Consider the following 72,089-nt stretch of genomic DNA (forward strand, 5'->3'; position numbering starts at 1 on the left):
CTTTTGCTCAGGATTGCTTTTGGCTATTTGGGATCTTTTGTGTTTCCATGTAAGAATTACAATTGTTTTTCTCTTAATTTCTGTGAAGAATGCAATTGATATTTTAATAGAGATTGCATTAAATCTGTAGATCACTTTGGGAGTATGGTCATTTAACATTATTCATTCTGCCCATCTATGAATTTACTGTTAAACCTTACATGCTATGAGAACAGGCCTAGTCTTATAACGATGAGAGACCATAAGGACTGCACCCTAGTAATCTCAGGTGAGGCCACCCTAGAAAAGCCAGCACCCAGGTTGATCTACTAGCTGAGCACTGATACATGAGAAAGTCCAGACAAAATAAGGTAAACTACACAGATGAACAGCAGGTTCATGAGCTAAGTATGCCTGGTGCTTTAAGCCATGGGGTTTTGGATTACAACAATACATAGCAATGTCTAACTGATTGATAACCTCCCTTAGAATAAAATCAAAATTCTTTCCTTTATTTTCAAGTCTTTACAAGACTTGGCTTTTGTTACCTCTCCTAGCTGTCATATAATATCTCTTCCCTTTAATCACTATGCTCCTGACCCACTGCCCCCTTGCAGTTTTCCAAGAATAGCAAGTCCTTCTGTTTTGTCTGGAAGGTTTGTCTTCATATATTAAGATATATATATATATATAATATCTTAATATATATCTTAATATATTATATATATATTTTATGCTGCTTAATACAAGGTTCTGTTTCAATGTCAACTGCTCTAAAAGTTTTCAATTTGACCATCATATCTAAAATGGCAACACATCTCTTGATCATGATATCTAAAATGGCATAAAACCTCTATCTTGCTTCATTCTTTTAATATTTCTTCACTTTTATAGTAGAATCTATTGTAGTTGTCATTATATTATATGCCTATTTATTTATTTATTATATTGTTTTTCTTCCTCACTGGTACTTAAGCTCCATGGGAGTAAGAATGTTGTCTTTTTTACTAATATTTCTTTTGTGTCTAGAAGAGAGTCTAGCGTGTAACCATGCTAAATGTATACTTATTGAATAAATAAATAAACTTGCTTCAAGTCAGAAACTAGTCAACCATTGTAGAATAAACTCAAATCCCTCTTTGAGTCAATAAATCTTATTGATCTGGCATGGTTTTCATTTTTTTTGAGACTGAGTCTCGCTCTGTTGCCCAGGCTGGAGTGCCATGGCATAATCTTGGCTCACTGCAAGCTCCACCTCCCAGGTTCACACTGGCATGGTTTTCCAGACCAACCATCTCTTCTGGGTATCTTAGAATTGTTGAAAGAAAATAGAGTTATTTTGTGTAAGACAGCCATAGGCAATTTTATTTGGCACATGATGTATTTCTCTCATGGCATAATACCAAATCTTTACTTGAATCAAATGTTCTTGACCAAAATAAACTCAGAGAGATTGCCACAAGTATTCTATATATTTCTAAGATTACTATAACATCATAAGTCCTCTTCAATCAATTTTATAGTTTATTCCTGACATATTCCTATATATTTATATCCATATGACTGTCAGTGGAAAGCTGAGACAGAAAAGGTGGTGAAGGAGTATTATATGAATGGCATAGTTTAGATTTTCCATATCCAACTGTATGTTTGCTCTTAGAAAATGATAATCTTTATTATCTACCATAAATACTAAAGAAACTTTTTGTTTATATGAATATTCTTTGCGTTTCTCACCTAGTTCTGTAATTACAGAGGTGCAAATTTCAGCTGCAAATTTGCTCAACAAAGAAATTCTAAGTCAACCTACTGAAAATTAAATTATTAAAGGAGGTCCAATTTATAGACATTTGGACATTCAAAAGCCATCTAAAATCTCAATCCTGCCTTGGATGTAAGCATAGAATGACGAAGAGGGCAAAACTTATTCTTATTTTTCTATAACAGCTATAAAATAATTACTATGTTACAGACAATCTTCTAATGACTTTTCATAGTGTGAGGTAGTCTTCCATTTATGTGTTGCTGCATAACAAAATTCTCCACAAATCAGTGGAATAAAGAGATAACATTTTTATTATGTACACGCTTCAGAATTTCAGCATGCTACAATAGAAATGGCTCATAATGTCTGCTCCATGACACCTGGGGTGTCTCAGAGATGTGAAAATGGATACAATAGCCCAATTAGGTACATATATTGTGGGTCTTTTTTTCTCCACTATGCATCTCTTGAGGCTGAAATATCCCATATATCTCCTTCACTTACTTGTCTGCTACCTGGAATGAAATTGCTGGAATATCTGGGGACTGAGCAGCATTGTTCTTTCTGCAGGGAGTCATTCCACATTACTAGTTTGGAATTTTTCATAGTATGGCAATCTCAACAAGGCTGGACTTTGTATCTCGTGTCTTGCTTCCTAAAGAGTTAGTGATTTGAGAGACGATAAGTGTTAAATAACAGTCTGTAAATGTGTGGGTCTAGAACTCTCCAGAGCCTCAACTTCCACCAGATTCCATTGACCAGAATTGTCACAGATCCTACCCATATTCAAGGGAAGACACAATAGAGCTTTCTCAATAGAAAAATCATCAAAAAAAATCTCGCTATGGTTTTGATTTGTATTTCCCTGATAATTATTGATGTTGAGCATTTTTTTCATATGTTTATTGGCCATTTGTATATCTTCTTTTGAGAATTGTCAATTCATGTCCTTAGCATGCTTGCTTTCTTCTTGCTAATTTGTTTGAGTTTGTTGTAGATTCTGGATATTAGTCCTTTGTCAGATGTATAGACTGTGAAGATTTTCTCCCACTCTTGGGTTGTCTGTTTATTCTGCTAACTGTTCCTTTTGCCATGCAAAAGCTCTTTAATTTAATTAAGTCCCAGCTATGTATCTTTGTTTTTGTTGCATTTGCTTTTGGTTTCTTGGTCATGAAATTTTTGCCTAACCCAATGTCTAGAAGGGGTTTTCCAATGTTATCTTCCATAATTTTTATAGTTTTAGGTCTTAGATTTAAATCCTTTATCCATCTTGAGTTGATTTTTTTATAAGTTGAGAGATGAGCATCCAGTTTCATTGTCCAACATGTGGCTTGCCAATTATCCCAGGACCATTTGTTTAATAGGGTATCCTTTCACCACTTTATGTTTTTGTTTGCTTTGATGAAGATCAGTTGGCTGAAAGTATTTGGTTTCTGTGTGCTCTATGCTGTTCTGTAGGAGTTTGGTCAGAATGGTGGGAAAAGTTGTAAGAAAAAAAGTTATAGGGAAAGATGCAAACCTTCTTGGAAGGCAGGGAGGTTTTGCAAAAGCTTCCGGCAAGGATTATGGCTGAAGGCAGCCAAATTCTCTTCTGTGGGGGCTGAGAGCAAAGGGCAGATAACAAGGAAATGTAAAGGAACTTATCTAGATAAATCTGTTTACTTATGCTCCAGAAACCAACCTTTGATTGTTGGCATGCAGGACTGCTCTCTACTAGGGGGGACGACAAAGTTAATTACCCACAAATTGTGTTTGCACCAAGCCTTTGTTATTAAATCTGTACTAAATAAATGTGAGCATCTCCAGCCTATGATGGCTGCTGCTGCTACTGCTGCACTCTTGGTGGTGGTGCTAAGCAGCAGTCCCCTAGCCGCACTGTCAGGTAAAATACCTGTGCCAGCATACTCCTGTCATCAGTCGCTCAGCCAGAGTCTGCAGAACAGATTCAGCGGCACTGTTCCATTGGTTTATGTGTCTACTTTTACACCAGCACCATGCTGTTTTGGTGACTATGGCCTTATAGTACTGTTTGAAATCAGGTAATGTGATGCCTCCAGATTTGTTCTTTTTTCTTAGTCTTGCTTCGACTATGCGGGCTCTTTTTCAGTTCCATATGGATTGTGGGATTGTTTTTTCAAATTCTGTGAAAAATGCTGGTGATATTTTGATGGGAATTGCATTGAATTTGTACATTACTTTTGGCACTATGGTCATTTTCACAATATTGATTCTACCCATCCATGAGCATGGAATGTGTTCCATTTGTTTGTGTCTGTGTCACCTATGATTTCTTTTAGCATTGTTTTGTAGTTTTCCTTGTAGAGGTCTTTTACCTCCTTAGTTAGGTATATTCCCAAGTATTTTACTATTTTTTTTTATAGCTATTGTGAGAGCGGTTGAGTCCTTGATTTGATTCTCAGCTTGGCCACTGTTGGTGTATGGTAGAGCTACTGATTTGTGTACATTGATTTTGTATCCTGAAACTTTGCTGAATTCATTTACCAGTTTTAGGAGCTTTTTGGAGGAGTATTTAGGGTTTTCTAGGTAAACAATCACGTCATCAGCAAACAACAGTTTGACTTCCTCTTTACTTATTTGAATGCCCTTTATTTCTTTCTCTTGTTTGATTGCTCTGGCTAGGACTTCCAGTACGATGTTAAAAAGGAGTGGAGAGAGTGGGAATCTTTGTCTTTTTCCAATTCTCAGAGGGAATGCTTTCCACTTTTCCCCATTCAGTATTATGTTGGCTGTGGGTTTTTCATAGATGGCTTTTACCACATTGAGATATGTCCCCTGTATGCCGATTTTGATTAGAATTTTAATCATAAAAGAGATCCTGGATTTTGTTGAATGCTTTTTCTGCATTTATTGAGATAATCATGTGATTTTTGTTTTTAACTCTGTTTATGTGGTGTATCACATTTATTGACTTGTATATGTTAAAACATCCCTGCATCGCTGGTATGAAATCCACGTGGTCGTAATGGATTATTATTTTTTTTTATATGTTGTCAGATTTGGTTAGCTAGTATTTTGTTAAGGATTTTAGCATCATGTTTTTCATGGATATTGGTGTGTAGTTTTCTTTTTTGGTTATGCTCTTTCCTGGTTTTTGTATTAGCCATAATCAAAAAGTCAAAAAATAATAGATGTTGGCATGGATGCAGTGAAAAGGGAACACTTCTACACTGCTGGTGGGAATGTAAACTAGTACAACCACTATGGAAAACAGTGTGGAGATTCCTTAAAAAACTAAAAATAGAACTGCCATTTGATCCAGCAATCCCACTGCTGGGTGGCTAGTCAGAGGAAAATAAGTCATTATACAAAAAAGATATTTGCACACGCATGTGTATAGCAGCACAATTTGCAATTGAAAAAATGTTGAACCAACTCAAATGTTCATATATCAACAAGTGGATAAAGAAACTGTGGTATTTATATATATATATATATATATATATATATATATATATATATATATATATATATGATGGAATACTACTCAGCCATAAAAAGGAATGAATTAACGGCATTCTCAGCAACCTGGATGAGACTGAAGACTATTATTCTAAGTGAAGTAACTTAGAATGGAAAAACAAACATCATATTATCTCACTCATAAGTGGGAGCTAATAAGCTATGAGGATACAAAGATGTAAGAACAACATAATGGACTTTGGGGACTCAGGAGGAAAGGGTGGGAAGGGGGTGAGGGATGAAAGACCATAAATTGGGTGCAGTGTGTACTGCTCAAGTGATAGGTGCATCCAAATCTCACAAACCACCACTAAAGAACTTATTCATGTAACCAAACAACCAGTTCCCCAATAACCTATGGAAATTAAAAAAATCATTTAAAAAATTGAACACTTTTACAGTCTCATGTTCTACCAAGTGAGTTAGCTGGACTAATTGAAAAATTTTAATATGCCAGCGTTTGCCCTCTAATCACATATTATTTACAATTTTTCCTCATGAACAATACATGGACATCCTCTTAAAATGCCAGAAGGCTTATTATATTATGATATCAGATTCAGATTCATGGTCCAAGATTTTGTCATCTAAATAAATTCCTGACGCTAATGAAGTACATTGGGTATAGTTTTTCTCAATCTTAAGACCATACAATGGTGTGAGAGAAATAAAATAATTGTAATATACACTCCCATTCAAAAAAGGGAAAGTGAAAAGGCTCATTGCAGTCACTGACTCATAGCAATTCTGAAATTCACCTGGGCCCACGATGTCAGTTCTTTGTTTAGAATCTCTTATGAGGCCTCCTGGGAAAAAAATTACCATATCTCTTTGCTATGTCCTCCATACTCTTGATTATTCCCTCTGAAACATCTTTCTTTTTCCATAAGAAATAACCTGCTTTACACTGAGTAATTCTCTCATTCTGCTTTCTGCCCATGGTAGATTGAGGGTCCATAGGCCTTTTTAAAATTTGCATTACTGCTGCCCCTTTCAAAGTTGATGCATAATTCATTAAAACAAAATTGGGGGGCTGGGCACAGTGGCTCACGCCTGTAATCCCAGCACTTTGGGAGGTCAAGGTGGGTGGATCACCTGAGGTCAGGCGTTCAAGACCAGCCTGGCCAACATGGCAAAACTCCATCTCTACTAAAAATACAAAAATTAGCTAGGCATGGTGGTGAGCGCCTGTAATCCTAGCCGGGAGGCTGAGGCAGGAGAATCTCTTGAATCCAGGAGGCAGAGGTTGCAGTGAGCCAAGATCACACCACTGCAGTCAAGCCTGGGTAACACAGAGAGACTCTGTCTCCAGATCAAAAAAAAAAAAAAGAATGTGAACATCTTCTATTTTGAATTTTTATCCATTTCATAATCACACCTGAAAAAATTCTTCAAGATAGGGCTATGTCCTACCTTGAACCTGGTATGAATCTGTTGTTAAAAAATGGATTTAAGATTCTGAAAATCTTAACAGATTTTTAGACAGATTAACAGAATCTTAGTGGTGAGGTTCTATTAGGTTTTCCTTTAAGATTCTTACAGAATTTTTGTCTGGCTAAAATGGTTTATGAATGGACACTATAGCTTTCTCAACACTTGCAAAAGGATTTAAAAATTTCACCTTAAATCCATTTGAACTCCCACTAAGACCATATTATATTCTATTACCACGGATTTGATTTTCGCCCTGTGATTGTTTCTTAATTCAAGAACCATTTTGCTATCTGAAAAAAAATTGTTAGGCCTTATTTATTTTTTCTAAATTCTACTTAAGAATGAAATCATTTCTCTCTTCATACATTTTCTGTTCTCTTTGATTACTTAAAGAAAAGAGTAGTATTTTTTGTATTCTGCGTGGAAACTTTCTCGGCCATATCCACAAGTTTATTAGGTATGCTTTCTATTTTCCAGGTTATTTCAGAAGACAGTATTGCTAATCTGCCACTATATAACAAGTCTCAGCTTTCTTTCCACCTTTTAATATCTTTTTATAAATAAACTTTACGTTTTAGAATAGTGTCAGACTTACTGAAAAGTTACAAAGAGAGTTGTCTAGATCTCTCACCCAGTCTCCCTTATAATTAATATCTTATATTACTGTGGTACATTTGTTATAACCAAAGAACCAATATCAGTATATTTCTATTAACTAGACGTAACATTTTATATGAATTTTACTAGTTTTACCTTGGTCTGTTTTTCTGTTCCAAGATACTTTCCAGGATATCTGATGTACCCTGTGAAGGCAAGTCCTCTAAAGTGCACTTTTTAAAATTTAATTTTTAAAATTTTATTTATTTATTATTATTTTTGAGCCGGAGTGTCACTCTGTCACCAGGCTGGAGTGCAATGGCGTGATTTCAGCTCACTGCAACCTCTACCTCCTGCGTTTGAGCGATTCTCCTGCCTCAGCCTCCGGAGTAGCTGGGATGATAGGCATACGCCACCACCCCCGGCTAATTTTTGTATTTTTAGTAGAGATGGGATTTCGCCTATTGGTCAGGCTGGTCTCGAACTCCTGACCTCAGGTGATCTTCCCGCCTTGGCTTCCCAAAGTGCTGGGAGTACAGATGTGAGACACCAGGCCCGGCCAAAGTGCACTGTTTTCTTATTTGGAATCTTTAGCCCCTACCTAGTGTCTGGTATTTTAAAATAATTAAATATTTGTTGAAATAAACCACACAGATAAAACAATGATTTCAGCATATTTTCTGACCCTGAAACATCAAAATGAATTATCTCTCAAAACTGAATAGCCACAGAAAATATAACAAATTCGTGGGTGGCAATATTAAGCATTGAAGTTCATTTGCTTATACTTCTTATAAATATGTCTGTGAATCATCATAGTAAACCAACCAGAAATTAATAATTGCCTGAAATTATTAATTGCTCTGCATGTGTATGTCTCTCTGTCTGTATCTCTTAAGTTTCTTTATTAGCTTGTCCTTGGTTGGCTGCAATTAAGAAACTAATCCACTAGAGGCATGCTCAGTTTCTTCTGATTGCTCTAATATATCATTTTCATTTTTGTTCTTTTAATTATATTCCATCAACTAGATTTCTACAACTACAAGCTAGAAAGGTGAAAGTTTAATAAACACTTAACTACCCTGTTAAAATCTAATATAAAATTTAAGCTATGTTAGGCTCAGTCCTTGCTAGTTAAAAAAAAGAGATGGAAGAAGAGCAAATCAATTTTGCTTTCCAACACTGTGAAGATGATTTTTAGTAGTACTTAAGAACTAAAAGAGGAAAAGTGATTGATAAGGTAATTAAATGATAAAAAGTATCAGGCAAGCATGTAGAAAAAGTACAAATGAGGAAAATGATCAAGTGTGCTTGATCTAAAAAATTACAGTATCAAGTTATATAAATTATAATTCTTGAAAGAGAAAAGAAATCTGTTCTTTGCCTATAATTTTTTAAATTCTCTTTTTAGGAGACAATCACTGTGGTTCTGCTTTCTCTTTCTCTAAATTTTTCCTTCCCTCCCATTAGTGTCATGATTTTTGAATAAGGTATTTTCTTCGCCATCCATGCCATTTTTTTTCAGTTGGTTTTATGACTATTCTTCAGGAACTTAAAAAATATTAATATTAATAATTATCAATTTCTTTGTTTTTCATCATTTTGTTTGCAATTATTACAGGTATTATGCAAACTAACCTCATTATTATGGAGCAATGTATAGTCTCACATATACTAGACAAAAAATTACTAGTTGTTATAGATTGTGGGCACTAGATTAGGATAGTATTTTACAGCTAGGTGAATCCAAGACTTTGCCGTTTCAATAGGATAGTCTATTCTGTTGAGCCTCAGTGACTAAATTAGTGATATTAAATTAACTTTGTGGAATATAAGTCTTTCAGGTTACTAGAGCATTATTTATAAAGCTGTTTTTCTAAATGCAAAAATTTTGACATTACCTAACAGTTTAAACTATTAAGTATTAAATGAGGCGCTGTACTTCAGTAACTCTATTGATGATATATGAATACCTTAAAACCTCTTTGACCTGCTTGCTTGTTTTCTGCTCTTAAACATATTCTGTCTCTGTTGCACTTTCAGCTGATTGTCCTTGTTCTCTCAATAAATAAACTCCCACTACTCGTCCCACTGCATTGTGACATACTATGCTTTGCTTAGTAGATTCACTTTAAATATTTTCCCAGAGGGATCCAGCTCCCATAACTGATCACCATTAGCACTCTGCATGGGCCATCTTCAGATGCTATATGAAAGATGCATTCAGAGAATGATGTTTTAGATACTAAGAGGAGAAAACTATTCAAAACATATACGTTAATAGTATCTGATTTGAATACAGATGCAAAGTAGCAGGTTTTAACACCAAGTTTGTAAAAGCTACTAAATATATTTTGAGATATTTTAGTTTTATTTCATATTCATTATATTGGCATTTTAAAAGTACCCTGGGATAAAAAAAAGATCTGAAAGACATAAACTGTTTTTATTATTAAAAGATGCTATTAAATACTCAAGAGTGTTTAATATGCAGATAATTATTACATATTATTAACATTCTAGACAAATCTATTTGAGATTTTTCTCAATAGGTAAAGGAATTGATGATTATAATCAAATAAGTAATAAATACTCATTGGACTTACAGTACTGTACTGGGTTCAAATCCATTAATTTAAACTCAGTAGTTATTTTTTGAATGAATACTAGGTGAAAGTACAATTTTAGGTATTCAGAGAAAACAAAATCAATTTAGTTTATCCTTCAGATAACAATCTAAATCCCCATCATCAACAACCTGCCTACTCCTAGTTTTCTGTACTCTCATAAGTTATCATTTAACTCTCCACCTACTCCATTATATAAAACTTACAAAGCCTAATATGACTGAGAGAAAACACAAAATAATGGTAACTATGTTCACATCAAATTTATGACCAATCTCAAGTGGGCCCCAACACTGCCTGGGAAACATACAAAACCAGTCATTCTCTCTCCTCCTTCTTCATATGACTATTTCTGACCTTTTTCTTTTTCCTCATACCTTAATGCCCCCTTCCAATGCTCAGTCATAGCTGTCAACTTTGCATCCTATTTCCCTCAGAAATAGGAGTCAATTAGAAAAGAGTCGATTAGAAGACATGGTTAATATGCCAAGGAATCCCACTCTTGTTTAGGCCCCTCCTTTGACTATAGGCAGAATCTGTGATCTACTTCTAATAAGGAAAATAATGGGAAGGGAATGGGATGTCAATCACATTATAAGGAAAAGGTGAAGGGATTTTGCAGTAGTCATTAAGATCTCTAATCACTGGATTTCCCCCCTAATTTATTTATTTTCGTTACCTGACAAATAAAAATGTATATACAGTATTTATCAAGTACAACATGTTTTGAAATATGTATACATTATGGAATGGCTATATTAAGCTATATTATGCATTATTTCATATATTTCATGAATTAGGTTGGTGCAAAAGTAGTTGCGGTTTCTGCCATTACTTTTAACGGCAGAAACCACAACTTCTTTTGCATCAATCTAATACTTATCATTTTTGTGGAGAGAACACTTGATTTAGTTAATCTAATAGCTTATCTGGGTGGGTCTGATTTAATCAGGGGAACGTTTTTAAAAGCGGCCTAGGCCTTCTCTGACGATACACTCAAAACAGCAGAGAATCTGTCTCTTCACTGTACGCTTTGAAGAAGCAAGCCGTCAGGAGTTCCGCAAGCATAAGGAAATACATTCTGCCACCCACCATGTGAGCTGGGACGCATACCTCAAGACTTAGAAAAAACCACGGCCATGACTGACACTTCGATTGCAGGCTGGTGAGACTCCAGGCACTGGATACAGCTATTTCTGACTTGTTGGAAGTGTGAGATAATGAACATTTATGTGTTGTTTTTAAGCAACTGTTTGTGGTAATTTTTTTATGCAACAATAGAAAATAAATATGGATGATTACTTCTGCAAGATTAAATATCATATACACATCTACCTGATTCTGAACCCATATAGTTTGCCTTTCACTTATTTTATCATATTTTTCTTTTGAGACAGAGTCTGTCTTTGTCACCCAGGCTGGAGTGCAGTGGCGCGATCTTGACTTACTGTGACCTCCTGCCTCAGCCTGCCAAGTAGCTGGGATTACAGGTGCGCACCACCAAACCCAGCTAATTTTTGTATTTTTAGCAGACACAGGGTTTCACCATGTTGGCCAAGCTGTTCTTGAACTCCTAGTTTCAAGTGATCTGCCCAGCTCGGCCTCCTGAAGAGGGGAGATTACAGGCTTGCGCCACCATGCTTGGCCTACCTTTTCACTTATAATTAAGGATGAATCTTTTTCTGACTATACTTGAGGGTAGTATGTTACATACCAATATCTTTTAGCTATTCAAGGACATTGTACCCTTTGTGTGTGTGTGTATCTGAAATTCCATATTCCCTTTCTACCACAAACCCATTTACTTGTTCCCCTTTATAACAGTGCACACATTTTTAAAAGGTAATATATATAAATAAATGTATACTTATTGTATATGAATTTATATGTATGTAAACTTTTAGCATATATACGTGTGTGTTTGTATATACTCATATATGTGTATACACATATACAAAAGACAGGCTAATTTTCTTATCTTTTGAACCATGTCTGATTAACACTTCACACAATCACTGCATCTGTCTTTCACCATTTCATAAAATTTGCTCTTATCAAGGTTAACAATAACTTTCATGTTCCCATGTCTGTTGGTCAATTATTAGTCTTTACCTTTTGTGACTTATCAATAGCACAGAGTACTGTTGACTACCTGATCCTTGAAATGCTTTATTCAGCTTCTAATACACCACACTGATAGTTATTCTCCTATCACCTTTATCTCCTTTTCTCATTAGTTATTGTTTCTTTCTCATCTCCATGGATGTGAATATTTACATATACCCTTAATTATCCCATGAGCTTTTTCTCATCTATTGACATTCCCTTTTTTAGTAATCTCATCAAGGTTCATGGCTTTAGCTACCACTCACTTTCTTGACAACTTCTTCATGAACTGTTTTAGCCTTGCTCTATCTACTGAACTTCAGACTTGGAAATCTGACACTTTCTCAGTATCTCCAGTTATAGGTATCTCACGTTTAATATTCACAGATCTCCTAAGACTACCTTCATAAAGTCTTTAGGATATAATTAATTTTCACTACCTCTCTAACGTGACCCAATCCAATTTATATCATCTATTTGAAACACTGCAATCAAATCCTTTCAGGTCTCTCTCCTGCACAACAACTAGAAGATTATATTGAAATGTAAAATTATCTCTCTTCTGTTTTAGGCCTTGCATTGGCCTCTCATCATGACAGGAGTGAAAAACCAAACTTTTCCAATAGCCTTCAAGGCCCTTCACAATCAAGCTCCCCTTGCTTGTCCTTGGTTCACTGCCCGTGTGCCGGTCAAAATCCTGCCTTTGGAGCTTTTCATTGTTGTTCTGTCTTCCTGGAATATGTTTCTCCAGATATCCTTTACCTTTTAAAAATCATTGCTTACATGTCAGCTTGTCACTGGGACTTATCTGACCACTTTATTTAAAATTACCATCTGCTACCTATCAAGACTTCCATTGCCTTTTCCTGATTTTTATTTTTCTAATTAATTTACCGCCTTATAATATGTTACATAATTTCATCTTGTTCATATACACACACACACACACACACATCTAATTAGAATGAATACTAGTAGGTTTTCAGTATATTTCTTGGATAAAGAAAAGACTAAAGAATGAATACATTAATGAAAAAATAGGATAATATTCAGCTTAGAAGGTTTTAATAATATTTTCAAAGATAAAAATAGCAGAGCTAATATTCTAATCTCACATTTCTGGTTCCAAATCCTGTGTTTTTAAACACAATAAGTGCACTAAGTTTAAGGGCCTGTCCTATGTTTTGGAAGTACAAAGATAGAATATAGTAATTACACACGAGAGTTTGCAGCATACTGAAGAATTAAACAACAATGATAATTGTTTATTAGATGTTTTATAATAAAGTCTCCCCAGGATTACAGGGAAAAATAATATTTATATTGAGTCTTTAAAGATTAGGAGTTTTCTGGCTGTTTGCAGCATATATGAAAAGGGTAATGGTATTTTCAAAGATATTACTAAAAGAGTGAGAGAGTGAACTATTTAGGTATTACCAAAGACCAGGGTAAGTGGAGATAATGGGGAGATGGCTTTAAGAAAGACAAAGCATGGTCAGATTCCAAGACTCTCTCCCTCCTATTTCAAATATTAATCAATTAAGCATAGCAAATAAGACTCTTTGGCCAGAGATAAAAATTTCTCAATCCTAGAATCCTGTGTTGCTGCTGTCAACTCACTGGATGTCTCTGAAGAAAATTACCATATAACAGGCACACTAAGAAATTCCCACCTTAATTACCATTAGACCTTTACCTCAGCCACCGACTTAACCCTCTTTGACTGGTATAGACTTCTGGAAGAACTTTTTTTGCTCTATGTTAGTTGTCAGTCCAAGAGAGCCATAATAATAAGCATTGATTTGATGGCCTCCTTGGCAGTCCTCAACTTAAGTCTTCACTGGAAATTCCACAATTAATATCTTTCCACACTAGTGATAAAGATAGTGAGTTTAAAAGAGAGAGAGAGAGAGGGAGAGGGAGAGAGGGAGGGGGGGTGGAGAGAGAGAGAGAGAGAGAGAGAAAATACTACCAAGGAACATGAAGAGAATAAGAATTAAGAATTTCTTAAGACTAACTCCCAAAGTGAATGTGATCTAACTTATCCTCTTCAAGACCCTGTCATATGTGAACCACCTGTGAGTCTTCTTGTTTTTGCACTAGTGGGCAGAATGGGGATGCTTCCGGAGATTGGATTTCCCAAGAGGAACAATATCCCTAGCAAGGCAGTGGAAGGATTTGTCTCCAACTCATTTAATGAGGAATGCAGCAAAGAGAATCCTCAATTATTTTTTCCATGAAATTAAATAATATAAAGCTATTAAAGCATTTTAACAGAAGGATGACATCTGATATTCATTTTATAAATACAGAAGAGAGAGGAAGGGGAAAATTCATGTTAATCTGGATAGTTTGAGACTAGTTTGATGTGATTTAATTTGATGACAATCTAAATATAGGCAAACAATGAGGAAGAAAAGGAGACAAATGTGAGAGAGAAGTAAGGTCAGAACCCCCCCCTCCCCCCGCCCACAAAAAAAATAAATAAAATAAGCACAAGGACAGTTTGGATTCTGCAGGCTCTGAGAGAGTAGGGATATCAGATGATTCTCAAATTTCTCCCTTGACAACGAGAATTACTGCAAAAACAAATTAGTTACATATCTTTAGTGGAAAGAAAAATTCTCCATACCAGCAACAGTGAATGTCTTATAGTGACTAGTACTTTGTCAGGTCCCCTTCAAAAAACAACAAAACCCCCAAAACCTGTTTGATGTACTAATTTCCTTGAATGAGGAAATCAGCTCCCAGTTAAATAAAAAAAAGAATTATGTTGTGAAACATATTGGCCAATCTACTAATTTCCTGAGCATCATTAGGCGTTAGCTGGTTGCCACACAACTGCATGTTCCAGTTGAGAAGATTCTCTCATGCTTAGCAAGGATTAGCTTTTTGACATCTTTGGGGAGCTTCTTTTATTATTTAAGCTTCTATTTAACAGACCGTGGTAATTTTACCTGAAGAGATGTAAAAAAGTAAATTAGATTAAATGATTAAATTATGTTCAAAAATTGACATGATTCATTTGGATTTAAATGACAGCACACTCCAATTATTCCATGGTTGGATATAAATATTTGCTAATTTTCTTGTGTGGATAATTGTATTGTTTTAATAGTTATTCTTATAATTTGAAGAGAAATTACCAATTTATGTGCCTGCTTTCATTTTTAAATGAATTCTGAGTATAATTAATGTATCCTTTTGAATTTCAGGTTTTCTGAAACTTAGGAAAAAGCTATTTAAACATTAATGCTGCATCCATTCTGATAGTTTTGGATTATTTGGGGGGAGGGTATCTTAAATTCATAGGTTGAATTTAAGAAGAAAGGTGACAACTTTCTTCTCTGTATTCTTAATCGTTTGTCAAGACAGCATAGTGATTAAAAGTGAGCCACAAGAGTCAAATCGTCTTGGACTTAGATCTCTGGGTTTGCACTTACAAGTTGTGTGTAGCAAACTAATTGTTCTTGTATCATGCTTTTAGCTGCAAGTAACAAAACTATGGATTCAAAAAGTGTTATTATTTTAAAAACCTATTATCTTACATAACTAGAATTCCAGTGCTAGGTTAATCTCCAGACACAGAGATGCCCCTATTCCCTGGTTCTGATGTCTCTTCAACTATCCTGTTAAATTTTCCTAACAAATCCCTGCAGTCTGTTGAGTAGTTCAGTGATTTCCTTAAGATTCAAAGGTCGGCCGGGCGCGGTGGCTCACGCTTGTAATCCCAGCACTTTGGGAGGCCGAGGCGGGCGGATCACGAGGTCAGGAGATCGAGACCACGGTGAAACCCCGTCTCTACTAAAAAAATACAAAAAATTAGCCGGGCGCGGTGGCGGGCGCCTGTAGTCCCAGCTACTCGGAGGCTGAGGCAGGAGAATGGCGTGAACCCGGGAGGCGGAGCTTGCAGTGAGCCGAGATTGCGCCACTGCACTCCAGCCCGGGCGACAGAGCGAGACTCTGTCTCAAAAAAAAAAAAAAAAAAAAAAAAAAAAGATTCAAAGGTCTGCCTGTCCCTTAGGAAAAGAAAACATAGAGCTCCACTTACTGCTGGCAGCCCTCTTATACCCACAAAGGAACCAGGATTATCATCAGGCCAACAATGAAGTCTGTGTAGACAAGTGACAGGAAGACCTTGGCTTCTCGAGGACACCATTGAGATGTTCGTTAAGTGCACCTAGAGAATTTTCTGTCTCCATACTTCTGGTTATATGAGATAGTTAATTTCTTCATTGATCAAGTCAATGTGAGGTCTGGGGTGCTTATGTCTTGCAGCTGAATACTGCTACCAACAAATTTCAAGTGGCAGATCCAGAAATCAAAACCCAAGTCTATTCAACACTTCTGTTTCACTTTAACTATACTACACAGTGTTCTATAAACTATGATTAGAAAAACAGAGAATCAAATAAAATCTTAGCCCCAAATATTTATTTCTTCAGGCTGATTAAGCCATCTTTGGGCACACACCCACACTTGGGCCAGAATGAATCAGCAAAGGAATTCCATTAAGTACCTGTTTTAGACTAAATAACATTCAGCTCCTGGAACTTTGGGATACAGTGATCTTTTTCTGAAATATCTGGTGGTGTGGAAGAGAAATGGATTTTTTTTCCCACGTAATGGAGTTCTGTTGGAAAGACATAAAAGGAGTGGAGATGGTATATTAAAGAGGTAACCAATATTATCCACTATGCTATGTAATCCTGGACTAATTATTAAAATCATCTCAGTGTTATTGTTAATATTAACGTTATCCTTATAAAATGGAGACAATAACTACCTATTTCTTATGGTTCCTATGTTGATAAAAAGAAATGATGCATATAAAACACTCAATTCAGGTACATTCCGAAACTTCAATCACTGTTAGTAATTAATACTTTTTTTGTTCTTTTCCCTCAACATTCTGAAGGAAACTTCATTTTGTTTAGCTGTGTTGAATTTCTCCAGGATTAACCCTCCATCCTTGCCTAACTTTCTCTGGAACCTGGAATTTTGGCCCATGTCACCTACCTCATTGAATTTCCTTGCCTTGTAGTTCTGGCTCAATTAGCACTGACAGGAGATCAGAGGAAGACAGAAAAGAGAACTCAGGCTATTTGTTCCCTACTCTCTCATAGAAACCCCTTTGAGTTTCTATGAATTGACTGAATCAATCTATAAAAACTCACAGTTCCTCTCTGAACATTCTCAACACAGAGATAACCTCTAACCTCAGACTTCTATTATATAACATAATTAATTTGTTAATAGTCATCCTGTTTTCTTGGCTCTTTGGCTACAGTGTGTCTTAGTTGTCTATGTTAATGGCCCTGATATAGGACTATGCCCTGTCCTGTTGATTTCCTTACACTGGAATATGTTTTGCTTCACTAAACTCTCCTAAATTACCCATTTGAGTAGACATTACATTCACTGCTGGGACCCTGACTAGTACTGTCACTGGTATTATTTTTTCAATTTTCCTTTTTTTTTTTTTTGAGATGGAGTCCCACTCTATTGCCCAGCCTAGACTGCAGTGTGGCACTATCTCAGCTCACTGAAACCTCTGCCTCCGGGTTTAAGTGATTCTCCTGCCTCAGCCTCCTGAGCAGCTGGGATTACAGGCCCATGCCACCATGCCCAGCTAATTTTTGTATATTTAGTAGAGACGGGGTTTCACCATGCTGGCCAGTCTGGTCTTGAACTCCTGACCTCGTGATCCACCCACCTCGGCCTTCCAAAGTGCTGGGATTACAGGCGTGAGCCACCATGTCTGGCCTATTTTTTCAATTTTCTAAAAGTCAGTTCTGCTTTTACTGCTACTAATTGTAACTTAAATTTTGATTTTGCATGTTTGAGGGTTTTTGCAGTTTTTCTTTATCCCAGACCAACTATCATCTCCATGTCTTCTCTTCCTGCAGCTCCTTGAATCTCTTTCAAAGAGACCATATTTTCTTCCATATTATTGAGATCTTTCTTTAAAAATTTTAAAAATGTTTTCTAGTTTTTATAAAATAATACATGATTTTGTTTGACCCTTCCTCAGAATTCTCAGGGAATAATATTATTTGTTGATATACATTTTGACAGACCTAATGGATGTATGTGTGCTATGATTCTAATAATCTATATGGGTGCAGTGGCTCACGCCTATAATCCCACCACTTTGGGTGGCCAAGGCGGGCAGATCACCTGAGGTCAGGAGTTCAAGACCAGCCTGGTCAACATGGTGAAACCCCGTCTCTACTAAAAATACAAAAATTAGCTGGGCGTAGTGGCAGGTGCCTGTAATCCCAGCTACTTGGGAGGCTGAGGCAGAAGAACCGCTTGAACCCAGAAGGCAGAGGTTGCAGTGAGTTGAGAGCATGCCATTGCACTACAGCCTGGGCAACAAGAGTGAAACTCCATCTCCAAACACACACACGGCCGGGCATGGTGGCTCACGCCTGTAATCCCAGCACTTTGGGAGGCCGAGGCGGGCGAATCACGAGGTCAGGAGATAGAGACCATCCTGGCTAACACGGTGAAACCCCATCTCTACTAAAAATACAAAAAATTAGCTGAGCATGGTGGCAGGCGCCTTTAATCCCAGCTACTCGGGAGGCTGAGGCAGGAGAATGGCGTGAACCCAGGAGCTTGCAATGAGCCGAGATCGCACCACTGCACTCCAGCCTGGGCAACAGAGGGAGACTCCGTCTCAAAAAAAAAAAAACACAAAAACAACAACAACAACCACACACACACACACACACACACACACCGCATCTATGGTTTAAGAAATTTCCCACAGTGAGCTTTATCTTTTAAAAAATTGACCAGAAATGCGTTAACACCAATCTGCCTGGCAGACTTGTCACAGGTGTGTAATACAATCTCTAATGGCTAAATGAGGCCACAGGCTTTACCCAGAATCTATTTCTGGTGGGAGGGCCAGTAGAGGTGTCTGGCTTCTAGGCAGCAGCCATGGAGTTTGGGGCCCCGCACCAGTCATTCAAAATATAATCTTTATGGCCAGCTACAGGTCAGTGGGGTCTTCACTGGAGACCCCTTCACTTGGCTCCTGGGTGAAAATCCATCAACCTGACTCTGGCTCTTTTGGAGATTCTAAGAACTACCTATTTTTAAAAAATATTTTTTTTTTTTGTTAAATTGGTTCTTTTGTTGTAAATACTAATAATTATCAAAGGTTTGTTACTCATACCAGAACAAAGATTAATCTGTCCTGACACTATTTTTGCCAACAAACAAATCATGCGGATTTGCTTTGGCTTTACTCAATACAAGCTTGAGTATTAGAATTTTTTTTGATATTTTTTAATATGATGACAGATTGACATGCCTAGCTATTTGCCCAATTTCTTCATTATTCCTCTCTGTTGATCAGAATTGAAATACTATCATACCCATCTTCCTGGTCCTCTGACAGACCAAACTGATGCAGTACATTAAAAATTAAAATTCCTAGGATACACTGATTTGAAGAACTCTTATTTTTCTCTTTCCGACCCTTGAGCATTTTGCTTGGAATGTATCACTCAATATGTGCAACCTCTTACATCACAAACTCTCCCGGGTTTGAACAATTCTCCTGCCTCAGCCTCCCAAGTAGCTGGGATTACAGGCATGCGCCACAATGCCTGGCTATTTTTTTTTTGTTGTATTTAGTAGAGACGGGGTTTCGCCATGTTGGTTGGGGTGGTCTCGAACTCCTGACCTCAAATGATCCACCCGCCTCGACCTCCCAAAGTGCTGGGATTACAGGCGTGAGCCACCATGCCTGGCCAAGGTTGTATTGCTAAATAAATTTCTCCATTCAGTTTAATCTGCCTTGAATTTTTTGAAAATTTCTCATGTATTTTAAAGATACATTATATACAAAATATAAGACTGTATTATGCAATACATATTACATATAGTATAATATGTAAGTATATTGCTTGATGATGGGGATATGTTCTGAGAAAGGCATCATTACACAATTTGGTTGTTATATTAGTTATATAAATTGTATAACTATATATTAGAAACCAAGAGGTAAAAGCAGCTTACTACACACCTAGGCCACTCGATATGACCACCTGTTCCTAGGCTACACACCTGTATAACATGTGACTGTACTGACTGCTGTAGGCAATTGTAACATAATAGCATTTGTGTATCTAAACTTGGAAAAGGTACTGTAAAAATGTGATATTATAATCTTCTATGACCACCATAATATATACGGTCTATCACTGACCAAAAATGTTATGCAGCACATGACTGTGCATGCCATATGTTAGTTTTCTAGGATGCCATAACAAATTACCATAATCTGGAGGGCTTAACACAAATTTATTCTGTCACAGTTCTGAAGGCTAGAAGTTTGAAATCAAGGTATCAGCAGGATGGTTTTCCTGTGGAAGGATCTAGGAAAGGATCCTTTTTTGCCTCTTATAGCTTAGATGCTTGCAATTTTTGGTTTTCTTTGACTGGCTGTGTGACTCCAATCTCTGCCTTTGTCTTCACAGTCTTCTCCTGAGTTTGTGTCTCTGTATCTAAATTTTCTTCACCTTATAAGAGTGCTAGTCATATTGGAGATACCCACATTCCCACTCCCAGTCAGTATGATCTTACTTAATTTGATTCTATCTGCACAGACCCTATTTCCAAATAAGAGTCACATTTGTAGGTTACAGGTGGACATGAATTTTGGAGAAACATTATTGGACTCAGTAAAGTATGTAAATTATGGTTTCTACCCTCACTGTTGGATTTATCTTATTTTCCTACCCTTATTTCCTTTTGCCACAATTCATTCTCAAATTTTTAATCTTATGTAACTGTGAAACATGTATCCTTGTAAGATTCATTACATCCATTTTGTTTGAAAATTTTGAAGATATGAAGATGGGGATAAGAAGTTTTAAAGTTAATCAGTCTTTTAATCTTCTCTCAGATTCTTCCAAAATATTAATGGTGAGTTTTACTTTTGGTGATAAGACCAAAAGTTGTCTTTTTTTTTCTCTCGTTTTTTTTCATTTTGAATTTCTTTTTTCTTTTCTCATTTTGGATTTTCCATAGCTTTCAATGAGAAAGTGGGGTTAGCTAAGGATAGTTAACAACATAGCCTGTGTTATTTTAAACTAAAAGTTTAGCCATTGTTTGAAGGAATGGAAAGTTTGAGGGCCAATTATGATGAACTTTGGGATGAAAGAGTAATACTTATACTAAAATTATAAAAGCAGAAATTATAGAGATTACTAAAAAAGCAAAGATGAAATTCTTTCCAGATGTTCATCTTCAACAATCCTGTCCTTGAATACAATCCAATAATATCAGACTACTGGATCACGATAGGGAAGCAGAGGTTGCAGTTCTGACCTTACTAACTGCAATATAACTAAGCAGGTAACTTAATCTCTCTTAGTTTTGGTGTTTCCAATTGTAAATTGAGAATAATATTTACCTTGCAAATATGCTTTAACTTGAATTATGTAATTAATGTAAAAATATATTCCAGATTCTGGTAGGTGACATTGTATAAATGACTGTTAAAGTGGAACCACAAATCCTGGCTCCTGCAGACCTACCTACGGGAGCTCCTGCAGTTCTCACTTTGTATATAGAACTATTCATCTGTTGTCCTTCCGAGAATGTAAAATGAGAAGAGACTAAAGCTGTTTCTAAGCATTTGCATCCACATCATTTCTTGATTTTCTCAGCTTTCATGTTGTCTTGTTATTGTCAGAATTGCCTTGAAATACTCCAAACTTATTCTTAACTGATATATCAGCCATTACTATTTGCCATTGTACTATATTTTATATGATATATATTATATTATACTGTATTGCATTATACAGTGTAATAGTTTACTTGATTCAGATTAAACACTTATATTCTTAAAGATTTTAATTTATTTCAACTGAAAGAGAAGAAATAATTTATATACCATTTTATAACATTGTGAGATTATTATACATATTATATATAGTGTATTATATATGTGTATACGCATGTACTGATATATAAAATATTGTTTAAAAGTAGACTATTAATAAAAACTTTCAAACCTGCTCTGAGGATGCTCAGATTGCATTTCCGACCTACAAAGTAATTAATATTCTGAATTTTACTATAATCATTCTTTGCTTTTTAGGAATTTTTCTATGTATGTGTGAATAATTTTTCTCCCTTTTTTTATTTTGCATTTTAGATTTTATGTTTTTGACAAATAATTGTGCATATTCATGGGGTACATAGTAATGTTTTATACTGACCAGGTCAGAGTAATTAGCATATCCATCATCTCAAATATTTATCTTTTCTTGGCTTTGGGAACATTCAATATCTTCCTTCTAGCTATTTGAAATTATATATTATTGTTAACTATAGTCATCCTACTTTGGATGAAAAAATAATAATATTTGTAATGAGAAAATAATTTGCTGTATTTTAAGGCATAGTATTTCCTCATTATAAAAATTCTGTCAATTTAGTATTTGCTTATTCCTCTAAAAATTATGTCATAATTTATTCAATAAAACATGTAGTCCAAAAGGTAAAAAATAAATTTTAATTGAATGGTTGAAATTCATAAGGGATTATTATCTGCGATTAGCAGGGCTAGCATTTCAAGCGTCTGTTATTTTATTTATTAGATTTGGAAGTACATGCGCAGGTTTGTTACATGGGTATATTGTGAGATGCTGTAGTTCGGGGTGCGAATGATCCCATCACCCAGGTAGTGTGCATAGTGCCCAATAGGTAGTCTTTTTTAGCCTTTGCCCCCCTCCCTCTCTCACCCCTTTAGTACTCCCTGTGTCTATTCCCATCTCTGTGTCCATGCGTACCCCATGTGTAGCGCCCACTTACAAATGAGAATATGTGGTATTTGGTTCTTTTTCTTCCTTAATTTCACTTAGAATAATGGCCTCCAGCTGCACCCATGTTGCTGCAAAGGACATGATTTTATTATTTTTATGGCCACATAGTATTTCATGTGTGTATATACCATCTTTTCAATCTTTTTTTCAAAAATTTTTTTGAAAGTTTTATGTGATGGAAGAATAATAGATTCTTCAGTGTCATGCTTTTGTCTTATTTAACATATTATTTTAGAGAAATAATCTATGTTGATGCATACAGCTATAGTTAATTCATTTTCAGTGTTATATGCTATTTCATTATATTCTAATACCACTATATTTTTATCCTTTTGCCTACTGAATGATTTTAGAGCTTTTCTTTATTTTCCACTTATTTTTGCTATTCCGAAAGCAATGCTTCTTTGAATATGTCTCCTATACATATGTGCAAGTATTTCTCTAGGGACAGTTACTTTGGGTGGAGAACCTGAGTCTTTAGGTGTGCACATATTCAAATCTACTAGAAAGTGGAAAACTGTTTTTAAAGGTGATTTTTTCAATTGATAGTTATCCCATGTGTGTTCACATACAAGTTTCTGTAGCTCCACATCTTCACTAGGACTTGGGACTTCCCAGTGCTTTATCTTGGATCGCTTGATGGATATTATATGGAATGAATGTTAGTCTTATTTTGTGTTTTTATAATTAAAATAATATATTTGATATATTTTCATTTGTTGTTTAACCATTCAAACTTCTTCTATGAAATGCCTATTAATGTATTTTTTTGAAATTTTAGAGATTTTGTTTGTTTATTTTTGGACAGTTTGCTTTCTTATTCATATGAAATATTTCCATATATATTCTGTATTAATAATACTTCTATTAATAAACACATTTATTTATAAGTATTATTACTAATATAAATATCTTCATTTTTGCTTATTTTTTCATTTTTTTCTAGTATTTTTTTCTGTAATTTCTGGGGGTTTATTATTATTTTTTCTCTCTAGTTTTTCTTCTATTAATGTAAAGATGTGCATGGCATTTTTATTTTTTATGATTATAATAGCAATTTTCACATACATATTTAGCTTAAACTAAATATCTAAAGTTAATCTATAGACTTGCTCTATTTTAAAATTGACAAATCATATAACATTTTCCTGAAAAGTACGTCTATCGTCATTAATTTTTAATTTCACATATAAACATTACCTATTATTTTCCTAAGACCACTTTTTAAATATACCAAATGATTCTTTTTGCCCAGTATTCTTTCTTGCATTTTAGCTTTCTCATTTGGGATGCTTTCCTCTTGAAGTTTATCCTTTAATCACCTTTCTTTTTGAGAATGTGTTGGTAGTTATTAGTTGTCTAAAACTATATTTACTTTGTTGTCTTTCTTCAAGGATGCTTTCACTGAGTTTATTTTTCCAGGTGATAGTTATTAACTGTTAGCACACTGAAAATCATTAGAAATATTATAAATATAATTTGTTGCATTATCAAATCAAAAGAAAAATTTAATTTCAATGGTAATGGATAAATAGTTTGACAAAATTTGAAAATGACTCACTATTAAAAATATTATTGGTTAAAATTATTTTCCTGAACCATTTTAAAAATTGCTAAACCATATATCCTATTAGTTCTTTCTCTCTAGAAAACCCTAATATAGATAGATAAATGGATAGATAGATGATAGATAGATAGATAGATAGATAGATAGATAGATAGATAGATAGATGATAGATGATAGATAGATAGCTGGCTATATACATAAGAGTAGGTAATCACACATTATAACTACATATATATCTATAGTTATGGCAAATGACTATATACATAGCGTATAGATAGATATCAGAGAAACCAAGTCAGTGTAGAAAAATATTCATATTTGTTGACCGTATATGAAGAGTATATGGGCATATTGATATACATTGTACTATTTCTTCAGCTTCTGTGTAAATTTAATGTTTTTCTAAATAAAAAATGGTTGGGGAGAATACAATAAGTAAAATGAATGAGAACTAACAACTTGAGTGATCTGAGATGTGTTAAAGATGCCAAATTTTCACTGAATAGTTCTTTGAGAGATTAAAACAACTATCTTATTTAAACCAATACATTTTAGCTTACCATGAAAAGAAAGTGAGCACTTACTTAACTCTCACAGATAAAAATTGTATTAGTTTGATATAAAGTATCTGGAAAAGCATAAAGCAAATATCTGTACTATTAGAAAAGCAGAAGAAATATTTCCTTTGAAATCAAGACCAGTTATTGACTTCACTATCATCTTTTCTGCTAAATATTTTAGAGGGATTCTACTCTAGTGAGCAAGAAAAGTAGATAATTAAATATATAAATATTGGAAAAAATAAACGACACTGTCATTATTTGTTTACATACATTTATTTATTTATTTATTTTGAGAAGGAGTCTTGCTCTATCACCCAGGCTGGAGTGCAGTGGCGCTATCTTGGCTCACTGCAAGCTCCGCCTCCCGGGTTCACGCCATTTGCCTGCCTCAGCTTCCCAAGTGGCTGGGACTACAGGTGCCCACCACCACGCCCAGCTATTTTTTGTATTTTTAGTAGAGACGGGGTTTCACCATGTTAGCCAGGATGGTCTCGATTGAGACCTCGTGATCTGCCCGCCTCGGCCTCGCAAAATGGCTGGGATTACACGCGTGAGCCACCATGCCTGGCCCAAATTTATTTATTTTTTAAAAGGAAAATAGGGTTGGAGACTTAAGCAAGACAGCTGTATATAATATCATTATACAAAAAAAAAAAAAAAAAAAAATCAATGGCCTAAAAGGACAAAGGGTTAGTAAATATTTCAGGTTAAAATAACCAGATTTCACCTCCAAAGGGATTAAAATTGGCTCTAGGAGCTGAAGAAATTCTTAGGTATTCAAATTGTTCTGGGGCCTCCAACTCAACTCAATTCTACTTGAAAAGAAAAGTCTAAAAAGCTCTTGGAGTGAAGTCACTTACAATGAAAAAACATTGGAAAAACACAGGCTTAAATTATGGAGTAACAAATGAGTTCCCAGTAGCTTAGAACTCAGCGTATGACTGTTTTGCTCATGCTTCATGTTCTCGCAGGTCAGCTGTGGCACTGTTCCCTATTGTGTTTGTGCTAGAGCTCAGAATGCTAGAGCAGCATCTATCTGAAAGTTTACCACTGGAGAGGAAATAGAACACATCATGTACTGGCTCTTAAAGAATTTCTGCCCAGAAGTAACATATACACATATATATTCACACATATATACATATATACATATATGTGTATATATACACATATATGTTAGTACATATATACACACATGCATATATACATATATACACATGTATGTATACATACACACACACACACACACATATATATATATTATATATACACCAAATGACCAAGCCTGATCTCAAAGATGTAGGTAAATATAACCCTTCCTCAAGGAGCATAACAAGCATTTTCAAACAATAATACTTCTGCCAAATTAAAAGTGATAGCAAATTATATCATTTATAATATCAACTGTGAAATAAGAGATCTAGTAGTAAATATTATGAAAGATATTCCAGACTTTTACAGATAAAAATTTAAAATATCATCAAAAGATATTAACAACAAAACGAATTGCTTTACAAATGCAATTATCCACAAATTGATACATAGATTTAATTCAGCCTCAGTTTAGAAAGCATACATACACCTCTTTAATAATTTGACAAGCTGACTGTAAAATGGCTACTTTAGAACAAGATATCAAAAATATCCAAGTAACTCTTGAGGAATAATGAGGTGAAAATACTTGCTATACAAGATATCAAAACTACTTTTGATTAAACCCCATTAATTCAGTAATACAATGTGATTAAAACGTCATCAGCCTATATATGAGCTCTCTTGGTACAACAGAAGTGACATTTCAGTTTAGTCAGGAAGAGAGCAACTACTCAATAAATAGTGCTGGGAAAAGGATTTATTAGAAGGAAAAAATCAGATTGGTTCACTACCTCACACCAAACAATGAAATTCATTGTACATATATCATGAAGCGAAAGATGAGAAGAAACATTTTTGTAACTATTGGAAGGAAATAAAATAATAACTTCAGAACTTTAGGTTAAAAAATATTTTGTACTAAAAATAAAAAAATCACAAAGGAAAATATTCATAAATGTACTACACTACAGTTAAGCTTTGTTATTCAGAAAAAGATTCTACAGAGATGATTAAATGACTAGGTACAACCTGGGAGAAGCAACCTGCAAGTAATATAATCAGGAAATAGCATACAGAGCATATACTATTCTTGCAAATCCATAAGATGAACAACACCATTGAAGATTGTGAAAAGACAGTTGGGTAAATTGCAGTAGGCATTTCATGGAGGTAGAAATAAGATTGGCCAAACATCATATAATAGTCATATCAGTATTAAAGAAACATATTATTAAAACCACAATGATATATCTATGAGACTGAGAAAAAATTAAGTCTGTTGACTTTAATATTGGCAAGGATATGGAGCAATAATAGCTTTTACATACTGCTGATGGATATAAATGATAGAATTGAAAAAGCCAGATACAAGATTTAGTTTTATATTCCTGGTGAGATAGATATGTAGTTATGGAATTCTATCATATTTTAACTATCCAATATTCAATTATTCAATAGTTATTTTTCTCTATTTTTCTTTCAAATATATGCCATTTCATTTTTAATTCTTAGGTTGTTGAATTGTATATTAGAAGAATATTTGTTTTGTTTAAATGTAAAATGTATGGGCCTTGAAAACAAAGCTCAAAGCTTAGATTTGGATTCTGCCCCAGTTCTTTAGACTGCATATGGAATAGAGGCTTTAGGTGGTCTCACTGCATACTTTGTAATTAAAATACAAGCCCATGTGGTATTTAAAGCAAGTGTGAGCACAAATTGTTAATTGCACGATAAATTCATTCTCTTGCACCTGAAGAGGATTCATTTGTATGCACATTTTCAAACATATTATAAAAGAATTACCAACATATGCTGTATATTCTATACTATTAAGTCACAGAACAGGCAACAGCAATTCACCAATGTAAGTGTGGTACAGGTGTTAAGTGGCATCATAGATGCAGTATGACTGAGGAAGTACTGTAATTCAGTGAAGCAGGCAGAATTATTTCCTGGAAACTTTTTTCCAAAGTGTTCTATGATGCTAGATCATGCAATTCAAGATATTATAAAGATTGCATTAAAGGGAGACAAATTAAAAGATAGTTAAAGAGCAAGAAATTCACCTCCATCAGATTGGAAGTTACAGTTCTTTTTTGAGGTTTTGAACTTTATCTTGAACCTTCATAAAAGTTTGATAAACCTGTTTATCACCAGGAAAGCAATCATTTCTCCAGGAGATCTTGATATTAGATGTTTAGATGTTTACACCTATCTATTACATCAAAGCACTTCTGTAGTAAAAGGTAATGAACCCAGGAAATCACTACATGGAAAATGTTAAATTCACTCTAGTTATTTTTAATATGGTATTTACAGTAGGTTGAAATACAGCTAAGCTAGACTTATAAAAAAGTTAACAATTCAAATCATTTTGAATCCTTTAAGATGTGTAGACTTTAAAAACTGAGATAAGGTATTCCTTAGACATAAGATTTTGCCCTTTTTAAATTTCATCAGGTCTTAGCCAATGACCTATTAAGACCACAAACCCTTTGTGGAAATTTTAGGGCAGACTCCTGTGGATTGGTGTCAATCTCTGTGATGTTTCTTGAGAAATTTCTTTGGCAAGAGAAACAAATGTTGACCACTAAACCCAGAATTGATTTGATAAAAGTGGTAACATAATATGACCTTCACAATTTTCGCAGGAAGACAGTTTTCGTCAAGGGTCAAAATCAAACTTAACAAGCAAATAATTGAAAATGTAAGCAAACATAAATAGATATTAAGAAAAAGGAAGGTAACGTTTATATATGAAGCAAGCTATGTCAAAATGAATTTCATTTTAGGGATTTCATAGTCTTGTTATTTTATCATGTCTGTGATGGTTACTTTTATGTGTCAACTTAGCTGGGCCACAGTATCCAGATAATTGGTCAAACATTACTTTGGTTGTTTCTGTGAGGGTATTTTTTGATGAGATTGACAATTAAATCAGTGGACCTTGAGAAGAGCATATTATCCTCCATAATGTGGGCGGCCCTCATCCAATCAATTGAAAGCCTTAATAGAACAAAGAGTGACTTCCCTTGAGCAAGAGAGACTTCTGCCAGCAGATGGCCTTTGGAATTGAATGACAACATTTGCTCTTCCCCAACCACACTGCAGGTTTTGGACTTGTCAGCTTCCATAATTACAGAGCCCATTCCTTAAAATAAGCCTCTCTTCTTTATATACACATAGGCATCCTATTGTTTCTATTTCTGTGGAGAATCCTGACTAATATAATGTCTATCTGAAGTAACTCAACCAATTTGATTTGGGTGAGATGACCTCATACAAGGTAAATACGACAAAATTAGTATAAATATATATATTATATATAACTACAGAGTGAATTGACATGGGCTGGTATCTGAGTTTAATATAGATTCGAATACACTACAATGATCCAGGTTCATAGTGTTCTTCTCCATCAAAAGGCAAGTCACCTTTCTTGATTCCATATTGAACACGGGCAATCCCTAGGTATATCCCAGATAAAAGCCACCTCTTCATTTGTAGACTTCATTCAAATTGATTAGAGATAGTTATGTAGGAAGAAAGTGTTTTTATATGTTTGCTAAGCTTTTGAAGCTGTACACAAACATGTTTAAAAAGTGACCACAGCCAGAGCATATTGGTAATTAGTTACTTGATAAGTCAGATAGAAAAAATTACTAATTGTTACGAAGTCTGATCTATTTAGCTAATAGACTTCATAAAAGATAAGAAAAGTCACTGACAACACTGAGAAAAAAATATTTGTCATGTCTCCAAATACCAAAAAATAAAAGTAGTAAAATTATTCAACCGTTAGTTAATATATCGACCAGCTATGGTGAACAAGCCACCATCTGGAACACTAGAAGAATTTGGTATTTGATTTCTCTATGAGTCATAGATAGACCAGTGGTTCAAATCATAAAATGGACTGGTTTTTTCTATCTCTTTATTGTTTCTTTTCCATAATGATTTGTTTCTAAGACGGTCATTTCTCATGGCTGTAAAGATAGTGGAATACATTATCTCACATTCTTTCCACTTCCAATCTCATAAGAGAAAAATAGGAATATCTTTTCTAGCCACGTCTTGATTCTTACTGGTTTTGAAAGAATGATTATGTGGTGACTATCGCTTAACTGATTACTCTATGATGATCTCCTTGGTTTAGGCCTGAGAACCATTTTCTGCTAGCCAGGAGGGACGCATTTTCTGAAGCACAAGGACTAAGAAATGAAGAGAAATCCTTCCCCCAAAAAGCTAGGGTAGGGTTCTATGAAGAAGGACAAAGGGATACTGAATTATCATACACAGAATTTCTATTTGAAACATAATAAAATACAATTGCACAATACTACAGCCAAGGTGAACTTAATTTATGTTTTTGTTAATTCAGAAAACACTTCCCACTAGAATATATATTAATATCATTTCATAAATAACCACACAGTAGAGGACAGCTGATGGGTGTAGAAATATACTAATAGTTATTTAAAAAATTGTGTAATAGCAACAATATAAGTAAACATACCTTTTACACAAAGCAAATGTGATATACAGGTTTACAAGGACATACACAGAGCTCTAAATTTAGGATAAAATCTGAAGTAAGGCAAGGATATTTCATTTCCATAAACATTTGCAGAAACTTAACATGCACTAGGCACAATGTTAAGTGTCAGGAGTACAATTGTCATCTGCTAGAAATAACCTTTTAGCTGGGAAGATGAAATGTTACACACAAAAATGTAAAAGGGGACAATGTCTAGCAAATGAAAAGTATGTAAGTGGTACAGGCAAAAAGTGAAGTAGAATTTGGAGTATGAAGTAATCAACTTCAGAGGGAATGGTAAGCTAACAGGAAGAAGGAAATATTTGGGTGTTCATAGGAGAAGATTTAAAACAAAAGGAAAGTTCAGATTCAAGGAGATCTAAATTGGACAAAGTCTTGAATGTCAATAATTGTTAAGACTAAGATAATTTAATTTTTAATTTACATGAAAAAATGTTTTCAGTTCAGGAAACTTTCAAACTTGATTGCATATTTTGAAGCAACACTAATAGTTATAATCATTTATTTTTTCTCATTTATTGTTTAAAAATGTTTTATTTTTTTACTGATATGAAAAAATATGCTTTAAGTTTCTAGAAAATATATTTAACTTTTGCAACTATTATGAGGAAAGTACTCTAGCACCTATTAAGATCACTTCTTCTGTCTTAATTAAATTTAAGCTCAAATTTTCACTTTATTCCATAAGAGTACAATTCACATGGAAATACAGAATCAAATTTAAAGCTCTAAATTAAGCTCTTTGTCCTTTACTCAACTTCCTTTATTTTTCCAGTTTCTTTCATTATCCACTAAAAAGTCAAAGTATTTTAAAAATTAATCAATTCATCTAAGAAAACTGAAAATACAAAATAGCAAAATAATTTGATCTGTTGTTATTTTATAATTATGTGAAGTGTGCATAAATACTTCATAAGTTTGATTGTATCAAACATGTAGTAGGAGACGTATGCTAGCAAGTATGTGACTTTTGACACTAGGCTATAAAAGGCAAGGTAACTTCCTGTTTGTCTCTCTTGGACATCTTACTCTGGTTTAAATTAGCTGCCCATGCCATGAGGATACTCAAGCTGCTCTGTGGAGAGATCCACATGACAAAAACCTGAGACCTACCAATAGCCAGCAAGAAATTCAGGACTGTGGAATTGTAAGCCATTGTGTAAGCAAATCCTTCTGCTCCTGTAAAGCCTTCAGACAACGGCAGCCCTAGTGGACACTTGACTGCAACATCATGGGAGACCTTGAGCCAGAACTATCCAGCGAAGCCATTTCCAGAGACCCAACTTTCAGAAATCGTACAAGAGAATAAATATTTATGTTTTTAACGCCAAAGTTTTAGGATATTCTGTTACCCAGCAACAGGTAAATAATGCAAGATGACTGTAACATGATTAAGTAACTATGATATTTATAATATTTTTAGCCAGAGGATGGATAGGATTAGATTTCCAGGGTTCTGTTAAAAGCAACAGCAAGCATTTACCAAATACCAATTCTGCGTCAAATCGTACAGGAGTGATGTGATTTGGTTCCTGACTTTAAATTGAGAATAGAGGATATACACTAAGAAAGTATTAGAAAGCAATTGATTTTGTTTTGGAGAAACAGATTTATGAAATAGGCAGCACTCTGCAGTGGAAAAATCAGCATGATGGCATGAGTCAGGGAAGGCTTCCAGAAACAGACTGGAGTTGAACTGTTTTTTGACAAATCTGTAAGATTCGCACAGAAGAAGAAAATGAGAGGTTGTTCTTCTTTAGGAGTACATCCTAATCAGAGATGTAATGATGGAAACAATATGTAAGCAATCATATAAATATAAATTTATCCACAGTAGAGACTGACTTGGGAAATAGAAATAAACACAGATTGATAGAGCAGGGCCTTCCAGAAAGGGCCTGAATACCAGGCAGAATATTTTGATTTTAATAGCAGTTAGGGGACTTACAAATGATCTTAAACAGTGAATATACCTTGACATTTCTACTAGCAGGGAATGAGGTTTACTACTGAGAGAACACATTAGATCATTGTACAGGCATAATTCTTAGCAAGTTCTTACTTATCTTGAACAAAAATTCGCCTTCTCTAATTTCAGTACTTGCTCTTACTTACGTAGCAGAAAATAATTATCAGGGACTCTGAGAACATTTGCATTGGAAAAAACCTGGAATCTGATCTTTTCCAACCACCCAGTTGATTCTTATAAATTCACATAAAACACAGCCATACATCCCATGCTTGAATAACTCCTGTGATGTGATTTTCAACCAGTTCTCCAAGCATCTGTATTTACTTTTAGACAGTTTTGACAAATGAAAGTTTGCCTAAAACTGTGTTTGTCTGTAAACATAGGCCCCAGTTTTAGAACTTTGAGTCACACAATTTAAATAAATAAGTCTAATCCCTCTTCCATATGGCAAGCTGTTAACTATTTAAAGATGGCATGCTCCCCTTGGAATTAGGGGATAGAAAGATTCCATTCTTCTGGTTTTCCCTACATGTCACGGCCTAGGATCTTTTCAATAAATATTGCACCAATTCCCTTCTGAACACCCCAAAGTGTGTCTTCAGCATATGGAAGGTGTGATTCTTCAGAGGGAGGGTAATGTTCTAGCAGGGTGTCTTTAGTATAAGGAAGAACGCTTTTAAAGTATTCTGTTTCCTAGTTTGGAATTTATATTTTTTTTTTTTTTTTAATTTTTTTGAGACGAAGCCTTACTCTGTTGCCCAGGCTGGAGTGCAGTGGCACGGTCTCAGCTCATTTGAGCCTCTGTCTCCTGGTTTCCTGTGATTCTTGTGCCCCAGCCTGCTGGGTACCTGGGATTACAGTCATGTGGCACCATGTCTGGCTAATTTTTGTATTTTTAATAGAGATGGGGTTTCACCATGTTGGCCAGGCTGGTCTCGGACTGCTGACCTCAGGTGATCTCCCCGCCTGGCTTCCCAAAGTGCTAGGATTACAGGCATGAGCCACCACGTCCAGCCATTTCTTTTGTTTATAAGTCGCTTTCACCAATTATTTATGCTTTTATTTAAGAATTCTTTTTCATTTCACCAATTCTTTAAGCTTTTTTATGGCAGTGCTGTCGAAATTGAGTTTATTGTTCTTAAAATTCTCAAAATCTGTTTTAAGAATGCTGTATCTCTACCACATCTCACGGTAAATAGGTAGGTAGGTAGGTAGGTAGGTAGGTAGGTAGGTAGATAGGTAGGTAGGTGTACTGTAAGACCTAACAGGTCACTCTCTTATAATTGAGGTTGCACTGATATGTCCTGCCAATCTAAATTTTGAGATCCTAAGTCTATCTGCCTGTGTAGGGCTGGTAAAAAATTTAGACATTATTACCCTAGCCTCTCGTTATTCCAATGAAGAACCTAAACTCTCAGAAAAATATTAGTTGAATAAGCAAATACAGTTAACTGTTCATAGAACTAGCAGAGTAACTCCAGCCTCATAATATATTTTCTGTAACTGTTTTTACTTTTTCTGCTTAATGTGCATTGTGAGTATGAAGAATATGTGCTTTTTTCCTTATCAAAAACAGTACCATTTTTGATAGATTTTTCTCACTCGTTTCTGGTTTACTCTATTACTGCTTTGGTTGCACTTGTTAATTTAACAATTAAATTTATTTTATTTACAAGTCACTGCAGCATGTATGGTGTGGCAGATCCAATAAGACTGCATATACTCAACTTTCAGAAAACAAAAACATGGTTTTTTGTTTTTACTTGTAAAGAAGACAAAGATCCAGAAAGAAACTAAGGCACAAAAATACAATGTATGTCCTTTATGGAGTACTTTTGGAAAAGTTTATGGAGGTAAAAATGTATGTAAACTAAAGTTAACCATTTTAAATATACTATTTAATGTAATTTTAAAAATCATATACAGGTATGTAACAATCATCACGAACAAAATACAGAATATGTCCATAACCTTGAAAAGCTTTTTTGCCTGGGTATAGTAATCCCTTTCCTCATCCAGAACCTGCTAAAAATTGGTTTCCTCGTGAGTGAACTCCCATTCACAATTGCTTCAAAGAGAATAAAATACCTAGGAATCCAACTTACAAGGGATGTAAAGGACCTCTTCAAGGAGAACTACAAACCACTGCTCAATGAAATAAAAGAGGATACAAACAAATGGAAGAACATTCCATGCTCATGGGTAGGAAGAATCAATATCACGAAAATGGCCATACTGCCCAAGGTAATTTATAGATTCAATGCCATCCCCATCAAGCTACCAATGGCTTTCTTCACAGAATTGGAAAAAACTACTTTAAAGTTCATATGGAACCAAAAAAGAGCCCACATCCCCAAGTCAATCCTAAGCCAAAAGAACAAAGCTGGAGGCATCACCCTACCTGACTTCAAACTATACTACAAGGCTACAGTAACCAAAACAGCATGGTACTGGTACCACAACAGAGACATAGATCAATGGAACAGAACAGAGCCCTCAGAAATGATGCCGCATATCTACAACTATCTGATCTTTGACAAACCTGACAAAAACAAGCAATGGGGAAAGGATTCCCTATTTAATAAATGGTGCTGGGAAAACTGGCTAGCCATATGTAGAAAGCTGAAACTGATCCCTTCCTTACACCTTATACAAAAATTAATTCAAGATGGATTAAAGACTTAAATGTTAGACCTAAACCATTAAAATCCTACAAGAAAACCTAGGCAATACCATTCAGGACATAGGTGTGGGCAAGGACTTCATGTCTAAAACACCAAAAGCAATGGCAACAAAAGCCAAAATTGACAAATTGGATCTAATTAAACTAAAGAGCTTCTGCACAGCAAAAGAAACTACCATCACAGTGAACAGGCAACCTACAGAATGGGAGAAAATTTTTGCAACCTACTCATCTGACAAAGGGCTAATATCCAGAATCTACAATGAACTCAAACATATTTACAAGAAAAAAACAAACAACCCCATCAAAAAGTGGGCAAAGGACGTGAACAGACACTTCTCAAAAGAAGACATTTATGCAGCCAAAAAACACATGAAGAAATGCTCATCATCACTGGCCATCAGAGAAATGCAAATCAAAACCACAGTGAGATACCATCTCACACCAGTTAGAATGGCCATCATTAAAAAATCAGGAAACAACAGGTGCTGGAGAGGATGTGGAGAAATAGGAACACTTTTACACTGTTGGTGGGACTGTAAACTAGTTCAACCATTGTGGAAGTCAGTGTGGCGATTCCTCAGGGATCTAGAACTAGAAATGCCATTTGACCCAGCCATCCCATTACTGGGTATATACCCAAAGGACTATAAATCATGCTGCTATAAAGACACATGCACACGTATGTTTATTGCGGCACTATTCACAATAACAAAGAGTTGGAACCAACCCAAATGTCCAACAATGATAGACTGGATTAAGAAAATGTGGCACATATACACCATGGAATACTATGCAGCCATAAAAAAGGATGAGTTCATATCCTTTGTAGGGACATGAATGAAACTGGAAAACATCATTCTCAGTAAACTATCGCAAGGACAAAAAAACAAACACCGCATGTTCTCACTCATAGGTGGGAATTGAACAATGAGAACTCATGGACACAGGAAGGGGAACATCACACTCCGGGGACTGTTGTGGGGTTGGGGGAGGGGGGAGGGACAGCATTAGGAGATCTACCTAATGCTAAATGACAAGTTAATGGGTGCAGGAAATCAATGTGACACATGGATACATATGTAACAAACCCGCACATTGTGCACATGTACCCTAAAACCTAAAGTATAATAAAAAAAAAAAGAAGAAGAAACTAATATAACCACAAAAAAAAAAAAAAAAATTGGTTTCCTGACTCTTCCCATACATTGGTCTTTCCCAGACTATCATAAAATGGCATCACATAATTCTTTCATTTACCATATCATCGAGATCCCTCCATGGTTTTTGTGTGTATCACTAGTTTCTTCCATTTTGTTGCTGAGTAGCATTCCATTGTATATATATATTACAATTAGTTTTTATATTTACCAGCTAATGCACTGGTTGTTTCCAGTTTGGGGCTAATATGAATAAAGCTGCTATGAACATTCCCTTATGAATCGGTTAGTGAGTGTATATTATCAGTTATGTTGGGACCATCTAAGACTGAGATTTTTAGTATAGTAAGGATGTGTTTAACTTTATTACAAAATCCACGAAACTTATTCCATGTGGCTACTGTAGTGCTACTGTAACAAAGTACCACATATTGAGTGACTTAAAAAACAGAAAATATATTGTCTTACAGTTCTTCAGGACGTAAGCTTGAAATCAGTGTCTTGGCAGGTTTGGTTATTTCTGATGCTTGTAAAGGAAGAATTCACAAAGTCTCTCTGCTTGGATTGTAGATGGTCATGTTCTCCTTATATCTCTTCACATCGTCTTTCCTCTATGCCTGACTTGTGTACTAATTTCTTTTTATAAGGACACCAGTCATGTTGCATTAGGTCCTAACCTTAGGACCTCATCTTAACTTAGCTAATTACATCTGCAATGATCCTTTTTCCAATTGAGGGCACACAATTCAATTCATAATAGTGGCTGTACTGTTTAGCATTCTTATCATCAATGTGTGAGATTTCCAGGTGTTCTATGTCCCTGCCAGCACTTGGGATTGTTGTCTTTTAAATTGTAACTTTTCAGATAAGTAAGTGTTTAGTGGTATCTCATTTATGGTTTTAATTTGTATTTTCGTAATAGCTAATGATTTTAGCATATTTTCACATGTATTTTTGTCATCCATATAACTTCCTTGGCAAAGAAGCTATCCATATCATTTGTTCAATTTTTCAAGGATGTTTTGTCCTATTAATATTTAATTGTACGATTTCTTTACATATTCTGGGTATGTCCTTAAACATATTTCGCAAATATTTCTAGTAAAATAAAACTTTGTGTTTTTAATTTTTTTTCAGAGCATCTCTGGAAGAACAACGTTTTAATTTTGGATAAATTCTAACATTAATTGTTTTATTTTATAATTTGTGATTAACTTTGTTCTAAGAGTTCTACTGAACCCAAGTTACAACAATTTTCTTCTATATTTTATTCTATTTCTTAAAAAGTTTTAGATAACCTAATTCTATGATTATTTCAAGTTAACTTTGAAATATGGAGTGAGGTAACATTTTAAATTCATTTTCTACCATATGGATGCTCCAGCACTGTTGGTTGAAAGAATTTTTTATATCTATTACTAATTACATTCTCTTGGCATCTATGTTGAAAATAAATTGTCCACATCTGCATGGTTCTACTCCTGGAATCTGTATTCTGTTTCATAGTTCTATATGTGTATCTTTACAACAATACCTCACTAACTTGAATACAACACTTTTATAATAAATCTTGAAATTAAGTAGCATTAATCCTCCAACTGTGTTATTTTCAAAATTATTTTGACTATTCTAGATCCTTTGCATTCCCAATCAAAATACTCCATGATTAGCAGTTTGCCAATTTCTACAAAAATTAAATAATTTTATTGGGTTTACTTTGCACCTATAAATCGAGTTGAAAAGAATTATCAGTTATTGCTATTTAGTCTTCTGATCCATGAACATGCATATTTCTCCATGTATTAAAGGCTTTGTTAATGTATCTTTGTAATGTTTTGTAGTTTTCAGTTTAAAAGTTGGGCAAATACTGTAAAATTCATCTCTAAGTGTTTTAAGGCTTGGGATATTTTAATTTTTTCAAAAAACTATAAAGTCCAAGTGTCTCATTATGTATGTATTTATATGTGTATATACATCTGTGTGTGTATGGATATTAATAAAAGATCCAGATATATACAATTATGTATAGCACATCACTGATATATCTTTCATTATTGCTAAACTCACCTAGTTCTAGTACTCCTTTATAAATAATTTGGGAATTTCTATGCAATAATATATTGTCCTTTCTAATTTGTATGGAGTTTCTTTTTTCTTTTTTCACTTTCTTACCTTATTGCATGGGCTAGAGCATCCAATACAATATTAGATAAAATATTAGATAAAAGCAGATACCTATTCCCAATTTCAAAGTTTTCCTATGCTATTTTATTGTGTTATGTCCAGGATTTATAGTTTTAAAATGGTAGGAACTGGGAGAAATACTCCATCATGGCCAGAGGTCTGCCTCCATTTTTGGTTACGTTTTTTAGTGTGATAGTAGAAGTAAATTTTTGGTACTCGTCCTTTATCAGATTGAAAAAGTTCCCTTCCACCTCATTCTTAGAAAAAAAGCTTTCAGCTTTTCACTGTTGAGTATAATGTTAGCAGTGATTCTTCATATATGACCTTTATTATGTGGAGACAATTTTCTTCTACTTCAAGTTTGCTGAGTGTTTTTATCATGAAAGGGTGTTAAATTTTGTGAAGTGAATTTTCTGCATCTATTGAGACAGTTATGTGATTTTTATTCTTTTTTTCTGTTAATATGATGTATCACATTAACTGATTTTCACTTGTTAAACCATTCTTGCATCCCAGGAATAAACCCTACTTGGTCATGGTATATATTTTAAGACTTTTTTTAAGAGCAATTTCAGATTCACAGTAAAATTGAGAAGAAGCTCAGAGATTTCTTATATACTCCCTTCCCCAAAACATGGATAGCCTCCCATTATTAACAGCATTCTGGGTGGTACATTTGTAACAATTTGTAAAATTACATTGACACATCATAATCACCCAAAGTCCACAGTAACATTGTGGTTCCTTCTTGAATATGTACTGTTTCTAGTTGTTTGGACAAGTTTGAGAAAGACTGGCACTAATTCTTTAAACATTGGTAGAATTCCAGCTGGTCCTGGACTTTTCTTTGTTTAAAGTGATAATTATTATCTCTTTTTGATCATTTGACCCATTTATCATATGTAATGTTCCTCTTTATCTCTGGAAATATTACTTATTCTGATGTCTCCTTCAATATTAATGTAGCCTTTTAAGCTATTTAAATCTACATTTATATTGTATACCTTCTTTATGCTTTCACTTTAACCTATCCCTATCTTACATTTAAAGCAGGTGTTTGTAGTTATAATATAGTTGGATCTTTCCATTTTATTCAATCAATAAAATGTCTGTCTTTTAATTGGAAAGTTTATATAACGTATCATTATCAGTAAGTTTTTTTTATCTACCACCTTGCTATTTGTTTTCTATTTGTTCCATCTGTTTTTCTTTATTTTCCTGCTACTTTTGTATTAGTAGAATTAAACAGTATTACGTTTTTCTACCATTGGCTTATTGACATATTATCATTTTTTATTTAATGGTTGATTTAGGATGTATTATATACATTTGTGTTTATCAGAATCAACATTCTAATGTATTATACAACAGTATAGTATATAGTTGGAACCCTACGACTATGTAATTTAAATTTCTTTTTTCCAGTCTTTATGTTATTACTTTAATAGATTTTTCTTTGTATCTTAAAAACCCCACAATGCATTGGTTTTATTTTTTGTTTTAGTCAACTGTCTTCTAAAGAAATTAGAAATAGCCCAACCTTCCACTACCTCATCCCACCTCACTGATGCCAGCTAAGGTGGAAATTTAGCTCAACATTGTGCCTGCTTACACAAAACGGAAGGAAAAAGAATTGGAGCACTGATTAGCCGCAGCTCACACCACCTTGTTCAGTCTCATTGATGCTAGATGGGGGCACAGGACCATCATCTCTTTTAGTTTTGTTGACATCAAAGTTGAGGGGGACCAAAGTGCTGACTAGACCTGTCTTGTGTGGGCTTTGTTAAGTGTTCCCACTGTCGTGTAGGGGATAGAAGTTCAGTTCCCTGCAGCGTCTCTCCAACATCATCCCATTGTTTGAGCACCACCTGCTTTCGCTGAACAGAGGATAACAGATCAGTTTCCTACCCAGCCCACCAATACAGCTTGGAGAGGGTACTGAATCATAGTGCTTTGCTATTGCAGGGTAAAAGTGATAGGATGAAAGATAAGCTATTTACTCCCTTCTGAATCTGGGTGTGGAGAGGTCGTTTCCTTTTTGGTATTTGACTGGAATTAGTCAGATATTAGCAGGGAGGTTTTCTGTTTTAATAGGCTGCCCTTTTCCTGGTCATTTGACTAGGCAGAACAGAATTTTTCTGGAGGTTTTTTTTTTCTTTTTTTAAAATTGTGTATTTGTCTGTGTATGTTGGTAGTTCCAGGTTAAAAGTTCCTGGAGTTATCTCTCCCACTCTCCAAAATATACAGGAAGTAATAACAAAAAATAAATCCAGAAAACCAACATGTTGTTCCTTAATCCTTCGAGTCCCTAGATACTTCATCTTCTCTTTTCCAACTTTCAAAAGTTTTCCTATGTTTTTGTGTTATGTCCAGGGTTTATAGATTTAAGAGGTAGAAACTGGGAGAAATGGAGCTACTCCATCTTAGCCAGAGCTATAAGTTGGCTTCCATTTTTGCATATGTTTTTGCTTGGTATAGAATTTTGTATTAGTATTTTTTAGTACTTTAATGTTGCATTATCCCATTATCTTCTGCCTTGGGTGTTTTCATTTTTCTCTTCTTTTTTCTTCGTTTCTTTCATGAGAAGTCTGCTCTCATTCTTTCATTACATGTTCTCCCTCACCTCCCCTGGAACTGAGCTCTTTCAAATATTTTTTCTTCTCCATTCTGTTTTCCTCTCCTTCTTTTTGAAGATCATGTACAGTATATTAGCATGTTTAGCTACAACAGATGTAGTATTGTAACAAAGCTCTTGAACACTCTGTCCCTCTTTCTAAATGTTTCTTTTTTTCTTTTTGTGCTTCACTTTAGGTTACTTCTTTTGATCTATTTCCAAAATCAGTAATTACTTCCTTGCTGTCATCTGTCCTCTAATAACCCTATCCAAAGTATTCTTCATCTCTGACGTGCTTTTATTATACCTTTTCTTTTTTACTCTTGTTTATAGTTTGTATAGCTAATGATGTTTTCAGTTTTATATGGCATTTCACCTTTGTCACAAAATCCTCTAACATATTATTCATAGCTATTTTAAAGACCCTGTCTGATAGTTCTAACATCTTGTTCATCTCTAGATCTGGTTCTGCCGACTGATATATATCCTGACAAAGAGTCTTTTTTGTTATTTCAAAATGTATCAGCGAAAGTCAGAAATTGTGTCTGAAGAATAGTAAAAACAGGCCTACATCTTCTCTATCAGAATGATCATGTGTAAGGATGAATCGACCTCGTCAATAATGGCCCACTTTGATGCTATTTTTGCCCTCAGTGTCCCACAGTGGTGGGATGAAATTTGTCTTGTTACAGACTGCTGAGACTTTGTTCTCAGTATTGGCTCTTCAATAACAAAGAGTTTTTCTAATCTACTCCACTCTCAAGTTTTTTGTTGCTGTTTTTGGGTTTTTTGGCATGGCTGTATCTCACAGAATTTCATTCTTCACTCCTGATTTTCCCTTATCAATGAACTATTACTTGTTGTTTGGTAGAAGGCAAGTGGTAGGGGCAACGGGATCTCTCATTGCGCCTGCTTCACTATTTATCTGAATCAAGACCACTGGACCTCAGCCTCATCGTTTGATCATTCTCAGAATTCCTGGCCCTCTTCGCCATGGGCAAACTCAGACTAGTATCAGTGGAAGGTGTTGGATGGGAGCAGATTTCCTGTGCATCTCACAATGGTAGCAGACCCCTGTTCTGAATCAAGGCAGGATTCCTGGCACTGGGGGAATTTTTGCTCTTCTTCCATAGGTAGATGACATTTTCTTCTACCCCTTCCCAAGGGACATTCCACCTTTTCATTTAGCATTTTTCCCCTATGAAACGAGTGTTCAATTCGTAGATGAGTTCCTAGGACTCTGTGCAACGAGGAGGGCTTTCTCAAGTTTTTTGACTGACTCCAATCTATGTCATGAGAATCTTGTAAAGATCTACATAAAAGAGCCGACCAATAAATGGGAATTTTGTGTATGTGTTTGGGGCTCTCAAGGCTTTTGAATGGTCAACCTAATTCACATTCGCTTTCAAAAATTCTGATTTCAGTTGTGTCCTTCTTACCTGCTTGTATGGCTCCCAACACTTCCTCCCATGCTTAGCTAATGGTTCACCCAGTTACATTTCCCAAGGAGTTTGTGGCCATTTGGGATCTAGTTTACCTATTTGCCTTGTGACTACTGCTATCTGATGTCTTCACTCTCCAAAAAAAGAAAGGTACTGACTTCATAGATTACACACATTTTCTCATTGGGAATGAAATTCTTATTAGGATTGCTACATTCTGTACAGAAGCAAACTTACTTTTCTGTTAAAACACATTTTTAGCATACTGTGGGTGCCAATATTCTACTCGGTGATTTATTTATGAGCTAATGTTTAATAAGTTAGAAAACTTTAGATAGTAGGTATTGAAAATAAATTATGCCTACTATTTTGAAAAAATTAATTTATTGGATTGATGTGGAATAGCTCATCAAACTGAAGGAGACTATAAAACCACACTTAGGAAAGAACAGGAAGAAGAACAGCTTCAGGGCTCTTCTTATCCAGAATTAAAGGACATGCTCCATAGAACATGCACACTGTTTATCAGGGAAAAGATAAAATTCTATGTGACTCTCTTCCCAAACTGTAATTGCTGGAGACAAGGTAGTCTTGTCAATAAAAGAATAATGAAGGGATAAGCAGGGAAATACAGCCATGGCCACAATAATTATTTTATACATTTTCTAATTTGTACCAAAATATATGGCATTTATTTCATTCATACATTTATATTTTTTATTTTTCCTTTTGAAGAATAGATCAATAGACATAAAATTGTAACAGTTACATAGTCCTATATAGTCAAGTGTCAACTAACATTTCACTCAACAACGGAACATGTATATGACAGTGGTCACATAAGATTAAAATGGAGCTGAAAAATTTCTATTGCCTAGTGACATTGTACCTGTCATAACGGACATTGTAGCTGTCGTAGGTCTTAGTGCAATGCATTGCTCAAGTGTCTGGGGTGATGCTGATGTAAACAAACCTACTGCATTTCCAGTCATACAACTATGTATAGTACATAATACTTGATAATTATAACAGAGGAAACACAGGACGCATGAGCAAAAGAAGGGAAGTGATTCAGGGGGTTACTCTAGTAATTCACACAAAAGCAGATGGTGGTTTAGGCAGGGAGATAAGAGCAGAAGTGCTAATAAGTGGTCTGATTTTAAACATATTTTGAATGTAGAGCCAGTGGGCTTTGTTGAAAGATTTCATGAGGTAATTGATTGAGAGAGAGAAAAACAACTCCAATAATACTGGTGTGAGCAACTGAAACAATAAAGTTGCCATTTACCAAATTTAAGAAATAAACGGAATAGATTTGAGGAATAAAATAATGAATTAAGTTTTAGATAAAAAAATCTCAAGTTGAGGTGAGAGTTTCATACAAGAAACATAAGCTTGGGATTCATCAATCTATAAGTGGCATTTAAAGCCACCAAACCAGATAAAATCTCCTTGGAGGTAAGGATTAGAAGGATAGAGGCAATCTGAAGACTGAGATATGAGGCACTCTGGAGATGAAGCAGATCAATAAAGCAGAGGAGAAAGGAGCAGCCAATGAGGTAGAGGCACAAATATGAGAATGTGTTGTCCCTGAAGCTGCATAAGGACTGCACAGATAACTCACTGATAGTAAAGAATACAGCAGGTTAGCAAGATGCAGGGAAGTGGGCAGATGTGGTCACAAGAGTTGTAGAAGTTACCTCTTCAAATTACTTCTTTTGTGTGTGTATGAAGCAGGGTCATCAGCAACATTTGCAAATGGAGATTTAAAGAAAGAAAATAATATGCAAATAAGATACAAAGTAATTTTTAACACATACACAAAACAGTAAAATAAAACCTATATATAAAATGTTAAAAATCTCTTCTTTTCAATGAGGCCTTTCATTATATCTTGCTTAAAATTGTTTATTCTGTGGAATGAAATAATAAACAAATAAATAATAAAACCAGGATACCTGGATTGTAGAAATAATGTGTATAATAAAGAGGGGAAAGAAAGAGCAATCAGATGAGAAAGAAAACAAGGGCATCCAAATTGGTAAAAAGGAAGTCAAACTGTCGTTGTTCCCTGATGATATTATTGTATACCTAGAACACCCTAAAGACTCACCCAAGAAGCACCTAGATTGGATAAATAATTCAGTAAAGTTTCAGGATATCAATGTACACAAATCAGTATCACTGCTATACACCAATAATGACGAAACTTAGAATCAAATCAAGAACTCAATTCCTTTTACAAGTGCTGCAAAAATAAAATAAAATAAAATAAAATAAAATACTTAAGAATATACCTAACCAAGGAGGTGAAAGATCTCTACAAGGAAAACTACAAAACATTGCTGAAAGAAATCATTGTTGACACAAACAAATGGAAACACATCCCATGCTCATGGATGGGTAACATTAATATTGTGAAAATGACCATGCTGCCAAAAGCCATCTACAGATTCAATGAAATTCCCACCAAAATACCATCATCATTCACAGAACTAGAATAAACAATCCTAAAATTCAGATGGAACCAGAAACAGAGCCTGCATAGCCAAAGCAAGACTAAGCAAAAAGAACAAATCTGGAGGTATCACATTACCCAACTATAAACTATATTATAAGGCTATAGTTACCAAAACAGCATGGTATTGTTATAAAAATAGGCATGTAGACCAATGAAACAGAATACAGAACCCAGAAATAAAGTCAAATACTTACAGCCAACTCATCTTCTGCAAAGCAAACAAAAACATAAAGGGGGGAAAGGAAACCTTATTCAACAAACAATGCTGATAATTGGCAAGCACACATGGATGAATAAAACTAGATCTCTATCTCTTATTAAAAAATCCATGCGAGATGGATAAATGACTTAAATCTAAGACCTGAGACCATGAGAATTCTAGATGATAACATTGGAAAAACTCTTCTAGACATTGGCTTAAACAAAGAGTTCATCACCAAGAACCCCAAAACCAATGCAACAAAAACAAAAATAAATATATGGGATCTAATTAAACTAAAAACTTTCTTCACGGCAAAAGAAATGATCAGCAGAAAACACAGACAACCCACAGAGAGGGAGAAAGTATTCACAAACTATGCATCTGAAAAAGGACTAGTATCCAGAATCTACAAGAAACTCAAACAAATCAGCAAGAAAAAAAACAATCTGATAAAAAAGTGGTCAAAGGACATGAATATACAACTCTCAAAAGAAGATATATAAATGTCTAACAAGCATATGAAAAAATTCTCAACAACACTAATCACCAGGGAAATGCAAATTAAAACCGCAATGTAGTACCACCTTACTGCCATTCTACAAGAATGGCCATAATTAAGAAAAATAGATATTGCCATGCATGGGGTGAAAAGCAAACACGTTTACACTGCTGGTGGGAATGTAAAGTAGTAAAACCACTACGGAAAACAGTATGGAGATTCCATAAAGAACTAAAAGCAGAACGACTATTCCATCCAACAATCCCACTTACTGGGTATCTACCCAAAGGAAAAGAAGTCATTATATGAAAAAGACACTTACACACACATGTTTTTAGCAGCATGATTCACAGCTGCAAAAATAAAGCCTAAATGCCCATCAACATGTCCATCAACCAAAAGGGGATTAAAAAATGTGGTACATATATACACCATGAAACACTACTCAGCCATAACAAGGAATCAAATACTAGCATTCACAGCAAACTGGATGGAATTACAGACCATCATTCTAAGTGAAGTAACTCAGTAATAGAAAATCAAATATTGTATGTTCTCACATACAAGTAGGAAATAAGCTATGAGGAACCAAAGGCATAAGAATGATATAATGGACTTTGGGGACTCTGGGAAAAGTGTGGGAGGGGGATGAGGGATAAAAGACTACCTATTGGGTACAGTGTACACTGCCTGGGGTATGGGTGCACCAGAAATCCCCACTAAAGAACGTATCCATGTAACCAAAACCACCTGTTTCCTAAAATCTATTGACAAAATAAAGTAAAATATAATAAAATAAAATAATAAAAGTTATCTGGTTATCATAAACATAAGAAAAAAGTAGGGAGGCCGAGGTGGGCGGATCACGAGGTCAGGAGATCGAGACCACGGTGAAACCCCGTCTTTACTAAAAAATACAAAAAAAAAAAAATTAGCTGGGCGTGGTGGCGGGCGCCTGTAGTCCCAGCTACTCGGAGAGGCTGAGGCAGGAGAATGGCGTGAACCCGGGAGGCGGAGCTTGCAGTGGGCCGAGATTGCGCCACTGCACTCCAGCCTGGGCGACAGAGCGAGACTCTGTCTCAAAAAAAAAAAAAAAGAAAAGAAAAGAAAAAAGTAAGCCAGAGGTAGGCACCAAAAAAATAATAAAAGAAAAGAAAAGATGGTAAGGAAGAGAGAAATAAGAAGCCCTGTTGAAGTCAGATAATCCACTACATGAATGATAAGGGTAAAAAGGAATACATGAAAAATGTAGTTCAAAAATCTATAAACCAACGTGCATAGTTCTGCCTCATTATTTTGTTATGACTTGAGTGTTATCTATTAATTGCTTCAAGAAAACACTATTCTTATTAAGCTAATATTTAGAAAATTGAATTTTGAAATTGATCATACTGCTTTAGATGTAAGTGCAATTTAAATAAGCTGTAGATTTCCATCCATTTAAGCTCACATCCACAGATGCTTTGAGAAACATTTCTTGTTATATGCTGATTACATGCAAATAATATACACTGAAATTATGAGGACCACAATGGGTTAAGTGAGCAGGAATTAGGTATATGAGTAGGTATATGAGGAAAATTGTTGGTTTCAAGTTCTAGATTACCAGGACCCAAGGGAATTATTTACCTCTAATAGTAATCTCTATGTGTGTGTTTTACAGGCCGCTTTATTCCATACAAATGCCTGAGTAAGATTTCCCATTGAAAGGGTTATTTATGTGTACCAGAGAATTTCTTTAAACAATGCTTAACACATGATTATTATAAATATTTGCTACTAGGGTTTCAGAAATGAAGGGTAGATTCCATTCTGGGGAACTCACAATATAGGTAGAGTGATGGATAAATTAGTAAACAATTACAAAATGATGACATAAGTGACATGGTGGTGCTATCATTGATGAGCAGGTGCTAGGTAGCAAGAGAAAAGAGTGAACGGCATAAAAATGATGTGAAAAAGCACAGGAATAAAGAGCCAGACTGCTGTAAATCTGAGAACTGTTCATTGTTCTGTGTAGTGAATGTGGGGTCCACTCAGTCAGGAGGGCTGAGATATGAGAGGTAGTCAGGGACAAGACGAAGTGAGGTCTCCTATAGCAGTCTAAGAAAATGAAATTTGACACTGAAAGCAGTGGGTATTCCAAGTCAGGGAATGACATAATGAATTTTATATTTTACAAAGACTTCTCTAGTATCACATAGGGGAGAATTTGAAAAGTGACAATAAATGGGGCGGAAGAGAAATTAGAAGAGGCTTTTGACAAAATCCAGATCAAAGATGTTGGCTCAAGATGTTTACATAAGACAATGGCAATAAGAACATTTTAAAAAGACGATTACTTTTAAAGAATAGGACTGGTTACTGACTGAGCATGAAACTAACAAGATTTGAAATCTAACATGATCACGTTATTTTCTTTGTTAGAAAAATACAAAAATTAACCAAATACACTTATAAAAGCAGCCTCTGAATGTTGGTCCTGTGGTCAGACTGCATGGTTTATTTGGAAGATTTCTCACAAAGTAGCTGTGTGCACATTCCATACCTCAGTTCTATCATTTGTAAAAAGAAGTCAGAATTTTAATTCTTTGGATTATTGTTAAGATGAAAGAAAATATAGATGATGTATGTAGTTAGAATAGTCTCTGGAAACTGAAAAATCTACTACAAATTTTAAGAAATAAGGGAATATGGAACACACTTATTATACTTTGATATAAAAATGACTGTAAAATATATTTTATAATCTTGATTTTACCAATTTAAAGACACAGATTCTAATATTGTTACAAGAAAAAAATGTTCAGAACTGTATGAGAGATCTTTTTAACAAGGAACTTCAGAACTAACAATTTAAAATCATCAACTTGAACTTCTAATATAAAACAAATGAAATATTTAGATTAAAAGACCTTTCATGTAGAAATGCTTTGCATATAAATTTTATAATCCAGAACCCTACACTTTAATTCTCAACCAGTTTATCAGTTCTTAAGCAAAGGAGATATGAAGTTTTAAAATTTTTCTCAGAGGTCTGGAATTTATTTCAATCATTGTAAATGATCACTTTACATGTTTCATAGTGAATTGCATGATTTTCTCTATAGAATATTACATTGAATTTTATAATAAATGACAAGTAAATAAGCCACAAAAGCAGAAGAAAAATTATTCTGTAATTATTATGACTGAGACTTAGTAAAAGGATGACAAATTATAGGAACAAAATAAAGTATATTTTGCTTGCACACTGATAGTATTAAATTATGGATATCTTACAACATTGAGTGTCTTTGTATATGTACACTACTCTATACTGAGGATCCAAGACAAACATGAAATTGCTGAAAATGTCATTTGATATCATGTATGATACTGATGCATGCCAGTCAGTCTTTCCAAGCAAAGTATAACTGATCAGTTGAACGATGTCGAAAAAGATTTTGAAGACCAGTGTAACCAGATGATTATTATAAATCGGGAAAATAGAATAACAAACATTCAAGAAATTACAGATCTATGAATGGTAAGTTTTCTTTTCTGAATCTTCTCAATGACATTTTGAAGAAAAGTGAGATTCAAGAGATAGAAGTCAATAAAGTTATTAGTGTCTTGTGATAGATTTTTAACAAGTCTTTCCTTCAAAGACGTCAGACAGCTACACAGATATGCGATGGAGAAAACAGCCTCAAATAATAGCTTCCTCGTGTTCAACAATTCACTATGACAATGCTTATTTTAAGAAGGAAGTCATATCACATTTTGCATCTCTAGGAATGTGGGTACAACTATCTTGCTAATAACAGGTCACATCACAAAATATACGTTTTTATAATTCCTCCTGATGAAGATTTGCATTCAACATAGAAATTTAGTAGATGGCACTCAATCTACTAATTGAACACCTGACTGGTGATCTTTCAAGTTCTTTTGGAAAAACTATCACGGAAGAGTTAAGCCACTTTCTTAGAATCTTTAAACAGTAATTTTGCTCAATATTGGGAGTGTTAACTATTGACTTCTAAATTTTGTTACAAAGAGAAATTTATCCTGCCTACTACCTCTTTCTTACCTACAAATCATGCAGTAGTGTAAATTGTTTTTTCCATTATGATAATTTGTCAAGCAAATGAAATTTCACAATTATAGTGATTGTTATATTACACTGGTTTCACACAATTCACAAGAAGGAAAAAATTTAGTTATTATTTGATTTATTTAAATTACGTAGTCAACCCAACAACGTATTTTCTTAATGCTAAATTATTTAAATTGATTTAAAAAATTCTAAGGACACATAATGCACATAGTTACATATACAAACATTGTCCAACAATTTTAATTTCAAGGTTGATGATATATTTTAAAAAGGTGGTCTTGTATTAAGTTTATAAATTGTCATAATTTTTGTAAGTTAATTAAAATGTCTCCATTAATGAATCTATTTTTAAGCATTATTAATATTTAGTACTTAATTTTTCTTTATCATAGATCATGCAAGTTTTTAAAAATATATTTGGTATGGCTCATGCCTGTAATCCCAGCACTTTGGAAGGCCGAGGTGGGTGGATCACAAGGTCAGGAGATCGAGACCATCCTGGCTAACACAGTGAAACCCCGTCTCTACCTAAAAAATAGAAAAAGTTAGCCGGGCATGGTGGTGGGCGCCTGTAGTCCCAGCTACTCGGGAGGCTGAGGCAGGAGAATGGAGTGAACCCAGGAGGTGGAGCTTGCAGTGAGCCGAGATCGCGCCACTGCACTCCAGCCTGGGCGACACAGTGAGACTCCGTCTCAAAAAAAAAAAAAAAAAAAAAAAAAAAAAAAAAAAATATATATATATATATATATATATAGCAAACAATTACATTTCAGGAAGAAAATATTGCTTATGAAGAATTTTGTTACTATGCATTAATCTTTTACATCATAAGTGAAAATTGCAAAAAAAAAAAAAAAAAATAAGTGAAAATTGCATTCAGGAAAGTGGAGGTTTTCCCCTCAGAAAATTTACATTTTTGCTCTTGTTGTTATTGTTGTTTACCTTATAGGAAAAAGGTGCTTCATATCATTAATTCTTCAGGTATAACTATATCTCACACTTTTTCTTGAGACTGTGTACTGACTAGGGACTCCCTGTTCATATTTGATGCAATACTCATTTATTAAGCAACTACTACAAATGTTATTGTTACATATTTAATAAGTCTGGAAGTATAACAAATTGTCTCTCAGCGAACTTATGATTTCATGGAAGAGCAAGGCCTTCATATGTTAAATATTCATATTCATGTTGATGCCAAATGAATACCAGCTAATGTAGCTAATATATTTAACATTTCTAATAAAAGAGATGCTATTACAAACAGGGTCAGCTTGCAGAAATTTTCATGGAATTTGATTCTATGACTTGAGATTGATCTGGGAAAATAGATAGGATAACACAGGTGAAGAGCAGGGAGCAGCATCCTTGGCAGTGGCAATATTATTATTCATGCGCTCTCTGATTTGGTCATGTGCTAGGTAGAATCTGTAGGTGTAGAAACTAGACCCTGTGGCATCTATGACAACGTGCTGTTAAGATCTCCTGCTACAGGGAAGCTAACTAACTGATGACCCCAACTGCTGCCCTTCTGGATCTACCATCACGTTTATTCCTGGGTCACGTTTTCCGTGTTTTCCAGGCTGATCTCACCAATTACAAAGTACAATGAACTTATAATGCTGTGAGACAATAGGCTCCTTTAAATGGCAACATTGTCATAAAGATTCCTCATTGGCCCAGTTGACACTTTCTTGAAACTACAATGCAGTCTGTGATTTTTCTTACCGGATTCTACTTCCTTCCCCTCTCCTGTGGAGGAATCAGACATGCAGTTCAGTCTGAAGGCTTTCTGCACCCGCTCTGACTCACTCCTTATCCATCTCAGGTATTTCCCTAAATACTTTTCATGTACTTTTGATTCCGTCTTGTCATATGCTTCTAGGACTTCTTGGATAACGCAAACTAAAGCAAGCTCTATTCTTAAGAATCAAAATTTTGAGGTTTTTAAAAATTGTATTGCAAACAAACAATTGCAATACAATAAAATTACTGCTCCATTGAACTTATCATTCAGTGATTTACAAATATTACAGTAAATAAGGACCCGCTGTAAGTCTAACATAATTCTGAGTCTTGGGGTACAGCAGTCAAATAAAATGCCTGGCATCAATAGATTTACAATAGAGTGGGGGATGGAAAAAATAGACAGGTAAATAATGTGTCAGACGTGGATAAATTCTAAGACTTTACCTATGGTAACTAAGGGATCGAGATATGCACGTATCTTAAGGAAGATCTTTCCAAGCAAAGGAAATAGCAATTGCAAAGCTTGAGAAGTTTGTTTGAAGTAACTGACAGATAGCAAGGAAACAGTGAGGACAGAGTGAAAGGCAATACAGGGGAAGAAAGACGTGAAAACTAAAAGGTGGTATCAAAAAACTGAGCAGACCTATGAAAGATATGTAGGCTATTGAGAGGACTTTGGATTTAATTTGAAGTAAAATAAAATTAATTAATGCATTTAAGCAGAGTAGAATACGAACTGGATTATACTTTAAACAAATCCTGCCAACAACTGTGTCAGGGCAAACACAGAAGTTAAAGGACTAGGTGAGTAACTACAGCAATGCTCCAGGGAGAAGTGAAAGTGTACAGGCAGTAAGAAATGGTTAAATGCCAGGTGTATTAGAAAAATAGAGTATACTGGATTTTTTGATGAATTGCATCTGGCATGTAAGAACGAGTCGAGGATGATTTCATATATTTTGGTCTGGGTGATTGGTAAAAATAAATGACTATTTACTGAAATAGTTAAAACATGAGAATGAAAAATAAAAATATTGATGGTAGAAATCAAGAATTTGATTTCAGACCTGTGAAATTTTAGATACCAATTAGTTGCTCAAATGACTTTTGAAAGATAAATAAGTGGACAGTTAAAAAGGGGTGAGGTAATGATGGTGTTGGATTTGGATGCTCCTCAGGAGTTACAATACACTCATATTTCTCCAGGTGATCTCCAAGATCCTTCTCTTCTGTTGCTATGTTATTTGGGTTCAAGTAATATTAAATCATTTCCCCACTTTCCCCATCTCTCTAATCACATGTGTATTTCTTCCTACCTGATACCCTTTTTGGATCATCAAATGGTTCTCCATCTCTTTATTTTGTTCTTCTTTGACAGACAGGGTTGACATTAAGATCCAGGTTTTCAACAATATAGTGGTTTAAAAAATTAAAATACTGTACTCTCATCTCCTGAAAGCATTAGATGGCATCTCATTCATATCCCATAGCAATACCAGTCAAAGGCCCATCTCCAGTGCCCAATTCTCCAGTACTACCAATGTACTCTGAAGCCTAGCACATGCCAAACCCTAAAACTCTGCCTTATGCCCTTTCTATAACTAGTAACTATTCTCTCTCTTCTCCATCTGTCAGAAATCTTTGTGACTCCTTCAACACTGCCTTAAATAGAGGTTAAATCTCTTTTTCATAGGTTGTACAATATATACAAAAAATGAGTAGTGAGATATACAGAAGAGGGTGATATGGTGTTGATGAGAAGGCTTTACAGGAAGGAGAAAGGGAGAAATTATTATATCAATATATCGTATCTGTTTCTCATAACAAATTATATTCCTTTATGAATATATGTAGATTGCTGATAAGCAGATAGATGATAGATAATTAAGAGAGAGCCTTTGCTAACATTTAGAATAGTTATTCCAAGTGCCAGTACTCAACAAGGTAATAACTTCTTACTACAAACGTAATGTCAGTGGAAACAAAGAAGTGTTCTTAATGAAACACGTGGACCAATAACATGTGGGATCAGGCAATCAGTTCATTCATCACACTTTATGTCAAAGGGTCAGGAGGCACTGATCTAGTGCATTTATACCCAGACCTTACCAATAACCATAACCATCCTAAGGTAGTATGGTTCTGATTTTTATCCAGATTTTGTATATTGCACAAAGATAGCATATCACTTCTATAATTTTTAAATGCTTTATCCTCAATTATTTTTCTATCTCAGTTCTCAGTTTAAATACTCTTTTGTTCTATTCAAGTGCTTACAATTAGCTATATGAAACTTACTCTATTTCTTTCCGGATAGTGTGTTGTATTAAAATGGAAGATAAATTACTGCATGATGGAATCCACACAGAATCAATGAGTTACAGCCATAATAACTATATCTGCCTCAAAAATGAGCCTTTAGTGTCAACAATTTTTTTAAAGTTTTTACTGCAGTGCCATTGAATGAGGCTAAGATGTAATACCACTTTAAACATAATCCATTGTTCTTACTGAAATTCGGGGTTGTTTTAAAATCGGAAAACCCTGTTCTTCTTCAGGTTGGAGCATCCATGCTATTATTTAAAGTCATATATGAGCTTTTGTCAGTGAGGCATAAATGTTTTACTTTATTTATTCTTTACAATAAGTAGAATATTTTTGTTGATTGTCTTCATTTTCATCATAAGAGTGATAAAGGCATTTCTAATTCATTGGGCATAGCATTTTACCACATAAAATTTGCAGTTTAATATAAGTATTAGGTACGGATTCCATTATATGTGTGCAGAGTTGTAAATGTCTGCAGCATTTGTTAAATTTTATAGCTGATCTTGTTCAAAGTAGTCCCTTTGGTTGGAGACTTTGTGTCTAGATATTATCACCGTTCATATCTAATTTCACGCAGACATGCGTATTAGTTTCTGGGTAAAGACAGAACATGCCTTCATTTTTTTCTTCTTTTTCAAAAATGATATAACTAATTTTGCAATTATTTTAACAACCTTTTATAAATGGTGTTCATATGGAGGTGTTCATATAAATGTGAATTATAAATATGATAATAATTACGTAATTCAGAATTTCTTTATTACAAATAAAAAGGAAGCCCACAGATTATAGTCAAAAATTAACTTCTCACGTATACTTCAGTGGAGTAAAATTATATACTATACTAATTTAACATGCACTTACAATACTAACTATCCTTTTCTCCAGAAAGCTGGCATCTAAGGCAATTGAGCCATTTTCTTACCTGTTACTACACAAGGGGTCCATGATTAGCAGGTTACCACATTCATTCTCTAAATCTTTTCCAGAGCACTTAACTTCTTTTTTATATTGCTCATCATATTCAGAAGTTCCATAGAAAAGGAGGTGAAAGCTAATCTTAAAAATAGCAACCTATTTATTTTTCTGTTCTTTAATAATCAATAACTATCATTTATTAACATGACTTCACAAGTAATGTCACACAGAATACTAAGAAAGTACAAAATTGAAGGTGGTAATTTTTAGTAATGATGAAAACAATAAATACAAATATAATTTTATGTCATTTCCTAAACCTTTATTTTCTCATTTAAACTCAAACAATCTTGTGAGGCGGGAATTATGAAATATAACATTTATCATCTGTGTGTAATTTGTCCAGTGTTCTCGAATGAACTTCATATGAACATTTGAGGGCCTTCTTCTAAATATGATGGAATAGCTTGTGGAAGAACAAAATTGCCACATAAAACACCAAGAAACACTGCTGAATATATGCACACATAAAATCATTTGAAGAGCAGGCCGAAGCAACCAAGACTTTAGGAACCAGTATTGCAGAATAGGGAGAAGAAACACCAGTTGAAGTAAGCTGACAGCTTGAGACACTCTACTGTGAATGTATCTGCCTTTACTGGATTCAAAACGTGAGCCTAAGAACTCAGATCTTGCCTGGGCAGATGTCCACTACCAGCAGATGGAAAGTCCAGGCTGATAGGATGAGAAAATCAAGATCAGAAGCTTGAGATGAAAACCTCCCAGGGAAAGATAGAGAACTAAACTTCATGAATTCTGGCTATCCCCTTAAATCATTTTACTAAATTCAGAAGATATTTAGGTAGAATCCTAAAAAGCTTACCAGAAGGCAGAGTTGTTGGTAGTCTCTGCTAAGGAAATAAGAAACTAGAGTTAGAGAATTCCCAGGAAAGATGTTGCAACAAACAAACACACCAGGATCTGCCTGAAAAAAATGGAAAGTCTGCTTTGGGAGCAAGAGCAAACCTGGTCCCTTCTGAATTCTGTCCATTACCGGAATACATTGATTAATACCAATTCAATTTGCCTAACAGAAGGGTAAGGTTTCATAGGAGGAAGTACGCTTAATCTTTTTGTATAAAATGTTCTGCATTAAATAAAAAACATATAACCAATTTATAATATAGGATAAGACAAAAAAAAAAGATAAAAACACCTGAACCAGATTTCACAGTTAGAGGGAAGAGGTCTGAAGAGACTATGAATAATACGTTAAAAGAATAGAGACTACTAAGAGCATAGATTAAAAATACGAAGAGATGATTCAGAGATTTGGTATAAAATTTTAAAAATCAAATGAAATTAAGAACAAAAAGTAGTAATCTTTAGTCAAAAAATCTACTTAAATGCAGATTAGACAGAGAAGAAAGGATTGAACTGAAGACAGTCTAGCATAAAACATATAAACTAAATGCAAATAAAATGGAGAATAAGGCCAGACCCAGTGGCTCACACCTGTAATCCCAGCACTTTAGGAGGCTGAGGTGGGTGGAACACCAGGTCAGGAGTTTGAGACCAGCCTGACCAACATGGTGAAACCTCATCTCTACTAAAAAGACAAATATTAGCTGGGAGTGGTGGCACACACCTGTAATCCCAGCTAATCAGGAGGCTGAGGCAGGAGAATCACTTGAACCCAGGAGGCAGAGGTTATAGTGAGCAGAGATCACCCCACCGTATTCCAGCCTGGTGACAGAGCAAGGCTCTGTCTCAAAAAAAAAAGAAAAAAAAAAAGGCAAATATAGAAAAGAGTATAGGAAGCATATAGAGCAGAATATAAAGATATAACAGTAATACTTGGAGCCTGAAGAGAATTAGGAAACTGGAACATAAGCAATATTTAAAGTGGCAATAACATGTTAGACCTAAAACCATAAAGACCCTAGATCATTAAAAAGTCAGGAAACAACAGGTGCTGGAGAGGATGTGGAGAAATAGGAACACTTTTACACTGTTGGTAGGAGTGTAAATTAGTTCAACCATTGTGGAAGACAGTGTGGCGATTCTTCAAAGATCTAGAACTAGAAATACCATTTGACCCAGCAATCCCATTACTGGATATATACCCAAAGGATTACAAATCATTCTACTATAAAGATACATGCACATGTATGTTTATTGCAGCACTATTCACAATAGCAAAGACTTGGAACCAACCCAAATGCCCATCAATGATAGACTGGATAAAGAAAATGTGGCACATATACACCATGGAATACTATGCAGCCATGAAAAAAGATGAGTTCATGTCCTTTGAAAGGACATGGATGAAGCTTGAAACCATCATTCTCAGCAAAATAACACAGGAACAGAAAACCAAACACCACATGTTCTCACTCACAAGTGGGAGCTGAACAATGAGAACACATGGACACAGGCAAGGAAACATCACACACCAGGCCTGTCAGGGGGTTGGGGCATAGAAGAGGGATAGCTTTAGGAGAAATACCTAATGTAGCTGATGGGTTGATGGATGCAGCAAACCACCATGGCACGTGTATACCTATGTAACAAACCTGCACATTCTGCACATGTATCCCAGAACTTACATGATAATTTTTTTAAAAAAGTGTGAAATAGGGTAGCAAAAATAAAGGAAAATACCATCAGTTGATTACAGGTGGGTCATTATGACCCATCAAAATTATCTCTATATCTAAAAAATCACATTTTAGAGTCACCAAGAATGGAGTATATTATATACATACATGCATGTATGTGTATAAAGGACTGTGTCTGTACATGTGTGTGTTTTTTTACATATTTGAAAGTTATCTCTTTTGCATTGCAAAAACTCTATAATCACTCTCTTACGCTTGGTATTTTTGAATATTAGAACGGTTGTCTCCTTTCTCTACTTTTGAAATTCATATTGGGTTTCTGTTGGAAAGCTCAAAGACTATATTCTCTACTAAAATTTATTCAAGTCAAGATTAATTTTTCTTTTCTTTGTTAAAACACATCAATCATGGCCTCAACTACCACTTCTTTCTTGATAACTTCCAAATCCTTCTTGAACAACAAACTCATTTCCAATAGCTTTTTGCAGATTTCTCCTGACCGTTTGGAACACTGGACGTTCTGCTGGAATGAACAACAGCAACCTTAAATTCCAGATGCTTCAAACCAAATACTATACCCGAACACATTTGCTGAAATTTGGAATTACACCATTGCTATGGTCTAATTCTCCCCTACTCAAGTATTGGAAACTTAATCTCCAATGTATCAGTGTCGGAAGGTAGGGCCTTTGTGGAGGTGTTTAAGTCATTAGGGTTCTGCCCTTAAAATACATTAATAGAGTCCGTCTCTTTTGCACTTCTTCCTTCCACCGTGTAAGGATGCATGCAGCAAGAAGGCCTTCACTAAACACCAGATGCCAGCAGCACCTTGATCTTGGACTTCCCAGCTCCACAACTGTGATAAATAAGTTTCTGTTCTTTATAAATTACCCATTCTCAGATATTCTGTTATAGCAGTGCAAATGGACTAAGATATTTGCTCTAATTATCTTGGCTTATGGTAGTCAATCCACTGAATCATAACAGCAAGAAACTTCAGTAACAGTTGATTTTCCCCTTTTCTCACTTTATTTAGCCACGCAATCTTGTCAATCTTACTATCAAAATACCTCCTGAAATACACCCTTCTCGTCTCTATTTGTATTGTTTTTGTCTTAGTTTACCTGCCACATTTACAGAATTTGTTATAGTATTTTTTTGCCACCACTAATTTGATTTTAAATTCCTTGGAAACAAAGACTGTACTTTGTCTTTTTATCTTCCCTTTGATTATAGTAAATACTTAATTGATTTTATAAGTCAAATCAATCAGTAAATTATTCTATTGCTTAAATATACAGTAATGTCATATTACAAATAAGATCTAAATTACAAACATTCTATTTTAAGGTGAAGATATTAAAATGCTCATAAGCCATTTCTTTAGGTGTTATTGTTCTGTCTTTAGTTGTTGCTGTGTCTTAAAACATCTTTCACCTATAGAACATAAAATTTGTAAACCTTTCGTGCAAATTTTTGACAGGACATTGACTTAGTTTTACAAACTATTATTCTCAAAAATGGCCCAAATACCATCACATCCTTAAATCTATTTTATACATAAAATTCTTAGACCAACTCACGTAATTCAAACCATTTTCTTTAACAACATTTTATTTAAAAACAACCCACTCAAGACATGGGCTATGTTAAGGTAACAAGTCACTTTTAAAAAGAAATGATTTCTGTTATTACTAAGCTTCAATAAATAAGACCATTAACTAAGACATGGTTACATACAAATGAGATTTAAGATCAACTGAAAGTATATTTCTCTTTTCTGTGTTCAATTTTATAAATGACCCTGGATTCCCAGAAGAAAGGCAAATATTCTAACTGCTTGCTTGCTTTCAACTCTAATTCTTAAAAGAATGTTGTCAGTTTAAGTGCATAATGTGTAGTAGATAATTCAGTTAGCCTTAATAGAAGAAAGTGACAGCACACAGTCAACTCTATTGATGTGTACACTCTGTAGGAAATCACAGAGGAGCTTTAATCCTTCGAAGTTTGTTTTTAAAACCTACTGCATTTACAGCTTGGATAAGAGACTTGTCATTTTATTAATGATGAGTGACCAGTTGTCTCCACACATGAAAATAATGCAACATATTAGTAGGAAACAGTTTTGAGACAAAGCAAATGTAAATACAGTCATGTGCCATATCAGAATATTTTGGTCAATGATGAACTGCATATACAATACCAGTCCAAGAAGATTATAATACCATATTTTTACTGTACCTTTTCTCTGTTTAGGCATACAAATACTTGCCATTGTCCTAGAGTCACCTATGGTATTCAGTACAGTAATATGCTATACAGGTCTGTAGCCTAGGAGCAATAGGCTATATACCATATAACCTAGGTGTGTAGTAGGCTATACCATCTAGGTTCATGGAAGTACACTCTATGATGTTTGCACAATGAAAAAATCATCTAATGATGCATTTATCAGAATGTGACCCCATCATTAAGCTACACAGAACTGTATTCATGATTTTAAGACATAATTAAAGCTCTTGGGATAGCAATTACAAAAGCCAGCATGACAAGGTGAAAGTGTGTTGACAGAAAATATTAGTATTGATAAAATACATGTATGATCTTCTTTTCACAACATAGCTGCCTGTCATTTTTTGGAAGGTCACATGTATTCATGAACTGTGTGTAATATGCTAGACTTGTCTCCTTATTACAAGCAACACATGGTTAATGCACTTAACATAATATATTTTCAATGTAAGTGCATTCTCTATAGAATTTTCTAGATTTAAAAAAGAAATGTGTAGGGTATTTTTTCTCTTTGGCTTCAACAAGCCATCAAAAGGGTGTTAAAACCTGAAATACATAAAGTAGAGAAAGTTAGCTAAAATAATTTAAAAGCTTCCTTAACTTTTTCCCATCATATTTCCTCTTGCTAAATAATAAACTTCAACATTGTAATAAAGTTTAGGACTGCTATACTTTAGAAAATCAAAAATACAAGAACTGTCAGAAATATCTAAATAACTAAAATGAACCGCTTATCGCATGTTATAAAACTGACATTTAGGATGATTTAAAAGGCATGACCTCAGCTAATCCTGAAGAAAAATATATACTTTTTTTGATGTCAGTTCCACTCTGCCACATCTTTTCTAAGAGTTATCTTTATCCATAGATATTTCCTCTGTATCCTCTTGTTACACGATATGATTACCTATCTATTGCTGCCCTGATATAATTCAAAATCAAGGTAACAACTTATCTAGAATAAAGGTGAATCATTGAAATGATATGAATTGGGATTAACAATTCTAAAAGAAACATTGACCACATGGTAATTTACATGACCACCGTTATAAGCAGGAGATGAGCAAAAGGTGGAGTCAAAAGGGTCACCTACTGGCATGGTAGGAGAAGCCCAGCCTTTCTTACTACATTTTCCTTAATGATTTATCTTTTCTGCTGCTTGGAGTAAGGAACACATTCCACTGACTGTAGTATCCTAATATCCTAATTTCCCCCTGCTGAAAAGTAATGACAGGTAATTTTTATCTTGTTGATTTTCCAGGATGAAATCAGACACTGCTATTTTAAAACATATAATTGCATATAGATAGATGGAGAGTTATGTGGGGGGAGAGAGAGAGACCGAATGGAATAGACAGATAAATAAATTAATTGTAAAGATGAGCAGCCTCTCTCTCTCTTTTCCTCTCTCTCTTCCTCTCTCTCTTTTCCTCTCTCTATCTTCCTGAAATACACACACATATACACAACCCACATGTGCACACAAATATTGAAAATTAGAAGTCCATGGCAAATGTAAATTGATTTGCAGAACTTCCAAAACACAAATATCTCAGACTTCACACCACACACACACAAAATTAATCAATCTATCTGTAGTCAGACATGATTGTCTTTGATTATCTAGGATTGTTTTTACTCTGACTACCATTTTATTAGAAATAGTACTGTACATGGACTGACTATATAAACTATGATATGATTATTGGCAGGGAATTAAAGAAGGCTTTACTTTACAAAAGGTTGACCATAAGTTTCCTTTAAAGGACAAATCTTCGGGTGAATTCCAGTTCATTTAAGTGGGAAAAATTTTGATTTACAGAAAATTTTTATACTACTGAATAAATAAAGATACACTGGTACCATTTTTGTATGACATAGCTTCTCGTTTTGATCACTCTTTGACTCTATTCTAATGAAATGAAAATTTTAATTTGTCAGGGCATGACACTTCTCTCCTCAAAGCTGTGCAATGTCTGCACATTTTTCTGAAGTAAACGCCAAAGAGAATTTATTGGCCCAGTGATCCCTGACTTCTTTGATGCCACGCCCTAACTACTATGTTCACTTTACTCCACCCACTCTTGGCTCCCACTCAGAGAACTTAACCAAACACATTTCTGCCTTGGGGTCTTTGTACTAGTTTCCTCTTTGCCAGTTTTGCCCTAGACATCCACTTAAGCAGAACTTCACTCTTTCCAGTTTTGCTCAGCCTCCTTCTCTCATGAGAAGCGAGAGCCTTCTATTTAATATTTCAGCCTGCGCACCCACCCCTAGCACTTTCCAAACCTCATACTCTGCTTTCCTTTCTCTTCAGTCTATCAACTTTTCATTTCCTCTCTAACTTACCTATTTAGAAACCTAAGGCTCCTTCTCTGTCCCTCTATATGATCTTGTAAACCCCACGAAATAAGTGATCTTGGCCAGTTATATTCAACAGTGTATGCCAAAAGCCTAGAGCAGTGCATGGCACACAGAATAAATTAATTATTGATTTAGAATAACTAAACCAAATTTATTTTAATACTTTATAGTGTACACATCTTAAGTTCACGAATATAAACTACAGCAATTTACAACAAATGCTTTCCATGGGACACTTTTACCTATTACCTCCTCAGAGCCCTGGTCCACTAAAGCTCATTATAACCTACGTGCAGAAATTAGCATGAAGTTGAGTTTCTGTACCAGTGTCACGCAGGGTCTTACTACTTTGGAATTATTGGTTGTTATGATACCTTTTTTAAAGCTATCAGTAAGCAATTGACATATGTCTGTTTCTCCAAGTCAAATGCTCAGAAAATTTACATGGTGAGTCATAAATCAGCTCCAAAATGAGAACTTGATAAAGAATACTTACAGGAGCAATCAAATTTCTTTTCTAGAGAACTCTACATTTGAATAATGTCAGAGTAAGGAAATTGCAAGAATGTCGTTTTATTGTGAACCCTCTCAACAGTCACCAAAAATGACTAAAATGCAAATAATATGCAGTTATTTATGAAATTTAGAAAGACAGAGAGAGAGACAGAGAAGAATCCATAGAACAGAAAATAGTATCTAATTATTGATGTATTGTTGTATGTCCCAGAGTGGTCAAAGGGAACAGCAGAAACAGTATTTTATGGTGTTTCAATCTTTTAGATATCTCGTTAATCTTTTTTCCTTCTTAGCATCAAGCCTTCCATCTATAGAAAGGAGAGAGTAGAGCGTGCCTTCCAGGAAATAACTCAGGAATTGACGAAGTCCTGGGTTTTAACTGTTTTAACTGAATGTGATATTTGTAGTAAAGCTGTGGGAAAAAAATATGCACATGTAGGTGAATGTCTAGCTAAAATTCAAACACAGACACATCAGAAGGGAAAGAGAAATGAAAGGTTATATGTAAGACAAGAGAAAGAATAAAAAAGCAGGAGATGAACTAAGAACCGACATCTAGACTTATTGTCACTTTAAATGCTGGTAACCCCTTTACTGCTTTCACCTACAGTCATTTGCAAAATCTGGTTTGTGCTTTTCTGTTAACACTAAGCTTAGGAAATGGAATTATCCTTTTGTTTTTACTGGAAATGCAATCAGTTAAAGCTCACAAACAGCTCCACACAATATATAAAATTAATGCAAATGAGAAAAACATATATATGTATGTACAGACATCATAGAAAATGAAACTCAGGAACAGTGCGAAAAGAGAAGGTGATGTCCTTATAAAGCTAACAGAATAGTCTGTGCTATAATGAAATAAACAAAAGGTAATCACAAAAAAACTGCAAAGAAAAACTGCCAGTAAAAATTTCAAATTGATACTAAAAACTGTAATGTAAAAGAAAATACAGAATATAGTAAATTCTAGTGCATGAAGTCTCAGGTTCTTTACAGTCTCTTATAGGCAAGAAAAAATAACTCCTTTAAAAAAATTTGCTAAGCCTACATCAGTGTTGCAAAGGACAAAAGTTAGCAAATTTATGTGGGAAGAAAAGATCGTAGAAATTTTGAAAGTGAGCACATTAAGCAAGGCCTTCAGAGAATAAATGTTATAAGCAGTGCAATGTGAAAATTATTGTATTGCTCTTTATAGGAGTGAAAACCATTTACCACCCACCATGTCATTTTTGATGCAGAATCACACTTTGCCTTGTTCTTTTTGACTCAAAAATAATTATCCCCTGTGTTTGTTACAGTAATAAAGATAATAATAATTTGCTCTTATAGCATACTTTTCCTTCTAAGTTTAAGCACTTTAGAGCAAACTATTCCACTAATCTTTATAAGATCCCTGCAAAGTAGGTATATAGAGATAAATGGCCATAAAAGATGAATAAAGGAAAAGATTTTAACCTGGAGAGTTGGATTCTTATTCATCTTGGTTGTCTGAGCCAGAGAAATGGAGTTTGAATCATGAATATAGACTTGAAATTCTCAAAAGATTCCAAATATTTTTTCCTTGATCTTTGAGGTAAATGGTGAACATTTTTATTGCTTGAAATTTCATCCTGACTTAAATTGAGATATAGTGTCAAATTTTCTATCTAATGGTATTTTACTGAAAGAACAAAAATACATTTATTTCAAAGGATTTTGGCATAGCTAGTAGCATTGTCCATACTTTAAAAATACCAGCTCATTTAATACGCATGTGTTTCCTCATTACAGTAAGTTTCATGTGTTAATCAAGGCCAAGAATTAATAGATGTTTGTAGTTGGTGATTGCTAGGTATATTGCATTTAACTATTTGCAAGGAACTCATAAGTACAAGATCCCTTTATAGTCAACGTCAAGTCGTCTTTAATCAACACATGAAAAAATGTTCTGCTGCTGTCTTTCTAAAATAAGAATTAATGATTAATGCTGTTGACCCTACATTGGGAGTTTGATTAATATATCCTGATGCCTAAATAACTTAGATACATTTTTTAAGATTTAAAATAAAGTTTCAAGTTCATTCACAAGTTCAAAACCTTGGGAATATGCTCAAATATGTGAAAAATCCAAAATTTAGTTGAATTTGCTAAACTCTTTTTTATCTTGTGAAATATAGTAAATCCTATTGTTTGTCTCCTATAAGTTAAAATAAAAGAGTAATCACTAGCTGATTTATATTTATAAATACTGTAAATTTGTTTTTAAAAATGTATCATTTCTAGCCAAAAAATTGAAGTTATATATTTTTTAACTCTTTTGAGCCAGTGTATTATTTATGCTGAAACACTTTGTATCATTATCATTATAACCCAGACAAATGGTTTTAAGAATATCAGAATAAAGTATTTACATATATGCTTACTTATTGTGGCTTCAAAAATAAATAAGTGTAAAAATTAAGGTTATTTCCACATTTGCAAACTGAAATGTACATTTTGCAAAATGCCATATACTATTTCACATATTAGACATTGTTACAGCTCTCTTATCAAACAATATTCATTATGCCCATGCTGCCAACCCTATCAATTACATTAGATGGTGAAAACAAACCCAGGTCCTCTCATGATGATATAGAAACGGGTACAACCATATTCTAAAGTGAGGGGGAAAAAAGCAGTTGGAAAGTATAGTAAAACAGAAGGGCTACATTCATTCTTTTTCTGTACAATTGATTGACTCTTTTTTGACAACCTTTAAATTTTAATATCTTTAATATTTTTGCCCTCTGTATTCAATTCCATGTGTTAACATCAGGTAAATAGATAGACAAATAGATGATTGATAGAAAGATAAATGGATGGATACTCATGGTGGGGTAGGAAGTGGGGAGAGAGGGAAGAGAGGGAAACAGGGAGAAATAAAAACAGCATAAAATTTAATCTGAAGAGACACAGTAGAAAACTGTTCTGTCATCCTTATTTTATAAATTAGAAAACTGAAGCTCAGAATAATTAAGCATATTGCCCAACATTACACAGCTAGTATGTAGTGGAGTCAGAACTGTGTGCTGATCTGGAAAGCATGATGACTGATGAATAGATTCATGTTTAGATTATCGCTCACACTGAATATGAACAGCAATCACTAAGCATGTCAGGATTGAAGATCCACTGCTTATTTTCATACATTTGTAAGTCATAGAAAAATAAAACAATATAAGAAAGGGGGATTCTAATTTAATTTAAGAAAAATAAAACAAGAGATGTATACCTTTTAAATTATTGAAGATTAATAGAATATATTTGTAACCAAACATTTTCAAATAAATTTATTAACATTTTCTGTTTTATTTTGGATGTAAAATTACTCATTTGCCATCAAACAAATTGTCTGGAAAGAAATTATATCTTTTTGTTAGTTTTTCTCATTTTCACCATCTGAAAATTCGGTTTTAGAACTTTATAATACCTTTTCTCATTGTTGAGTCTAATTAATTTAAAACTTCTCTCTTACTGTTAAACAATCTTGATCACACAGATGGTAGGGTTACTTTACACTGTGATGCCTCCATTGCCATATATGCACTTTTTCCCTTTCTTTTTATAATGGTGGGCTAATAAAGTTCATAAGTGAGGAGCTTCAGGCTCATATATGGTGTATTAGCCAAGATTTCTTGGTGAGATGATCGACTAAATCTACCCAAGTAATAGTGTAACCCATATGTAGGTTTTACAAATACTGAAAATTGATAAAATTAGCCTCATGTTAGAGAAAGTGCAAAGAAAACTATTTGCCTGGTAGTATCATAGCTTTCATGTCCTTAAGCGTTTGTTTCTAAGCTCAACTATTCTAAAATAGCAGATGTAATGTCTGTATTTCCAAACCTTAAAAAAAAAAAAAAATCAGTCAATTGTTTGGCTTCACATATTAGAGTTGTTAACTAGATTCAACTTTTAGATTTTGAGATGATGTCTTTGATGATAATAAATTAACACATGGGTTTTATATCTTGTAGACAGTAATACTTTCATATTTGAAAAACAAAGGAAAGATCTCAATAGCAATAGGCAAATGTCTTAGGGAGTTATTTTTTATATAGTCACTCTTTCAGGATATAAACACATTCTCAAGTTACCAACAATTCATAAATTATGTATGCCACAGAGCTAAAATTAGGCAAAAGTCTAGAGTGGTAGATCCTGTAATCTAACCATTAAGATAAATGGACATCATTGTATTATAAAGGATGTCTGTGTTATTGAATATAGAGCATGAAGACATAAAAGCTTATCTTTCAAAAAATTCTAAGTTTCAAATCAAAGAGAAAATTACGGGCTTGACTCTTTAAAAATTCTGGTGCCAGTGACTTGACATCCGATGAAGTATTGTGTTTAAAATTACGTGAAGTAAGAAGAATAAAAATACAAAAATTTGATATGGCTTCAGCTATGTCAAGGTTCTTATTTAACTCTGGGCTTCATGAAGTCTGCTCTGTTTATGGACACAGCTTTCTGGCAAGTGAGATGGCAACTAAATGGTAAATACGGTGTTATTTGTAGAAAGCCTTATTATCATTGACCAACTATATAAAGAGTTTATGTGCTCATCACATCATGGCACAGATGAAAATCAACATTTCAAAGAGCCAGAGTCATTGTTCTCTGACGTTGCCCAGTGCAGATCATCATTCAAGCAAAAGAAATGAGACAGCTTAAGGGGTTCAACAATTTTCAACATCAGAGTCGATTCCAAAGATGGTGTCTGCTCTAACAAAGATCTGGATGTCATTTCGGCCAGTGCATTGATTGTACTCAAAGAGCCACAATGCTGCCCTCGGCTGTGGCTATGAGATAAGAATTCTGGTTAATAAGAACAGTTCTAGGACAGGCACAAATGAGATTACAAGACAGAGGCCCAAGTTGTGCCAAAACTCAAGCTGACGGTTTTGTCTTCAGCTGTCACAGATGGGATGGCTTAAAACACGCATACCACATCATCTTTAAAAAATTGTGAGAAAAAAAAAGGTTTTCAAGGACAAAATGTTTTAAAATGACAGAGAATTTGGACTTAGAGAAAAAGACCAGAGAACTAAACCTATTACAAAACTGGCACATTACAGAGCAGGATTTTGGCAGGACATATTTATAACAGATTTCATGCAGGGGATAGAATCCAAAAACTACTCCTCCCCTAATTATGAACTGAATTTGCCCCTCTTTAAAAAAAAAAACAGAAGAAGAAATAAAAAATAACTTTATTTTTGGATTACATGGAAATTTGAAAGAAATCAGCCCAGCAGGATAGATTACCAACTGGAAAATTTGGAAGGAATGTATGGTCTGGGATTTTGGGCTCCAAGCTGGTGGACTCTGAATTTGTCACAGAGGTTAGTTCTGTCTCCAAAGGGGAGCCAGGCATACTGTACAAGAGTACCCCCTGTTGGTTGATTGGCCAGAGAACATTGGCAGTGCCTGCTGTGGCAGCTGCTCATTTAAACTTCTACCCTGAAATTTGCTGAAAGAAAAGCAAGAAAGATTTGAGAGAAGGGGCAGGGAGGAAGGAAGCAGGAAGGATGCTGTAACAAGGGAAGGCAGGGATGCGATTTTTCTTTCATTCTTTTGTTAAGGTCAAAAAATAAAGGAGATTATGAAAGATAAGGGACAACACTGCGAATAAATCGCGTCAAAAGGCATTAAATCATTGTGAATGCCAATGTGTTCAAATTGTGGCTTTTGTTACCATAATTGTACCTTTGAATTATTACAGTGCAAGTCAAATTATCACCCTTCTCCAAAACAGTTTTGCCAAGTGATTCAGAGGTCATAGAATATATTTTTATGCACAAAGACAATAATATTATTTTATATTTCTCAGCGATTCAAGGAGGGTTGGAAAAATTCCTCACCCTTTTCAACACTCAACGAATGTTAAAAAGCAAGCTGAAAATTAATAGAATTCTAAGAGAAGTACAGCTACCCATGAAAAACATGACTGTGACCACAAGATAATTCTCCATTGGACCTTGCACTTTTGGTCAGTCTGAAGCTGAATCAGATATAAAAGGAGACCTTGAAAGAATAAAAAAACAAAACAAAAAACAAAATAACTCCATGGTGTGTGCTTACTAATACCCTCTGGAGTCTAGTTCTCCTGTTTCAATTTCAGCAGTAACATGTAATTGTGATGAAAATAATTCTATGTAATTGTAATGAAAATAATTCTATCATAAGAAATCTAAACAGTTCTGTGCTGAGATGGAGCATTAGCAAATGCTAGTAGAGTCTCAGTCAGATTTGCTGTAATCTTTACAGAGAGGATACACTGGGGTTCTAAAAGGTTAATGAACCACTTGTGGTAGACCTTTCCTTCACATTTTAACTCTGTTTTATTCCTGATAGAACCATTAACTTCTACACTAACCTTTCTACTTGTTACTATTACACACATTCTAGCCACTAAAGCTTTCTATTGATTTTTGCCAGTGAGGTTTTATAAAATGTAGCTTTAAATACATGGTTTCTGCAATTGTGTTAGCATCAGCCAGTGTGTGTGAAGACAAAGATTAATTCTCCGGTTTTAATTATTTCTTATATTGTCATTCAAGTAGTTACTCTTTTTTCATGACTGTTTTCATGAGGAATTTTCTGCAAAGCTTTCACATTGATGCTTTTTAAATTTTCTGGAAAACACAATTTTATTTCTTATTTTAAATAATATGCTTAACCTAAATATCCTAGAAGGTACATAACTTTATTTTCCTATTGTTCGATAGAAGTTTCCTAACATTTCAGTTACTGTGTGTGTGTGTGTGTTTTGGAGTGGGAGATTAGCAACAAGAGATGAAAACAATGTATATAAGTAGACATACAAATAATTATGTCATGCTAATTTTTGTTTTGAAGCCCACATAATTTGCTAAAATGAATGCATGAGATTCTTAAATAAAAATACTCAAGGCTAAATTTGGATATGTGAAAATCATGTCAAAAGTACAAATTTAGTATACCTCAAATAAGAATACTCCCAAGAAGAGTTAGCTTTGTTATTTTAGTATATGTTTTCTCCTCTATTTTGATAATGTTTACTTGGTTTTGTTATTTTTCTTATTTTAAATATCATTTTCCAAAAATAATATACTTCTTCTAAAATACTTTCCATCAATTATTTGTTCAGTAAAGACACCATCTTCTAATTTAAAGGAAGTAGCATATTAAAGTATCAGGTAACAACAAAAAAATTGTTAATCCACATATAGTATTATCTTATCCCTGAATCAAAGAACAAGCATTGTTTCAAACATTTCATTAATTCAAACTAATTTTAAAAAATTTCTCCTATAATAAAATATTCCATGGTTAAACTTCAGGGCAGAGAAGTACTTGATAAATAGATACTAGCATAATGGCTACTAAAAGAAATTAAAAGGTCTATGTAGACATAGAAAATTACTAATGTCAGTTTTTGAAGTTAAGGTAAATCAAGTAAGAAAACTAAATTCTTAAATGTATAGAATGGCCTGGGAATTAGACATTTAGATTATTTGGAATAATCTCTCATTTTTTAAAGACAATTTGTTTAGTTTTAACACTTGCTATTAAAAAACTTCCAAAATATTCTCGGAAGACTTTGCTGATTCTGAACATAAAGCCTGGAGTATCATTTAGCATAATTATTTTAAGATGATTGAGGATATTTTAGTTTCTCAAACTGCTAATAATGTATATCAGTTGTCTTTTTTACAAATTATTATGAGTTTGAACATTTGGGAGTTTGAATTAACCAGAATATAGCATGTATATTTCTCTTACTAAATATATGAATATATTTTGTATTTTATCTTTCCCTTAAAATTCTATTAATCATAATAGAATTATATTGTATCTAACATATATACTCAATATATAAATATGTATGTAATTTTACAAATGTAAAAGTATTATGAAGATTATAAATAAGTAGATGTACAATATACACCAAGATCCCCGGACATCGTAAGAGGCTGATCGCATTGATAAAATCCATTTCCTGTGATATTTTCTCAGTCTCTCCTTATATTCTGATATGTATATGTCTGCATAACTGTAAATAACTCTGTGTGAATCCTCTCAAACCACCTCAAATACAATCTGTGTGTGTTTGACTGAAAAGTAGAGGCATCAGTTTTCCTCTCAAATATACTCCTTTCTTCTGTTTTCACTGTATCATACACCGTTTCTTCACAAAAATTACCTTAAGTATAATTCTATATTCATTTATTTGATGACATAGTAAATGCATTGTTCCCATTTTATAGTATAAACTCAAAAGACAGCTGGAATCATGCATGTGTAATTTATCATTATAGCTAATATAAATGAAACACTAATTATATACATTTTTAAAGGTTAGATTAATTTAGTTTAAAGCTAACACCACCAAAAATTGGGGCAGGTGCCCAATACTACATAATTTGAGGTGATAATGTGTTCAATAAAATACACTATTTTATTATCCTGAGCTATTCTGTTAAGTCAAATCTTCAGTGCTTAGTGTTTTGTGTGTTTGTTTTGTTTATTTTTCCAAATCTTATTTTAGATTCTATATTTATTTAAATATATAGGGCTGATTTAATATAGTGTTTATCTTCAGACAGCTATTCCAACTTTTGGTATCTAAGAATAGATCCCATAGTACTAAAAAAAATATAGAAAACAAAATGTATCAACATAATGTTGCAAACTAAATTATTAAGAACATTTTAAATAGAAAATTCATATATGTACATATATACATGTGTAAATATGTTTATATAAAACAAACAGATATCCAGAGAGAGAGAGAGGAAAGGGAAGAGGGGGGAGAAAAGGAGGAAAGGAAGGAGAGAGAGAGAGAGAGAGAGCCTAAGACTATACACCCCAGTAAGACAGTAATTTGGAATCTGTACACATCACAACTAACAACCTAATTCAAATAAGAATAAATGAAGACACCCAATAAGAGGAAAAATATTTATCATATAATTCTTTTATATTTATTTGCATATGTAATACTTAGAATCAGATTAGATCATTGAAGATCTCCTGACAAGATTATAAATCTGAACACTTGGGTCTATCCTCACTCCTTTTAAAATGTGATGTGCTTGCTCAAAACTTTAATATTTTATCTTTTTATACAAAATATTAGAACTCTTGCCTGATGTCCAAAACTGTTAAATCAATCATGAAAATAGACATGACTAAAAAGGTGTTTTCATTTGTGGAAACAAATTTGTGGTCTAGATTTTTAATAGAGTTCTTAGTATGGTTAAATAAATAACTCTGTGTGTGT

This window comes from Symphalangus syndactylus, chromosome 5, assembly GCF_028878055.3.
Source record: "Symphalangus syndactylus isolate Jambi chromosome 5, NHGRI_mSymSyn1-v2.1_pri, whole genome shotgun sequence".
Classification (NCBI taxonomy): domain Eukaryota; kingdom Metazoa; phylum Chordata; class Mammalia; order Primates; family Hylobatidae; genus Symphalangus; species Symphalangus syndactylus.